The sequence below is a fragment of the Papaver somniferum genome, unplaced genomic scaffold (genome assembly GCF_003573695.1).
Source record: "Papaver somniferum cultivar HN1 unplaced genomic scaffold, ASM357369v1 unplaced-scaffold_21, whole genome shotgun sequence".
NCBI lineage: Eukaryota > Viridiplantae > Streptophyta > Magnoliopsida > Ranunculales > Papaveraceae > Papaver > Papaver somniferum.
The window spans coordinates 1201540-1273628 of record NW_020631041.1 but is presented as its reverse complement, the minus strand read 5'-3'; the positions used below and the strand labels follow the sequence as shown (position 1 = coordinate 1273628).

Below are 72089 nucleotides of genomic sequence, written 5' to 3'. Positions count from 1 at the left end.
GACGGTCGAGATTTTGCATCTTGAGAGGAAGGTTAGCCGTTGAAACCACAACCATATAATCATTTAAACACACTAACACTGCAGTAAACCCTTTCATAAATTCCCATGAAAATGGTCAGTAACAACTTTATTTCTTTATCCCTTCAACTGATATTTACATCTTCAAATCTAATTAGCAAACCCACCACCAAAAATCATTTCAATTCCTCATCAATTTCATCTTAAATGCAGATAACCACACAACCCTAATTTCTTTGTAACATCTCTAACTAGAGTCAGATTGCAAATTCTCCTGAAACCCAACTCAAATCCACCATCAACTGTTTGTATTTCATCACCATCTCTCAAATCAACTGCAACTCATCCATTTCTCAGCTTGCAATCACAATCAAAACCCTTTTTTCCAACTCGTTTTCAACATCCTCCACCCTTTCTATAACTACTACTATCTTTCTCTGAAATCATCTCAAACTACGTTAACAATCAATCAAAAAATTAATTTAGGTGAACCAGAGAAAACCAGAGAGAAGAAGGAAGAAGAAAATGAAAATCGATCTGTCTCTTCTGCTATTAGATGGGTTATCATCTAACCATCTAAGTATCTAGACCGTCCAATTTCTCTGAGATCTGAATATCTCAGATTACTGGTTCTGAGACAAACACGTGTGATGTTAATTACTATGGATGTCCATCGTACCCGTTCAATTTTCTTTGAGATTTCATCTATTTTAGATTAGGCTTTTTGATCAACACACGTGGGCGATATTTCCTATGGTATTGACACACTCCAGAAAGGGCAGTTTAGTAATCTTAACACCTTGATGAGATATCCCTAAATGATATTTTGACGAGAAATTAACGAGTCAACGCGATAAATTGACTGAGATAACAAAAATGGATGGAAACCGTTTAAGAGGCTTATATTTACAATAAATAAAAAACAGGCCTAGAAACGAAAGTGAGGATCCAGAACAGGCCTATTTCTGCATATAATCCAAATTCTTATATTATGTGCTTGATATCCATGCACTTATAAACGATGGAAAATGTACCTTCAGTTTCAAACCGCAGCTAGAGATGTCCGTGAGAACACCACATTGGGAAGTCCTATTGCATTCCTCTAGGCTTTCAGACTTTCAGTACATGCTGAGTTTCGGTGAAAGCTACCAATTTTTGTCATTAACACATAAATATAGAAACTGGTATTTAGATTGTACACTTTTCTATAGCAGCAGAGGTCCATATATTTAAAAGTTCATAGATTATAGGATATACCAAATACATTAGTGATCTACATTAACAGGATATAAAACTTATTGCAAGATGAACAGCCGGGAGATGGTAGTGACCTTGGATCTTAAAAACTCAAAAGGAAGCATCACTAATTGGGTTCGTGAATAAGTCTGCTAACTGGTTTTTCGAGGAACTGAAATGAACTTGAAGTTTGTTGGCAGTGACCCTGTCATGTAAAAAGTGAAAACCAAGCTCAATGTCCTGTGCTTGATCGCACAAAAAACCGGATTAGCCGACATATAAATGGCACCAATATTGTCACACCATATGACTGGAAAGCTATAGCACTTGATACCAAGTTCACCAAGAAGAGATTCGACCCACATAGTTCAGCAGTAGCAGTCACGCGTCTATGAAACAACCACCAAGGTTTGTTGATTTTCGTTTTCCAAATCACGTTTGTTAGATTAAGTACATTTTACTCTTTGAAAATGAAGGTTTATACCCTCTTTGAGTAAAGTTCAATTTATCACACAAGTTGAAGATATTTTCTGGATTTTGTGTGTTTGGATGATTATCTATCACCCGCCAAAGTGTTAACCACTTGTTATTTTTGAATGAACACATTCAGATTCTCGAAGTGTTGGATTACTCGTATGGGTGTCGAGTATGATAGCCATTAGTCATTTTTGAATGACACACCAGCAATGGAGTATATACACACAAGCATACTCAATCAAGTGCGTGCACAATCTAAAAATTGGGTAAAGCGGAGAAAAAATTCCAAGTATAATCCCGAACTGAGAATTGCACGCACAGAGGCAGGCACAAACGTACTTTCAGAACAGGTGCAACTACGGGGAAGCTTTCGATGCAGTAATAACAAATTGGTGGCAAGGGAAATTATACAGCTCGAGCAAAGTAAGAGCAAGAATATTGCAATTAATCATGGATAGTTTATTGCACTACATGAGATTTCAAGGCATAAGGGGCTGGTCTACTAAACTGGATATTCTGGGTTGGATCCCCAGTGAAGTCGGCACTACAGTGAGGCAAGGATTCCCATTATTAATTGTTCTACCATCAAGCAATAAAATTTTAATGCTTCTACTTACTGTTGTGTAAGTGTCATCGTAGAAATGTCATTACTTGTGGGTGTCTTCTGTTTCTTCAATATCCTAAAGAAACCCCAAAAAATAGCTAAGCACTTACCAAAACCGATAGGTTCAATATCGCCATATACATCAGAGATAAACCCTCACCTGCAAAAACAAAAGATCAAAAATATAAATACCTTGACAGAAACACGAGAAGAAAGAAAATACCTTCATTTTTTTTCTTTTTCTTTCCATCTCCATGTATTATCATCTACAATGTCAATATACATGAGAACAAATAACTTATATGCAATTGGCCTTGATTTTCCCCTGCAAGCTCATTCCAAATTCATATGCATTTTAGAAGTCTATGCTTTCGTAAGTATATATGAACGGCTTCTTGTTTCTTTGCAGCTTCAGTAACAACTTCAAAAATTGTTTGGAGTTGAACCAACATATTAATTTAGTAGACAATTCCTGTAAACAATGACTTTTTACCTGCTTTTATGGAAGTCCTCATCCCTCTTACAGAAATGTAGCTTGGGACTTTTTAGGAAAGATAGCTGAACAAGTAAATAAATCTACTTTAATTACCTTGGATCATACTAGGGGACATGAACATAATTTTTGACCAGACTGAAAAATTAGGAGGATTGCCCTTTAATAAACCCGGCTAAATTGGGGCCTATAAGGATTAATTTGGGCCTATCACTACGTGACAAAATAGAGACATTTTAAAATAAAATGAAAAGCCCCTTAACCAAATATTTTTTTAACAACAACTTTACCCCTAATTAGTTAGTGTTAATTTGGTGATTAGTGGTAAAATATGGTGTTAGATGTGAAATTAACGTGTGTTAATGAATAATCTGAACATGAAAAAATTTGCAAATTTGATTTTTTTTGAAGAACACCAACTCAGAATCGGTATATGTTTTCATTGGTATCAACCGATTATCCACAATCGGTTTATATGGGCATGAACATAAACCGATTGTGTGTAAATTTTTTCTTTTTTATCTGTGAATTATGTGTTGTTAAACATCAAATAAAATCAAAATTCATTTTATACCGGAGTTAAGAATGAGTATGACTTCATAATCAATCTCAGATCGTTTAAGATGTTATACTCGCTTTCAATTCGCGTATGAAGTTATACTCGCTTTCGATTCGAGTATTAAGTTATACTCGTTTTCAAATTGGGTAAAATCATACAGAACTATTTTATTTTTCATTTGTAATCGAAATGAAATCGAGTATGATTTCATACTCATTTTATGATCGAGTATTAACTGGAAACAAAAAATGGGTTAACCAGAATCGGTTTACACGATACATATGTAAAAACCGATTCCTGACATTGCACAACAGGACACTGTTTATAAGAATGCTCATGTAATCCGATTCTAACAAAAAAAAGATACAGAAAAATTGAGAACAACGATCGGTTTACTCGACACACATATAAAATCCGATTCTAACATTACACATCAACAATCCGTTTTTATAAGTGCTAATGTAATCCGATTCTGGTTCAAATTTCTCGAACCGGAAAACATATCAAGGAAAATCGGTCTTTGTGGGCATGAACATAAACTGTTTCTATTTGCGATCAGATCACATATACGTTAACATTAACCGATTCTGATAAACCAGGAAAAATTGATTTCAAAATTTTCATTTTTTGAGCAATTTTATGTTACTAAAACCTAGTTTATAGGATTGGGTTGAGAAGAAAAGAAGAAGAATCAGTTGAAGTGGAGATGGAAATGAATTTGATTTTGATTTTAGTTTTTAATTTTATGATTTTAGTTTTATGATTTTGATTTTGATTTTAGTTTTTAAATTTTATGATTTTAGTTTTATGATTTTGATTTTAGTTTTTAATTTTATGATTAGGATTTGATGGGGAAAAATTAGTAGTATTAATATTTGATAGAGGGTAAAATGGTAGTTTCATCAAACTTAGACACCCCTTATCATTCTTTATGGGGTGGATGAAAAAATCCATAGGCCCCAATTTAGCCAGGTTAATAAAAAGGATAATGAGTATTACAACAATATTCTCCAAACTGCTGTCTTGTATGATCTAGGATACATATGATATGACTACACATGAAAAAATAACAGAAAAGAAGATGCAAACATTCAAGAAAGACTAGATAAAGCCCACTCTAATGCAGAATGGAACATTAAGTTCCCTAAAGCTAATATAACTCATCTAGTTGTTGTAGGTTCCGATCATTGTCCAATATCCTTGTCTTTAAATTGTGGCTTCCAAAATATGAATTGGACTTTTAAATTTTATGACACTTGGCAGAAAGATGAGTCTTGTGTCCAAGTAATTAAACAAACTTAAAATCACATTATTAGGGACAATCATGCTGATTCACTACTTACTAGCCTACACGCTCTAGGATTAAATCTTCTAGATTGGAAAAAGAATATTTTTGATCTCCCCTCAAAAATAATTAAAAAACTAATAACACAATTGAGAAATCTTGATAACTCTCGGCATCTTTATAGAAAAAAGGAATAAATCCATACAAAACTAGTACAACTTGAGAAACTTTATGACACCCAAGAAGACATCGCCAAAAAAAAAAATCTCCATAGATAACATAGTAGCTTTAGGAGAGAAAAACACCAAATACTTTCATACAGTCACTCTGAGAAGGAGAAACTGGAATGCTATTGAATGCCTAACGATAGTAAATGGTGAAGTTACCTTTGATAAAAAAGAAATTCACTTAAACCTTAAATGAATATTTCCAAAATCTATTTTTTGCTGATCTTGTTGATTAAAATTTCTCATTCTTTGTTCATTTTTTAGTTAATTGTTGAATCCTATTTTTTCGTGTTAGAAACATGAACAAGCAGATACCACCGTGAAAATATCACAAATAGAGAAGGATCCGTCAAGGTTCATATCTTGATCTTGATAAGTAACAACTGAGAATGAAGAGTGCCTATTAATTAGAGGTTAAAATAAAATTATATTATGTTTACCCTGTAGATTATTCTTACCATGACATTCTGTTCAATGCTATCCAATTCTTGAGTGTCTGAGAATGATAATGTTAAGGAAATTTTTTCGGTGCTAAAAAAGATGAAACCTCACACATCTCCTATCCTTGATGGCTTTAATTTCCAGCTATTTTATTTAAGCAAAACTGGGATATAGTGAGAGACTAATTTATATATCTTAACAATAATACAATTCTTTGAATCCGGTGTGATGCATCCTGACATAAATAAAACATTCACATTTTTTATACCTAAAACTAGACATTCTAAGAATCCTAGTCAATTTAGACCCATAGGTCTACACAATACTATTTATAAAATCATTGCACAAATCTTAGCTAATATATAAAATGAAACATCTTTTAGATTACGTAATTTCACCATTTCAAGCTGTCTTCTTATCTAAAAGACAAATTTCTGACAATATACTAATTGCACATGAAGTTATTCACTCCTTTAAAAAGAAAAAAGCAAAAACAGGTGGCTTAGGAATAAAATTAGATATGTCCAAAACTTTTGACATAGTTAACTGTGATTTACTCCTAGCAGCTCTAAAATATTTTGGATTTAAATGAATGTATCTCTACTTCTCCTATAGCTGTTCTTCTAAATAGTTCTCATGGAGAGTACTTCAAGCCCACTAGGGGTCGTAAACAAGGAGACCCTCTCTCCCTACCGTTTTATAATATTTATGAAGATTTTCTCTAGATTTCTTCTATCTCATGAATACGAAAAACTAATTCATGGAGCCAAAATTACTCCAAAAAACAGCCCTATCTCCCATCTGTTTTTTTTTTTTGCTGATGACTGCCTTATTTTCAGTAAAGCCTCCGGCCAACTTATAAATTTTAAAAAACCAGGAGTATTTTTTAATAAGAAGGTTCACCTTAAACACCAAAGAATGATGTCTAAATTACTAAAAATTAAGAAAATAGATCTTAAAGATTCTTATTTAGGGGCACCGGTCTTCATTGATAAATCTAATTAAAATCAAAACCTTTGAGTTAATAGTGGAGAAAATGGAACATAAATCACAAGCCTTGAAAGGGAAAGTTCTACCACAAACTAGCAAACTGGTTTTAAACAATTCAGTTTTGGCCAGTATGGCTACTTTTCGAATGAGGTGTTTTACTCTCCCAAAAACTATAACTAAGAAGATAGATGTTATTCAAAGAGATTTCTGGCGGGCAGAAGAAATTAACACTAGAGGTTACTATCCTAAAGCCTATCATCGTCTCTGTAAGTCTATGCATAAGGGAGGTTTGGGTCTCATAATACTAATTTAGCTATGATAGCTAAGTTAGTTTGAAGACTCGTTACAAAACCTAATTGTCTTTGGGATTCTCATTTAAAACAATATAATTCAAGAACAAATCTTTCTTTAGGATCAAGACCACCCAACTAGCTCATGAATTTGGAAATGTATTAGCATATTAAAGAGTTAGCTTAATAGAACAAAAAGTATTTGAGAAGTAGGTGATGGTAAAATCATAAACATTTGGGAGAGTACACAATCAAATCTATGTATGATAAGCTAAACGTAAAAAGAATAAACTCCAAAAATCTGGATATGCCAGATTCCTTCTAGAAAAATTGATGGAAACTAGATGTCTCCCGAATAATCAAAATACTTACTTGGAAATTCTTACAGAATGCTGTCTCAACCAATTCAAAGCTAGCTAAATTTCATAGAGATACCTCTCCCAAATGTACTTTTGTCTACCAAGCTCATGAAACAATAAAACACCTTTTCTTTCATTGTAGATTTTCTAAATTTGTATGGGCTTTAGCTCCCAACCCTGTAAACTACAGTTGGGATAATACTTTTTTCTTTTTTAAATCTTTGTGATTCTTGGTTGAAAAATCCTAATAGCACAATTCCCTTAATATTCGTACAAAAATCTGGGTACTTTGGAAGGAACGATGCAACGGAGTTTTTCAAAGCAAAAATAGATTTGCAAACCAATTTTCTACAAATATTTAAAGACATGTTACTTTTTCGAGTAAACATAGAACTGTTAGAGAATAGAGACATAAACGAATAAAAATTTACAGAGACTTGGAAACTTCCAAGGAAACATACACACAAAATCAACATAGATGCATCACGGTTATCCATAAATGATCCTTAAGGCTTTGCCTTAATTCTTAAAAATGAAGCAGGTGAATTTTTTCAAGGAAGAGCAAGACCAGTAATAACAACATCCCCGAAAGAAGCGGAGGCAGTAGGTCTTCTACAGGCAACATAATGGGCAAAAGAGCTTAATCTTTCTAACAACAACTTATAAGGCGATTAAAAGAATCTTTTTGACTCTCTGAATGGAATCCAGTCATTCATCTCCTGGATAATCCAAGCAATTATTCTGGATGCAAAATCGGAGGTCAGTGATTGCGCAAATATTCTAGGATTTTCCTAAGTACCTAGAACGACAATTAGTGTAGCAGACATTTTGGCAAAAGAAGCAAAATATTTTCATTGTGATTTAAATTGGGATCTTATTCCCCCTCTTGGATTTCCAAATACTTTAGAAGTAGATGAATCTAATGTAAGGAAAACACCCACTGCTTCCATATTAGATGGCTCTACTCTTTGTGTAAACAGGGTTGCTAACCCCTCTTGTCAGACCCGAGCCTGAGGGTGTGTAGGATGTGTGACCGCACAGGGTCCAGCTTTGTCGAGGGCCTTTTTCTCCCTTAGCCCAACTGTATATTTCCACACACACACAAAAAAAAATTTCTTCTTTGTTTTTGAAGAGATTCTAACTCCGAGAACTAAACTAATAACTATAATCCAGATAATGTTGGTTAATGCATCATCCACCGAGCTAATCTCTTCGTTGTTTTATTCTAGACGCGTTTGAATTTTTATGGTATTATTATTACCTCCCAAGACCTTAGATATAATGCCTGCCGCGATATCATTTGAGTTTTCCATGCGTATTCGTATACAAATAAAAGGTTTCAATTGAATAATTTCTTTTATTTTTAAAAATACGCGTTAATAAATCAGTTAAGTGTAAAAAAAATTCCAGCGAATTCGTCTATAGAAAAACATTGATGCTCTTTTTTTACAATTTTTATAAAATATTCGACACTATAAAAGGCCCTACGAAAAAAATCGCACAAGTCCTTCTGTACATAGGACCGACTCTGTCTCTTGTTAGCTTTCTTAAATAAAACAAGTAGCTAGTTCGGCTGGTCATCCCCGTTCCTTATAGGTTTCATGCGTTTTAGGAAGTCCCAAATTCGAGTTCCCGAAGGTGCAATACGCTGTCGGAGTTTATCTTGTTAGACTTCCAATGAGAGTCTCGTAAAAATGTCTTTTCTAGTAAAATAAAATAGTGAATCCAGAGATTCCAAAGACGATTTTTGAAGATTCCATACACGACCTAAAAGAGGTGTTGACTAGGTTCATTGATATCAACCACACGACCTTTTATATATTTTATTAAACCAAAAAAGAAGCGGTGTAGTTTATTCCTTCTTCACCTCACTAGCGTAAGATAGCCACACCCAATCTCATCACCAGCAATTTCACAGCATGAAGTAACTCTGAAGAAAAAAAAAATTAGGTCAAAAATGGCAGACACAACGAAATCAGGGCAAATAAATTCTTGTAATGCAGAAGAATATTACTACGGGTTTTATTAATTACCGGGTTTTAATTTATCCGGAGAATTAAATCTCATGTTGAGCTCTTGTTGTAATTGTTTATCTCAACGCCCTTTTGTTTCGTTACCTCCAAATTCTAGAGTTACTAGGGTTTCTAATCCAATTAGAACCAAGGCGTTTCATCGAAGCTTACGTTTCGTTGAGCTTCAATCTAAATCTTCTATTAAGGTATGAATAAGTGTCATTCGGCTGAAAAATTGGTTTTTTTTGTTGAAGTTTCTGTATTGATTGATAGAGTTCAAGTTTGTATCTTTTTCTGTGCAGAAATGGAAGATTTCGTGCTTTAGACATGAAGAAGAATCATGTTCAGGGGAAGGGGAGATGGAGTTTGTGAAAGGGAAGGTTGTTGAAGAAGTGGTTGAGCTGAAATCCGATAGAAAAATTGTTGAGAAGAAGGATTTTATTACAAGTCTTCGAGATGTAAGTGTCTATTTGCTTGCTATTGTGTTTAATTTTCTAGTTGAGTTATTGATTCTGAGTATGGAAATGAATGTAGTAATGTTAGCTAGTTTGGGTGGTTGTAAGTGCATTGAGTATTGTGTGTTGGATTGGTATAGTCAAGAGGTGGGCAATTCGTTGCTATGCGGGTTTGTGTAATGCCGTCAAACTAGCTTCTCTTAGCTACTTGTCGCTATGTCACTTGTGAAACACTTCTATGTGCAATCTAGTTAACTTAAGTGAAAAAGTTACAAGCGCCTTAACTTTGCAAAATTGCGAATGAGTTGCTCAGAACTTTAGAAGGCATCATGGAACTTCATAGTGTTAAATACTCATATAGGTGAATTTAAAAGATTGTACGGTGAGGGAACATTTTCTATGTCCATTTTCTTTAGTAAGACTAAGTTCAAATAGAAAAATATGCCAAGAGGTGGGCAGTTTGTTGTTATGCGGGTTGGTGTAATGCTGTCCGACTAGCTTCACTTAGCTACTTGTCGTTATGCCACTAGTGAATTCTAATATGTGCAATCTTAGTCAGCCTAAGCGAACTAGTTACAATCGCCTTAACTGAGCAAAGTTGCGCATGAGTTGATTACGAATTCAGGAGGCACTATGGAACTTCACAGTGTTAAATACTCATATATGTGTATTTAGAAGATTGTACGGTGAGGGAAGATTTTCTATATCCTACTTTATGTCCAAAGACTCAGTTGGTTAATCAGCCCGTGCGAAGCATTCTAGTGATATCTAGTACTTATTGGAGTTAATGGAGACACAATTTGCTGATAGAACTGTTTGTTTCATAATTCTTTCATTCTTGTTCAGACTTGTTTTAGTCCCAAGTTCCTGTTAGTCATTCATAGATACTTTGATAACCAGAAGACTCCCATTTATTAAAAAACTTGAACAGTGTACGTAGTATCGTAAGTCTCATAGTCTTGTTCATATTGGTTTTAGTCACAAGTTACTTTTTATCATTTTTAGATGTTCTAGATAACCAGAACTCTCCATTTTCTCAAAATAATTTGTGTTAGGCGATTGTGTATCGAATTATCAGTATTCAAGTTACATCCTGATACTACTTTTCAGAAAAGTTTTCTATGTGTCTCTTGGTTTACTAGAAATGTTATGAACAAATTGTTTACCAGGATATCAGATTGCATCATCGTGTTTGCTATTCTGTTTATTTTCTAGTTGAGTTATTGATTCTGAGTATGGAAATGAATGCAGCACTGGCGGACTTGTGTGGGGTCAAGCGGGGTCTGCTGACCCCACTCAATTTTGTTTGTAAAACTACTCGTTAGTGATAGTTATAAGTGTTGACCCCACTAAATTCCTTTAAAGACCTAACATTTAGAGTAAAATAGGTGCTGACCCCATTCAATTCATTTGAAAACAAACTTTTAGAGTAAAAACACTGGATTATACAAGACGTATACATTATCCATGTAATCAAGTAATCTACAAATCGTTATCTTTGGCTCAGCGAGTGAATTAACTAAGCTTAGGGAAGGACAAAGGATGTTTCGTTGACCCCCAATGAAATAATTTCCTAGGTCCGCAAGCTGTAAGGTAGTAATTTAAACTAGTTTGGGTTGCTGTAAGTGCATTAGTATGGCCTGTTAAAGCCAAGAGGTGGGCAGTTTGTTGCTATGCGGGTTGGTGAAATGCCGTCAAACTAGCTTTTCTTAGTTACTTGTCGTTATGTCACCAGTGAACACTTTTTATTGCAATCTTAGCCAACTTAAGTGAACTAGGCACCACCCGCCTTAACTCAGCAAAGGTGCGCATGAGTTGCGTATAAATTTAGGAGGCATTATAAAACCTCACAGTGTTAAATACTCATATAGGTGAGTTAGAAGATTGTATGGTGACGGAACATTTTATGTATCCATTTTCTTCAGTAAGCCATATATTACCTCTGTTTCTGCAAATAGTCAGTTGGTTTAGTTAGCCTGTGTGCCAAGCGTAGATATCTAGTATTTATTGGCGTAAATGGAAGCAGGTTCTTATAGAACTGTTAGTTTCATAATTCTCCAATTCTTGTTCATACTTGTTTTAGTCCCAAGGTCCAGTTAGTCATTTTGAATGCTTTGATAATCAGAACAGTAGAACACTCCATTTTATTCAAAAACCTTAAGATTGTATTGTAGTATCATAAGTAATATTCTTGTTCAAAACTTGAAATTGGTTTTAGTTGCAAGTTTCTTTTATCATTTTAAAATGCTCTAGACACCAGAACGTTCCATTTTCCTCAAAAAAAATTTGTGCAAGGCAGTTGTGCATCGTGTAGTGTCGGTATTCAAGGCAAATCATGACACTACTTTCCAGACAAGTTGTTGTTTTGCAAATATGTATCTCTTGGTTCTAGAAATGCTATGTTATTTTTTAACCAATAGATGAAGTTTAAGAACATGTAGTACCATGGGCTTTCAGTTCCCTATTTTAGTTAATCTTTATAATGAAATTTATTCCTTCAATAGGGAAATTAGGTAAAAGGCTCCTCAATTAGCCTTGAATCAGAGGACATAGTTTTTCATTAAGCCTAACTCTCTCTGTTCTGTGGTTTTTTCTCAGTTTCCTATGATTTTTATGTTACAACTAGACTTGCAATCCTTGCAGCAATTTCATTTGAGTTGTATCACTCTTGTACTCAACAGTGATAAGACTTGGTTCGTGCAGTCGTATCATAATCAAAGAGGAACCTTTGACCCCATTTTCAAGGCTAACTGAGGATCCTCTGACCTCCTTTGGACAAACTGTGTAGATAAGGAAGATAAACTTTAAATAGAGCTTCACATGTATAACCCCATAATATCTCATCATAGGATTCATAACCAGTTACTAGATTTTGCTCACACCAAAGAGTCGATTATTCAGTGACTACCTCAACATCAACCTACTTTCTATACTACTTAGAATATTATAACCATTATCGAAAATAACTGGTGTTTTTTTTATATTTTTTATATTCTAATTCACTTCCACACTTGCACTTATTTCTTATAAAAATGTGAGTATCCCGCGTTGGATTGGTAAAGCCAAGTGGTAGGCAGTTTGTTGCTATTCTGGTTGGTGAAATGCCATCAAACTAGCTTCTTTGAGTTACTTGTAATTATGTGACTAGCGAACACTTTTATGTGCAATCTTAGACAACTTAGTGAACTAGTTATAAACGCCTCAACTCAGCAAAATTGCCTATGAGTTGCTCAGAAATTTAGGAAGAACTTCACAGTGTTAAATACTCATATAGGTTAAGTTAGAAGATTGTACGTTGAGGGAACATTTTCTATATCCATTTTCTTTAGTAAGCCATATGTTATCTTTATTCCAAATACTCAGTTGGCTTAGCTAGCTTGTGCCAAGCATTCTAGAGATATCTAGTATCTATTAGAGTAAATGGAGGCTGATTTTGCTGATAGAACTGTTTGTTTCATAAATCTCTAATTCTTGTTTAGACTTGTTTTAGTCCCAAGTTCCTGTTAGTCATTTTTTAATGCTTTGATAGCCAGAACACTCCATTTTATTCAAAGACTTACACGTGTCTGGCAGTATCTTAAGTCTAATATTCTTGTTGAAATTGGTTTTAGTTGCAAGTTCCTTTTATCATTTTTAAATTGCTCTAGATACTAGAACATTCCATTTTCCTCAAAATAAATTTGTGCTAAGTAGTTGTTTATTGTAGTATCAGTATTCAAGGCACACCCTGACACTACTTTCCAGACAAGTTTCTTGTTTTTTAAATATGTACCTCTTGGTTTACTAGAAAGGCTATGTATGGATTATGTACCAGGGTATCAAATTGCATCGTTTTTATACCGTGACCAATGTTTATGAGATTTGTTTCTTCAGTTGGGAAAGTAGGTTATGGTCGAGGACTTAGGGGAGTGATTGGTTTATCGAGTCTTTGATGTTGTGCTATCATGTATGCTTTGTCTTGTAAGTAGTTATTACCCCTGCAATATACAGGTTATGGGGTTGTACCGATGAACAGAACCTAAGGAGTTGAAACTAATAAAACGATATAGAACTATTAGTTTGATATATTCCCTCTTTGTATTAACTGTTGGCTCGTCACGGTAGAAGGCTCCTCAATTTAGCCTTGAATAAGAGGACATAGTTTTCTCCTTAATGCTAAATCTCTTGTTCCATCATCAAGTTATGCCTCACAATTTCTATGCTTGTTACGTTACAACTAGACTTACATTCCTCGCCAGCAATTTTGTTTGAGGTTTATCACTCCTCTACTTAACAATGATACAACTTGGTTCCTGCAATTGTATCATAATCAAGGAGAAAATGTGATACGAAAAACAGAGGGATCGTTAGGTTTACAGAGGGACCTATGATCGCATAGTCAAGGCTAACCGAGAACCCTCTGACCTCCTGATGGGTTTCTTATTCCCCTGCATCACCTCCATTAATAAACTGTGGTAAAAGGATAACATACTTCAAATTTAGCTTCGCACCTATAATGCCACATAAGAGGATTTATAACCAGTTACTAGATTTTTCCCACACCAACGAGTCAATTAAACAATGACTACCTTAACAACAACCTACTTTCTCTACTGCTTGGAATATTATGCCCATTAATGGAAATAACTAGTGAATTTTATAATTACTATCTCTTATTATAAATCGATTCTACCAAATCATTGAGGTTGTTCTGTTTTCTTGTCTAGACAAAAAATGTTTTTACTGATTAGCTGGCTTTTGTTCCAGGCAGCAGTTGCAGTTTTTAAAGCATCTGAAAAACCCTGGACGGTACCATGGTCAGCAGAAACCATAATCCAGGTATGTTTTTTCGTATTATACTCTTCCTTTTCTTTTTGGTATCCACCAAAGTAGCCAGATCTTAGTATGCGGTTGCCCACTTTTTAGTATATGCTAATAGCCGGTGAAATTAAATAATAAGTGCAGTGGAAGTGATAACTTATGTCTGTAGTGAAATATTCCCATGGAAAGATGACAAACTTTCGATTTTTCATTCTGTTGGCTTAAGATTTCAGAATCTGACTCCTCCCAATAGGAATAAGTGAATTGTATTCAGCTTCCACATGTTTGTCAGCTAGTAACGGTTTTCGTGGGTTCAAAGAAACTAATAACAATAAGTATGAAGTTCACACTTGATTCTTGTTCTTGGCCTAGTTTGGCCGACACCACAATTCAACTACTTGAATAACCCTGTTATGCACCTGCTCATTCTCCCAACATTTACTTTTACACAGAAATAAAAATAAGAAGAAAATGGGAACAAAAATACTGACTTTACTCTGCAGGTCATGCTTCTCTGGATTGCTGCCTTCTGGTTCGTTGGATCTTGGATAATCCCATTCTTAGCCCATGCCTCAGGCTTTAGTAAAGAATCTCTAACATATAGAGCCCAAGCCCTATACAGCCTCTTAACAGATGTGGCTGAAGGGCTAGCAGGGATTGCAATCCTCCATCGCTGCCTTGCCAGGTTTCGCCCCCTTCCATCAGACTGGTTCAAGTTCAGCCTTAAAGGAAACTGGCAATTCGACGTGGGATTGGGATGTCTTATGTTTCCCTTGGTCAACCGGCTATCCCAAGTGAACCTCAATTTGGTACCCCACTTGTCATCAGCTCCAGTTGTAGTTTCAAGTGTTGAGCAATCAATTGTTGCACGAGACCCAGTGGCTATGGCCCTATACGCCATAGTAGTAGCTGTGTGTGCCCCAGTTTGGGAGGAGATTGTATTTCGAGGGTTTCTCTTGCCTTCACTAACCAAGTACATGCCCGTTTGGTGTGCAATTCTGGTAAGCTCGATTGCTTTTGCACTTGCACACTTCAATGCACAAAGAATGTTGCCTCTCATTTTCCTTGGGATGGTCATGGGAACAGTTTTTGCACGGTCCAGAAATCTTTTGGCGTCAATGTTACTGCATAGTCTTTGGAATGGATTTGTATTCTTAGATTTGATGAAATAGTATTGTAATTAATTCTTGGCACATCATCTCAATGATAATTCGAACAATATTTTACCCTTCTCTTGTGCAGAATCTCTTTTTTTTCCCGTACTTTTTTTTTTCTTGCAGCTGAGCAAAGTAACTGGGGCAATGCAGCCCTACGTTACATCCTGGTCTCCTCAAACTGCATTGATTAAGAGAGGCCACATGGTGCACTAAACATTTAAGAGGAACGGCAACAAAGATATGGCACATATGCTAACTAGTTCGGCAGCTTGCAGCTGCCCATACGATTCTTGCAACGTTAAATCTACATTCTTCGACCAAATCGTCTGTCGAAACTTGGGACCGAATCATTTGTCGAAACATGTAATATGGACCACGAGAATCTTTCGTTGTTTTTTCATCAATGTCTTCGACATATCACCTTCATATATGTCTCTGCATTGTTGTTCACAATGAACAACAACCAAAACTCTTATCTCTTTACCCACGCCATTGTTAGGCTTGTATTTCTTCTCATCTTCAAATATCTCTCAAGTACTACCAAAGAATAGAAAGAAAAAATTGATACAAGGCTTTAGTTTGATTCTCAACTGACCAAATCATTAAGCCAATTTCCTTTTTGTTTGTTTTCTTCTTTTTCATGGCGAGGGACCAAAATTTGAAGTCATTCTCTCCAAACTTTCTCCTCCTCTCTAACTTTGTCTTTGAGATCCTTTGCTTTCATGTCCCCATTCTTGCCCGACCAGTTGAGGACCCTTGTCTCCATTTTTGTTGCTTTTGTGAACTTCTTTTCCTCATTTTTTAGTGTCTTTAAGAGACATAAAAGATGAAGTCTTTCACAATAGCCTTGGAAACTCATGAAGGTTTAAGACCCTACATTCATGCATTTCATAGACTTATTGTTGTTGGTGGATGTTAAAGCTTCACCAATCTCTTTGCCAATTCCCAACACCAATATCTCTCCCTATCTACTTTTCTTTTTGATTTTACTTACTTTTTGCGAGTTTTGTTTGGTTTTTTAGCATACAGAGAGGGTGGAAAATGGACAAAGTTAAAGTGTTTGTTTGTAGCTTAATTAGGTTTAGAATATTTTTTTAACTATTAACTTGTTTGGTGTAATGTCCCTTCAACTATATGGATGCATGTCCATGATTACTTCTTCGTTGGGTCATTATATAATGGACTTATATCAAAAGAGAGAAGAAGAAGATATCTACCAATTTGCACCAATTATTGATAAAAATGAGCTCATGATCAAGAAAAAAAAATGCTAAATATATACTGTATGTCCCAATATGAACACTGAATTTTTTCAGCTTGTTGTAGAAGGGGGTTTTGCCAACTTGGTCCTTTTGGTCGATGTATATACCCTTTTATTTGTCCAAAGGTTCCTAAAAACATATTTATAACAAAAGAAAAATAGGGTTCAAGCGTATAAGAGAAAGTAACGCACTGTTATGCCATTGACATTCCATAAAAAAGTAAAAGAAATTATGCTATGACTTTTTCTAATATTCATGCATTTGCGCATCAAATGAGATATCCTTCGAGAGATACACGTGGAGAACAAAATGGTCGACTCTAACACCAAGAAGCAATGATCCCCAATTTGAGCAGGTGGGAAGCCAAGCGACACCATTTGCCAAGTGATTTTCAAAGCTCGTATAAATTCCTATAGTTTTTTATTCATCATTTTCCGTCTTTAATAAGCAAATAAAACTATCTTTCCCTTCAATCTAAAATCCTGACTATAATAAACAAAGTAAAACCATCGATCCCTTCTACCTAAAATCCTGGCTCAACCACTGAAGTTAAGTATATCAAAATCTTAAGAACACATTAAATGTTTTACAAATTAAAGATGGAGATATAACTTATAACCGTATCATTGACCCATGTTCTTAAGGATTCTCGCAAGAATATCTACTAGTTTATGTGCAAGCACCTAACCGTGTGGAGCCTATGCCCTCCCTCCTTCCCTCCCTATGGCACATATATTTAATACAAAAGCAGCAATCAAGGCATCTGCTAGGGAGGTATGGTTGAAAAGAAGAAGAAGATAATCAATCAATCTAGTAGTATCTTTGAAGCAACATTTATTGTACTAAAACACCATTTAATACCACCGCATAATTCAGTGACCCGCTTTCTTTCACTTTACATTAAAGTCCAAATTAGTGACCAAAATAACCTTTGAGTATCCTAATTCAAAATAAAGCTTCCTAATCACCCAACCATCTTTCTTAATTAACATTTTCGGCTACTCGCCGAAAGAAAAATTATAATATCATCAACTTGTCACTTCTAGAACGATAATCTCATAAATTTATATAGATGATGTAATGTGAGTAGTAATATCATTTTTTAGAAGTTATCTTTATATTATATTATTGGGTCGACAATGATTAACATATCGACGTTAGATTATGTAAAAAAAAAACAAAGATATATATTAGTTTGATCGAAAAACACATATTACGTGGTTGAACACAGGTTTATGTATGCCCGAAACACGTTCGGTCGAGTAATGAAAAATCTAAAAATAATCAAGAAAAGTAGGTTGGAGAATCTAAGAAATTCAACCTTTTTTTTTCAATATAAAATTTATGTTTTTTGATTAACTAAAAAAGTTAGTGAATAATGTGGTTGATGGTTATGATTAAATCATCAAAGACTAGTAATTTAGGACCCATATAAAAAGAAAATGGCATCAAATTTTATTCCTTCTTTGAGAAAATGGTAAGAAAATGAAACAAAAAAAATGAAATAGATGGACAAAAGAGAAGTGGAAAGGATTTATACGGGGTGTAGGATTTATGCTGCATGAAATAAGCAGGATCACATGTTATGACCTTTTATGGACAAATCAATGTCATCATCTCGTCGAATATAATTGTTTCATGCCTTATCTTCATAGTCCATTCATTATTTTAAGAAAATCTAAATAACTAAGTAGGACACTTTCCCCATCTCAACACCAGGTTACTGGAGTTGCATCTGATTAACTTTTCATCTAACCATAAAAGAAAAATATAGAGAAATTACTACATGAATTTTAATACAGAAAATGTTATAGTTGTGATTAACCAATTACTTTCCAACGCTCGATCTCACACTTTTAAACTTTCCTATTTAGTTGCATGCTTAACGATCGTAATCTCTCGATGAAAATGTTCTACGATCGGAGTTATATCTTACAATGCTTTTCATAAATTAAAATCATTTTATAAAGAAAAGAAGAACAGAAAAAGATATTTAAAAACATAAATTAAAATCATTTTATAAAGAAAAGAAGAACAGAAAAAGATATTTAAAAACATTTGAGGTCATAAAAACTACAAGGACATTTCAGTCATTTTTTCACATGATTCCTCATTTAATAGGGGCATTTTAGTCATTTTACACTTGACAACCTTTACTCAGCGCCTCTACTCCTCCTTTTTAAATGTTTCTCTAGCTGGTCCTTTGTTCATTCACTCATCATCACATTTTCAATTTACAGACAAAGAAAGAGATTGAGAGAAGATCTTCAAAAACAAGAAAAAATTCATCAATGGAAGGAAATACAGGCACAGCAACAATCTCAATTGAGAGCTTCTCATACAGATGGTTAGTAAACTTAAAATCAACACTTGAAAGTCTAGATGATGATCATCTGTCATCATCAGATATTGAAGCTGCAGCATTTATAGTAATGGATCCTAAAAATACACCATCAAAAAGATTCTTAGTAGATGATTTCAATTTTCCAACTACTCCATCACCGAATCATTTCAACAACAACAACAACAATTTCAGTCTTGTTCATGCTGAAGAATTGTTCTCTAATGGAACTTTTCTTATCCCAGCTGGCACTACTCTGTTTTCAACTAAAAAGATTGAGAAATCCATTGATAACGGAGTTAATTCAAGCCCCATGAATTCAAAACCATTGAAAAACAATATTGTGATTTCCATTCATCAAATTCATTCAATATTTGCTAAGAAATGTTGGAAATCATCCAAGAAGATGTTTAGAAAATGTCTTATTGGGTTATTCAGTAATCATAACGATAAGACTACTGTTTATTCATCATCTTCATCACCATCATCATCACCACCAAAATCAGTCAAATCATTGGCTAGTTCAAGATCATTATTAGTTGATAGAAGAAGAAGAAATTCACAAAAGCTTAATAGGTCTATGTCTTCACCATCATCATTAACAACCAATACTACTACTATTGCACCTGAAGGATCGATTTATGAAGCTGTTCTTCATTGCAAGAAATCTATTGGTATGTTGTTGACATCATAATAATTTAGGTTCAGTTTATACTCTTGTTTAAAATTTTAGAAATTTTTTGTACCTATGAGTCAAGTCAACACAGGTTGAATTTAGTCAAGATTTTTTCTTTACTAAAACTAGGATTTCACATTTGATTTCTTCTGTTTTTTTCAGAAAAGTGAGCAAAACTATATGGTCCTCTTTGCACAAAAAAAAGAAGCAAAGTTGCTTCACGGATAACCGAATTTCACAATGGGTTACTAAATTCTATATGGTTGAAGATCCGTCTTTGCTTGGTACTAGCAACCTTTGGTGGAATTTGGTAAAGAAGGAGCTTAAGAAATGAAGACTATTTATATTAGGTGTTTAGGGTTCATCATATACACAGAATGACGTAGAAGAGCAAAGAGAGAGAGGTCTTAGAGAAGATCCTCCTTATTCATCATTTTTGCTTATTTCCTCTGTTGTGAACAGATTGTATTTATTTTGTCCTTTTGAGGTTATTAAGATGGAAAGAGTTATTAAAGCATTGTAAATAGTTGATAGATATATTATCATTACGAAAACTAAATAAATCATTGTGCGGATAAATTTCGAATTCAAATCAAGAATCAATATTGAATAAACTTGACCAGTTTACTAGTTCAGAAGGCATCACCTGACTACAACTGAACTGTGTATCCAATATTGTTTGACTGTTGTTACACACAAACCAACATGTCATCTTCGTAATTCTTATACATAACATAAGTTCGAAATTTATCAGTATTTTAATTTTTATCTCACAATCTAAGTCTGAAAATCGTCAAGATGGTAAATGCTATGCACGCCATCCATATAATCTGAACCATTGCATTCTTGGACAATGTACATGCTCATATGTAACGTCTACTATTCTATCACATGCATTCATTACTATTCTTACTTTTACACGTCTTTTGTTATCTACTATGCCTTTTGATTCCTAATTTTGTCAAAATTTAGGCTTTCTTGCTTGTCATATAAATTTCCTATCCAAACCCATGGGGGAGGTAGAAAAGCCAAAAGAAAAAAAAACAAAACAAAAAAGCATCCAGCTTTGGAATGGGGTTGAACTTAACTTTTACCCCTTCTTTAGCTCATAGCTAAATTTAGCTACAAATCAATTTTCAATACCTAATGTTAATGGCAAATAGGTGAGAAAAAACCCAATTATCACGCTTCCAAGAAACTTCATGATTTTGGTAATGTCTTCGGAGGAATGACAAAAAAGAAGAAAGATTGCCAATAGGGGGTGTCAATTATTTGGGGTATACCAAATTCCATATAATTTATCTTTGAAATAGTACACCCCCTATCAAATTGGTACGGCCTATTAGTATCCGTGGAAAAAAAATCGACATTTCAACAGCTTCATTTTAGGTCGAAAATTTATTTGAAATACCTTCTCAAACACCTAAAAGTTTCCACTCCTAAGTTCTTCTCACTTGTTCAAGTTTTATCTTTTTGTGCAAATTTTGTTGTTTTTTTTTTGAGTTTGAAATTTGAAGATTTTAGTTAAGTCACAAGATTCTAATATAGATAGACTCGTTGCTCATAGACCCACCAGTGAACAGTACCACGTGAATGTCAACATTCTAAGACAAAACTTGTTTTCAATTTATAGTTTTCTTGAGGTGTAAATTTGGATGTGAGTTCTTATAATCTAGCAGCAGCTTGCATCAAAATCTAACCAAAGCAATGATATTCCGTCCTCCATCCATCAGTTGCAGAGTTTTCACTTTTCAGTGCTTGGCTGTGGTGGGTTTGACATTAGTGTTGTTTAAGAAACATTGATAACAATTTGTCCTAGACCTTCCATGGCACTGTACTGTTGGCATTTGGCAACAACCCATGTTGCAGCCAACACTGCAGCTATACAGACAAATTATACCCATATTATTATAGTTTTGATCAATTATGCTCAACTCTCATCTGTTTCGAGTAAGACATCGATAACGGTACGAAACATAATAAATTTCTCTTGTTTTTTTGGAAGGAATTATGTAGGTATAGTTCCATAAATATCAGAAGAGAACAGAGAAGAGACATGGACAAAAAAATGAGTTCAAAGACAGGCCTGGATTTCATGGCATTGTCTGCTCTCTACTACTAGTTGCTGTTTTTGTTTTCTTATTCTCTACCCATGAAATTAAGCATGGAAACAGGTAGTTGTTTTGTTTGCCTGTTTTAGCAAAATTTCCTTGGTTAGTTTAAAGGAGACCAAGAACCCATATCAATAGATACTGTTATTGATAATTCGTGGCATTAAACAGATGTGAAGAGTTTAGTTATGTATCAGTCATGAACAGTTACTTGCGTGCGGTTCTTTTTTACGATCCAGACAAAGAATACGAAATTCTCGAAGAATCCATACGAAACGTACATTGCATTTTCATGGGGAAGATTTTTTTTTTCACGTCATGTGTAGTTTGTAATGACGTGAAATATTTCAGTATTACTAGAGATTCCACAAAATTTCGGTAGCTACATGATTGCAGTGCATAATCTTAATTAATAACAATTATAGCTATCGAAAAAAGTGATTAAATTGTGGAGTTCTTGGTAATCACCTTATCAATGATCAGTTCTCTCAAATAATGCAACATTATGTTCAAAATTTTATCATTACGAAAATGACTTGAAAAATAATGAATTAATATTATTATTATTAAGATTTAATTTAATTTCTCGTCCATAACAGTATAACCTTGCTGAGAAGTGAGAACAATGGTGATACCTCATATGGCATATGTAAACAAGTACAACGCCATCAGCATATATACTGTCTCATTTTTCCAATTGTCTTCCAGTAAAAGAGAAATTTACTGAAATTCTACTTGTACAAAAGACATGAATCACAGGAGATGCTGGATAGCGACATCGACCAAACCGATCTAACTTCGGTTGTGTGGTTAGACAAGAGAGGACTCGATGTCTTTAGAATCAGAAGAGGTTGTTGGTGTTAGAGAGGATTCATTGTTTTTACCCTCCTTTAATCCTTTCCGTTTTCCGGGAAACTTCTTACTTGGCTTTGCTTTCTTTTGTGCAATGGCAATGACAATGTCATTAGGGAAAAGGTTTTGTAATACAAAAGCATGGTAAACAGTGGAGATCAGAAGAGCAGTTACTACGCAGGTAGATATGGCCGAGAGTATGACGGACATAGTTTGTGTTAATGGGTTTTTTACTACATTTGAGTATCTGATTGTTGCGATGGAAGCCCCTGCCATTGGAAAAGTATAAGCCCACCATGCCAGGGAGAACCTACAAATTGCAGCATGTAAAATACAACTTCAGAAACTTACACCCTATGAGAACTCGAAGATTTGTTTCAGGAAAAGTGATACCATCACTTTTTCATTTTTGCCTATAAATAAAACGGAGGGAGTATAATTTACCTGAATCCTCTGAAGAAATTTATCCGAACAGCCTGTAAAAAGCAGCAAAAGAACGGAACAAAAATATAATTAGGGGATTTCTTTGGTTAAGTATTATAATATGTAGGAGCAAATATGTGAATATTTGATGGAATCAAAGAAACATACCAATGAGCAGTAAAGGAACAAGCCAATGAAGTAGCAAATCTTCGACCCGTAATCGAACGTCCCTTGAATCCTTGCCCATGCCATAGAAGCAACACTAGGTCCAGCAACAAACAGGAAGAAAACAGGATGAAGCTCCTTCGGTAGGGTCTCATTTGTTGGAAGTCTCTGGTACAGTGTCACAAATAAGACCACATAGTGAGCTAACCCGACGCCAAAGAAGAAAATAGGCCCTTCTTTTAATCCATTCGATGCTCCTAACAATGCACCAACGAAGTTCCCAATAATGGAGAGATGATTTGAAGGGTTCGCCACCTTTGAGAGCCTACGTTGACCCCCTGACATCCATTGCCCGTATATTTTAAGTTCGAGACACAAGATTGGGGTCATCAGAATATACCACGAAGCAGCATGCAGGGTTTCTACATGCGATGGAGGGATTCCGAGTGCTAAGAACAGCAAAGTTACCCATGGTGCAAAGAAAAAGTTGACTCTTATTGGGTGAAAGTACTCACGGCGAACTGCTTCAAAGTAAAACACAACTTTGAGAAAGTAAATGAAAAACACTATGGAAGTGATAATAACAGCGATCCACCATAGAATGAGGTTGACCGCCATGCTTATATGGAGGAATCTTGTTGAAGGAGATGTAGCTAGCGCCTTCCATAGGATGGCTTGGCTGCTAACTCCAAGACATATACTGAATGCAGAGACCGGAAAACGGAGAAGAAACGGCCACGTCCTGTCTTTTGGAAGAACCAATTCCTCTGTATCCTGCAAAAGGAAAAGGTTGAACGGGATTAGACTAACAAAGTTTTTGTTTTTGCTAATTCGGTGTCTGAATCTGACTCGGTCCTGACTCCAACCAGTTAGATGTAGAGTGCTTGTTTTAGTTTGAGTCAGTTCTGACTAGTGATCTGATTCAGACATAACCTTTTCTTGGACCCATTTGGGTTAGGTAGTCAGATGTCCTGATTTATGGGACCAAGCCAATGACTCCCACATTTTTGAGTCCGGCTCAAAAAAATAAATATATTTAGACACATCCAAATGAGTCAGATGATTTCAATAAGATTCAGACAAGTCATATCCAAAAGAAAAACTTGATGTCTTTTGCATGAACTAAGAAACCAGAGAACAAAAACAAGTAAACATACCCTGAGAGTCTCTAATTCAGGGCCTTTGAGTGCATCGAAGTAGCGATGCACAGGCAAGTTCTCCATCTCAGCATTCTGTGGAACATTAGCCTCATCTTCATCAGGTTCTTGTTGCTTTCCGCGTAAATGTGATAACTGTCTCTCAAATTTCCCAGACCATGTTTTGAAAGAATCAAATCTTTTGTCCTTTAACCTATCAATCCGTGACTTTCCTGCGGGAAGCTCCTCTGCATTTGTTGTGCTACCTGACGTTATAGGCAGAGAGTGAAAAATCGCATTATTTGTTTGTTTGTTGTTAGCGGTTTCATACCCAACAGGACGGCCTGGTGTCCCAATTTGTATACCTGTTCCAACACTACGACTGAAGAGAACTTTTCTTGCGTCTTCAATGTTAACCCCTAAAGGAGAACATGGCATTCTTATCGAAACGGATCCCATTTGGTGAGATTCATCAATGGTTTCAGATGCATTTGAGTCACTCTAGAATATCATATATAAAGTGTTAATAACCACGACACACGAAAACAGTTGAAGGTAGAGCTAATCTTAAACTGTATGACTTACCTTAGCATTTGCGAGATCAGTTATGAGGTGAAGCCGATCATCTGGGGTAGAACTCTCTGCTGTGCCATCCAAGCTAGTGAATGTTATGGGAGTTTCAAATTTGAAACTGGATGGTTGTTCTTCGGGAAATCTTTCCTTGGGTGAAGTCATGACAGTGAACTGATATCTACGCTAAGCAAACAATTTCGGCTACGTTAGGCTCTCTCACAATGTAAAGAGAAAAAGGAAATGCAGAATATGTCTACAGTTAAGTTTATTGATAAACACACACAGTAGACATGATAGAGTTAGTTAGATCATCTAAGAAGCACACTGACCAACTATAGCTTTCCAACTGATCAAAGAATGTTTGAAAGTGCAACCCCGAAACCCGACTATTTATAGATACCAGAATGCCAAATTTTGCTGGGGCTTGAGGTTAAATCCCACTACTTGATTCAGTTTTCCATCAAACTTGCGCTCCCATTATGCTATTTCCAGTAGTGACACACCACTACAAAAACAAATTCAGCATAATTTTCATTGAGTGATCATTCTATTCTTCCTACCTATAGGTTTACGTAATCTTTTCTTTTCTTTCATTTTCTTTTTCTGGTGGTTTTGGCTTCATGTTCACCACCCTTTTTGTTTTGTTTTTCTATTGTCAATGAATTCTCCAAGTGAGGTTGGTTTAAAAAAAAAAGAGAGCATATTATTTCCCCTTTTGACTCCGGAATGGACTTATTAAGGTTGAACAAGTGGAATACCTCAGACCAGTTACTTTGAGGAAGTGACCACATATTCTTGTCGAGAAATAACATTGAAATTTTTAATAGATGTAAAAAGCGCAACCACTAACCACCTCCACCTCCCTTTCGCATGTAATCAGGATTCACGAGTACTGATCTAACATACCTCCCAAAAGAACAATATAGATCGACAGGACTGTGCGTCTTCCAAATGTTTGGAATCAAATGTCATTCGACATCCCAATCCCGGAAATGTCTCTAGTTTCCTCTCTACGATTTCCACTAAGTTATCTTGCTAAACATAACGTCTTTGCTCTAAAAGGCTAAACAAGCTCTTATTCTCGCAAAATTTTCAAACTTCAATCTTGGTAAGACCACGTTCCAGTAGAAATTTTATAAACTAGTGAATTGAAAGGATAACCACTCAATTAGATATGTATGTTGTATCGATCCAAAAAACCAAGAAAAGATCAACAACACTGATGAAACCGCCAATCTATATTCTGCTCAAATACAAAATCTATCAAAGTGTTCGACGAATGACTAAAGATTCCTTAAAAGCTAATGGCCACACAAATTCTTATCTCCAAGGCATATGCCTCCGATTATCCGTTCTTGTCTTGGTTAGTAATAGTACGAATAAACATAAATTGTAGCAACAAAGAAATCAAATTAACATAATCAAACAACGTGATGAAGTAAGATAAACCGAAAGCTACATACTACTATTACTTACCTGTAATGTCGATTGATGAAACCCCGCCTTCCCTTTAGATAAATGATACTGTAAGCTGAGACTGAACGTTTTTCCACTTCTCAGATCCAGAGAACAGTCAGAAGAATGCCCAAAACACAAAAACCAGGTAAGATAAATAAGTAAGCAACCAACATATAAGTACATAACACTCATATCCAGCCAAAAAGGGAAGCAACCTAGCAGGACTAATAAATTTAATTGCCATGTTAACTTTGGATTGATTTTTGCGTAGAAACCAAACCACATGAATAAGTGATAACATACTTAATTCAATCCGATCCGACAATTTCCCATCTGGTGTGGGCCAAGTTCGGCAACAAAACATGGTGCATTTGAAAAAGAAAATGGAAAAAGATAAAAGACCAAAATGATCATGAACAGAGAATCCAATATATTTGAACTTTATTCGAAAAAAAAAGAAAAAAGTGAAATGTAGTCGATCGAATCATCATCCTAGTCGACATTTTCATACAATGTATTTTCCATAAACATTTCAAAACAACAAATCGTAATTAAGTACTAGAAAAAGAAGTACAACTCACAGTGATTTATCATGGAAGAGCCAATCTTGAACATGTTCATGAAAACGAAACAAAACAGTCAAACATGTACAACTCACAACTGTCATTAGCTACATCAAAATTGGATACAGTATACTTTGTTTCTTTTGAATTTGGACTTGATTTGTTTACTAGAAAGTTCTCCGAAATGGCATAGAGTTGTGCTGCCATTGGTGTAAGCAAAACATTTGCTCCAAAGATGTCCGAGTATTGAAGAACAATGGATTTATCGAATCAAATCTGTAGACTCAGGTCAACTAGAGTTAGTCAAATTTGTATACGTCAACCAGACTTTACGAAATCGGTCTCTCCGTGTTAAACCGGTTGTATACAAATCCATTCTGAGATCTGAGTATTGAAGACGACAATGGATATGTTGCCCGCTCTAGTTAATTAACTGCACAATTAACAACATAATCGGTCTCTCCGGGTTAACTCGTTATACAAAATCTACGGTAAACAAAATTTGTCTCTCCGAGTTAAATCAGTTGTACAGAGCCGAGCACCCCTTTCTAAATACTAGGGATCTTTTTTTTGTTGATAAAAGTTAAAATTGTTTCAAAGTGCCAATGAGGCACAAGGGAAACAAACAGTAAAACACTCCGTCGTCAAAGAGACTGGCGGTGCTAAAAGAATCTAGCTGGGTGCAAAATTACATATAAATCTTTGCTTCCCAATTATGTACCAAATTATCAAAATACAAACCTTTAAAAGCTTGAGAGGGGAGTCCCCATTGAAATAGAAGTGATTTAACAGCTATAATTACATCAGTTGGTTCGGAATCCTTGTCGTGAAAAGTCCTTCTATTTCTTTCGATCCATAGAGCCCACCATGTCGCATAAGGAAGGTTGTTCCATGTGAAGTTATGAATTTCATTTGGAAATACTACGGATTTCTTAGTTCGATGTACGGTCGTTTCTAAAAACTGAAGGGACAACAACGCTATCACAAGAAGCGTTTGTAGTCCAACGGTTTGGATAATTGCCTTCCAAGCAACATTGACTCCCACCATTTTGCTATAGTGGTTGGTGCTCCCACCTATTGACATTAAGTGTGTCCTGCCAGTTTTTCACTTGTAAATTGTAATATGTTTATATTTGTACTTCTCATATATATTCACTGGTCATTCATATACTTATTCTATATTTCAGCGTTTTCTGCCAGTTTTTCACTTGTAATATGTCTATATTTGTATTTTTCATATATATTCACCGGTCATTCATATACCCATACACATGCTTTAAAGTTAAACATACTTCTTTAAGTTCTTAATCACTTAATCAAGCCAAACTAAAACCATAAGTATTCAAAGTTGAATACTTATAACAATACTTCCAATAACAACCAGTAAACAATCCATATATCGGTTTTTCCGAGCGAGTTCGGGGGGATTTTAGCATCAAACCATAAACCAATCCATATATATTGGGTTTTTAAAATCGTAACCATATCCACTACAAACAGGTTTGGTTTTAAAACTCACGGTTTCATCGGGTACGAGCAGGTTCAGTTTGATGGGTCGGTTCTTGTGCAGCTCTAGGAATAAGTTGCACATGTTTTGATAAACAAGTCAAAATATTGAGTGTCAATGCCATAAACTTAAAGTTGAGGATCTTGTAGGTCCAGTGAGTTGTTTCAATTTGCGAGTTATTTTGGTGAAAGGTTTTCTATTAGCAAAGCAATAATTCAGTAATACATCTACATGAGAGACAAATGTTTGATTCTTATAAAACATTTCAATGTTGTTATGAGGTATTTACTTTACGATAATACATACACCTTTAAAAACATTTAAAATTCGAAGACTATAGTAAAAATATCTTACGATCTCTACCCTCCTATTACGTCATAGTTGACGAATCGTCCACTTGACATTTTCTTGAACAGTTTTTCTAGATTTTTATTATTAGTTTTTTTGCTCCTCGGATTTTTGGATTTTAAAATTATAGTGCTCCTTTGTTTTTTCGCCGTAGAAAATAAAAATAAGAAGTTAACATCGAATTCAAATATAGTCAATCAATAACGAATTCAAACAAACAAACTTAGTGACAAGATTTACTATTTCTTATGCTTTGATACCCAATGCACATCTTCTCGATGGCAGCTTCAGGCCTTTCTTCTGAAAAATTTATATTGGTTTCTCTAATAATATCTTTCATGCATTTTTTATCACTTCTTGTACCAAATAAAGAGGTACCCAAAACTTGTTTTTAATGGAATACTTGTGCACGATTAGTTGTAAACCTCTTTTCCTTATGTTAAGTCGTTTCTTTGTTTCTTCTTTCCCCCTTATTATATGCGTTGGCTTGGCTTTGGCTATAGTCATTATATAGAGAGACTAAAGATTACTTTTAGCAAGTCCCTATTTTAGAAACATGATTCAAAATAGGAAACAGACATATTCTGAAAATATTTTGCATTGTAATTTATAATAAAGCTCGCGGCCCAAGCTCCCTCTCATGGCATAAGATATTTCCCTACACCAGATTCTACCCTGCAAAATCTAGCTAGTGGCATGAATTATCAATGTCAATCAAAATCACCTAAATCTCTGACATGTTACCCTAGTTAACATCTCGATCAAACTTGTATATGGTTTCTTTATATAGCACTACTAGATTGTTCACGAAAACAAAATTAAAACAGTCAAACATTTCAAGTTCACGTACATACAAATTTGTAGATACCAAAAATCTACCATGCCACGTGGCATAATATTAAAGGTGGAGAAACTTATTATATTACAACAACGCACACTACATCTCTCCTTAGGATGCTAAGTTATGAAGTTATCTCTATCAACGTGTGGCGCAATGTTATAGGTTGGAGTATCAAAGTACGCTACAACGGGGTACACCAAATCACTACCAAGATTGCTTAATTATTAAGCAATGGTTGTAGTATAGGCACATGGGTGTGTTTGTCTGTCAGAGGTAGCTGAGCAGTCTGCACAGCTTTTAGTACAAAGGCGCAGTCGTTATCCACGTGGGCTCAGAGTACGTGGAATCCTCTGACGGGCTAAGGTACGCGACCAACAGAGGTACAACTTGTACGGAGGTTTCACATTTCACGATGGCACGTGGGGGAAGATAAGGTGGTATCGTCTGACTGGAGATGGTGGGCGGCCAACGAAAGTACAATCTGTACTAAGGATGGGTAGTTCCCAAAAGGAATGTGGGTCAGCTGAGGTGGCAGAGTCCGATTGGATAAAGCTTGCGGTGAACGAAGGTATCATTGGTACGGAAGATATATCAGGATATTATGGACCCAATGATAGCAAAGATATATCTGAAACAGAAGAGACTATAAATACCAAGCTTCACCAACAAAGAAAGAGGACTTTTGGGTGAGCTAGGATTAGAGAAAGACTCATCTCTCTAATTTCTCTCTTATTTACTAGAGATTCATACTTTTTTTAATGGAGTTCTTCCAACCAAATGTAACAAGATCAATAATAAACTTATCATCTTTACCCGTGGATGTAGGTTAAGATTAACCGAACCACGTAATCTCTTGTGTGTTGATAACTTAGATACACTTACATTATCTTCTCTCTTAGAGATTTACTTACCGAGTTCTCTGTTTTCTAAGTTATCTCTATATTCTGGCCTATCTCTGTTTTCTGAGTTATCTGTTCATCAGAGACATCTCTTTATTTAGCTTATTTGCTTACTCGTCTCTGTATTACAAAGATACCTTTGATTTCTTAGCATCCGCTCTTGCGAAGTATCTTTACTTACTTAGTATATGATCTTCTGAGTAGATCTTATTTCGAACATACCTTTTACTTACTCAACAATATTAGTTCAACTGAGGTATCCATACTACTTAGTATATGATCCTATGAGTTTCTCATATTACGTAGAGTATGGAAAAATTAGTTGTCACAGTTTGGCGCTAGAAACGAGATGGACCGAAAAGCTCTCGTTTTTCGTTATTTTTGCTATTTCATCATTTTTTTTCTTTATATCTTCTTTAGATCTTATTTAGAATATCGGATCTAAGAATAAGACAGATGGATCTTACTTTATATTAAAGATTTCTCATTCTTTCACAAGTTTTTCGAGTATTAGACCTTGAAAGAAGCTTGAAATCTTACTGATCTACAAAAGTGGTTATGAAATACCATTAAAAACACTTTTCAAAGCTTAAAAAGCTAATATTTTATTATTATTTGCTTGATCATGAGCAAACCTTCTCTGGATCTGGATACTTCCGTTTCCGAAGGTATCTCAGTAAAAAGTTTTGGAGTAAAATCCCAAAGGATATTTATGAGCTGAGGATCGTTTTCTTTCGCATACGCCTTCTTTTACTCAACTTACAGTACTCTCTGCCGTTTTTGAATCTGAGGTTCATTTAGGAACTAAGTCCCAAACATTGGACAGTTCTATTAATAGGAACTCAACAAACATATCTCTGTTAAGCTCTATACTAGAGTTTTAATTTTTAATTTTTTCCATTTTCGTAATGGGGCTACTAGGAACGTAGCCTACCTTTTTTTATTTTACTCTCATGAAATTGAAATACAAAGGTCAAAATTACGAAGTCTTGGAGCAAAAATAAAGCTTATCTTTGGCTCGAATGTTTCATCCACATTCTCAACAGCCAAAGACAGAAACGAAGGTTGTCCTTGGCTCGTACGATCTAAGTAACGAATCCAGTGGCAAAAACGAAGCTTATCCTTGGATCGAGTGTACTCACATAGATTCTCAACATCCAAATACAAAAACGATGACTGCTCTGTGGCTCGTACTTATCTAAGTAAACAAAGCCAGGGAAAAAATGGAGCTTATCTTTGGCTCGAATGTATTTATACACATTCTCAACAGCCAAAGAAAATTACGTAGACTGCCTTTGGCTCGTACGTACCTAAGTACGAGAAGCTAAGGGAAAATATCGAGATTATCTTTGGCTCGAATGTATTCATATACATTCTCAACATCCAAAGACAATTACGAAGGTTGTCCTTGGATCATACGTACCTAAGTACGAGCATCCAGGGGCAAAGATGGAGCTTATCTTTGGCTCAAATGTATTTATACACATTCTCAACATCCAAAGACAATTACGAAGAGTTTCCTTGGCTCGTATATATCTAAGTACGCGAATCCAAGGGAAATTACGAAGGTTATCTTCGGCTCGAACATAATATCTTCTAGATTTTTATTATTAGTTGTTTTTCTCCTCGGATTTTTGACTTTTAAATTATAATGCTCCTTTATTTTTTCGCTGTAGATAAGAAAAATAAGAAGTTAGCACCGAATTCAAACATAGCCAAGCCAACGAATTCAAACAAACAAACTTAGTGACAAGACTTACTATTCCTTATGCTTAGATACCCATCGCACATCTTCTCGACGGCAGCTTCAGGCCTTGCTTCTGAAAATTTTATATTGTTTCTTTAACAATATCTTTCATGCATTTGTCATCACTTCTTGTACCAGATAAAGAGGTACCCAAAACTTGTTTCTGATGGAATACTTGTTCCACGATTAGTTGTAAACCCTCTTTTCCTTACGTTAAGTCTTTTCTTTGTTTCTTCTTTCCCCCTTATTATATGTGTTGGCTTGGCTTTGACTATAGTATTTATATAGAGAGACTAAAGATTACTTTTATCAAGTCCCTATTTTAGAAACATGATTCAGAATCGGAAACAGATGTATTCTGAAAATATTTTGCCTTGTAATTTATAAAAAAACTCGCGGCCCAAGCTCCTTCTCATAGCCTAAAGTATTTCCCTACACCAGATTCTACCCAGAAAATCTAGCTAGTGTCCTGAATTGTCACTGTCAATCAAAATCACCTAAATCTCTGACATGTTACCCTAATTAACATCTCGATCAAACTTGTATGTGGTTTCTTTATATTGAACTACTGGATTGTTCACGAAAACAAAATTAAAACAGTCAAACATTTCCAGTTCACGTACATACAAATTGGTATCATATATATTTTTATCTTTTGAAGTTGGAGTTGATTTGTACTATTGTTTGACTGTTTGAATTCAGTATTGACTGACTATGTAGTACTGTTAAATTCTTACTTTGCTTGTGTATAAACGAAAAAATGAATGAGCATTATAATTTTGGAAGTTGTTATCAAAAAAGAAAAATAACTTATAAAAATCGGGGAAAACATAGTGGTCGCTTCGTCAATTCACAGATTGAAGATTTTCATTGAAGACTTTGGTTTTATAAGTAAAAAAATGTTAATGACTCAAAACTATGTCGGGTTATTTTAAGAGGAATCTCCTCTTTATATATTATATTGTTGTTTTGTTAATAAAACCAGTTGTTGAATGATGGGAAACTAAGAGTAAATGTGCAGTCAAAAGATTTCACACTCCTGTATATCTAATCTTTAAATTACCAGTAAAGAAATCTAACCAATATCATGGATTTTTGTACTGGAAAGAGTATATGAATAAAAATACAGAGGCAAAGTTAAAATACTCCCAAGTTTTACCACATATATATATGAAATTATACAAATTCTTAATAAAACATGATCATAAAACTCGAAAAAAGGTATCAATGACATCTTAATATGTTTATAATGTGTATTAATAATACCTTAATTAGGAAAACCTGTCTTATGTGTCAGTAAACGTATGTTAATGTGCAAATATAGTATTTCCGCGAAATAAAAAAGATGCGAAGGAACGTCTAATGTGAAAACCTTGTATTTTTCTTCACAATAGATTCATGAATATTACATTTGGCTTGTTAAAGCTAAATAGGAAACAACCACGTCTATTTTTTATTTTTTTATTTCATTTGGATAATAATGAAGAAAAGCTATGTCCCCGGCTAGTGATTATCTAACTACCAATGACTTGTCAAAAGACTATTGTTAGGAAAGGTTCGATAAAATAATCGAAGGACACTGTGGACATCATGCTTGCTTGATTAGAACTTTTTTTTTCCAAAAAAAAATTATACTAAATATACTTTCCTAAAGATCACGAATTCTTTATAATTTGTATAGTTTAAAATCCAATTTATGAATAGTATTTTTTTGTTTTTCATTTGATGTTATATATGTGTTAAAAACTAGTACTAAAGATTTTACTTACTTACTTAATTAATTAATTAATTATAATTGCCTTTTTTCTAGTTTAAAAACGCTATTTTTAAAGTAAAAAGTTCTTGAGATTTTTATGGGATTAAAGTTAAGTTAATCCAATAACTTGATAAATGAAAAAGAAAAGGGAAGTTGGATGCTCTTGTAGTAGGTAACCCAGTAATTTCATAACATTATTAATGATGTACGTCCGTATATGTGAATAATAAAAAAGATAAGGGAAGCTCTTAGTTTCCCATGAATAAACAACATTTTATTAACAAAGCAAGTAAGCAACAATTCAATAATATATCACCAGGATAGACGAATCTTTGATTCTTATAAAACATCTTAATGCAGTTCATAGTACGTACGCCTTTAAAAACAAATGAGATTCAAAGACTTGAGTAAAAATATCGAACGATCATTCGCCTTCTATTAATTTTAGTTGACGAAGCGTCCACTCAATACGTTCTTAAGCAGTTTTTCCACGAATTTTACAAGTTGTTTTTCTCCTCTGATTGTTGGATTTCAACATTACAACACTCCTTTCGTATACATACAAATTGATACAACATATATTTTTATCTTTTGAATTTGAAAGCTTAAAAAAGCTAAGCTTCTGCGGAGTCTCCTACAAAGTTCTCCCAGACAACATAAAATTGTTTCCATTGGTGTAAGCCTATATATTATCATCTATTTTAAGTCAAGTACACTTTCTAATACTATGTTTCCTAGTTTGACTTTCGTATCTTATTGACTAACTATGACAAACGTTTCTTAATTTGACTTTGGTATCTTATTGACCGACTTTATAAATAGGATGAACTAGGGAGGTGAAAAAGTGTTTTAGTTATAATAATTCAGTAAAATCTTGTGAGGAGTGAGATAAAATTAGAGAGATACATGAGAGATCACTATGTGAGAGAGGAACAAAGAAGGCAAGAGGATACATCGAGGTTTTCTGGTTTAGTTATGTTGTTAACAATGATTGTTCGCTGGTGGCGGTGGTGGCGTAACATTTCTTTATGAATTCCACAAAGAATTATCTAAGTGTAGTACAGGAGTCGGTGTTGTTTATCTATGCAAGGATAAAGTTACCCCATGAGTACGTAGCATGCAAGTTCATTAATATAATGAGTTCTGCATATAACCCTGATTCCATCAAGCGTGGGATTCAGATTATGATTGAGTTAACTGAATTTTGTGGGTTTGAAAGATGTTTATGTCGATGACGAGCATCTTGATTTAATAATTGAGTATTGTCCTGATTCCGATCTTTACAACCGATTAATGGAAATTACATGGTTCACGGAGAGTAACGCTAAGATTGTTTTCAAGCAGCTGATAGGAATAGTCGAGTCATGTCATGATAGAGGTGTTATGCATCGAGATATCAAACTGGAAAATATTTTTTTGTTCACGGAAGAAAATGATCAATGTCCAGATATTAGGTTAGGGAACTTTGGTTTTGCGACATATATTAAACCGGCTGAAAAGCTGCATAAGGCTTGTGGGAGTTTATATTACATAGCTCCTGAAATGCTGGATCGGAATCCTGTTTACGACCAGGCAGTGGATGTATGGAGTGCAGGTGTTGTTCTTTTTAGTTTTCTTAGTGGAAATCCGTCGTTTGATGGAGAGACCGATTCACATATAATAAATAATATCAAGGATGGTGCTTTTTGTTTCGATGTTTTTGAATGGGCCAATATATCTGAGTTAGCTAAAGATATGATCAGTGGAATGCTCTATAAAGATCCTGCAAAGCGACTCACTGCAACTAAGGTATTGAATCACCCTTGGATGAAGTAGTCAGCACACAAGCAACAAAAAAATCCCCCAACAATTAATGAAATTAAGGAGGTCTAATAGTTTTTATATTATGTTCTCATCAATTTTTTCAGTGGGAATATAGGTTTTTTCATTAAGGTTTCGGTACCGACATAAAAGTTATGGTATTAGAACCCTATGTATTGTATTATCAGAAATAAATTTATATTAAAATTTCAGTTTACTCTGATGTTTCGTCAAAATAATTAATAAAACAAGTTCCAGATATGACGCTGATTAAATTAAGCGTGATATTAAGATTATGAATGAGTTAACACATCTGAATGTTGTGGGTTTGAAAGAATCTTATGCAGATAAAGAACATGTTGATATAATAATGGAGTATATTATCATGGTCTCGACCTTTTCAATCAGTTACTGAATATTGAAAAGTTCACAGAGAGCAACGTTAAGATTCTTTTCAAGAAGTTGATGGAAGTAGTCAAGTCACGTCAATATCAAACTGGAAAACATTTTCTTAGCCACGGAAGATGACCAATGTCCAAATATTAGGTCAGGGTACTTCAGTTTGGCGACATATATTAAAAGAGGAGAAAAGATGCATAAGCCTTGTGGGAGTTTATATTACTTAACTCATGAGTTGCTGGATCAGAGTCATGTTTACGACCAGGCAGTGGACGTGTGGAGTGCAGGTGTTGTTCTTTTAACTCTTCTTACTAGGAATCCGCCTTTTAAGGACGAACTAATTCGCATATAATAAAGAATATCAAGGATGGTTCTTTCTGTTTCGATTTTTTTGTTTGGGTCAATATATCTGAGTTAGCTAAAGATATGGTGAGTAGAATGTTCCATAAACTGAGTTAACTCGGTTGTGTACAATTTTCTTTTTCTTTTAATGGTTAAAGTTTTTTTTGCAAAACTATAACCCTTTTTTATCCCGGCAAATCTCCTTATGAGATTTTTATGATAAAAAAAAGAACGAGGAGGACTAGGCCGAAACCTCGAAAGAGTAAGAAACAAGAAAAAAGAAGAAGAAAAGGCATAAAAGACACGTTACAGTTATCTAAAATGATAAGCAGGCAGACTCCATTTTTCTTTATCCAAAGTAGATCTAATAAATTGAGGCGGATCATTCCACCATTCAACCTGCCAAAAGATCAGCCACAGGGTTGCCTTTCCTGTATATATGAGAATATATGAACTGAATAGACGACAAAAATCTCAAGCAATTTTCCAAGTGCACCGCTAATATCCAAGACACCAAAGACGGATCAAATAATGCTCTAATGACGTGCATCGAATCACATTTGAACCACATATGAGTCATCCTCCTAGTTCGAACAATCCTAAAAGCGTATATGGCTCCTCGAAATTCAGCAGAAACTGAATTATCAACACCAATGGCTTGCACCAAGCAACCAACAACCAAGATTTTACTATTTCTAAAGACAAACCCACAACCAGCTTGTCCCGGGTTTCCTAAAGAACAACCATCGACATTGATCTTAAACCACCCATATAACGGAGGTTGCCATGTTACCTCATTGATCTTCGGAGCTCTAGCCGTTCTTCCTTCGATCTTAAAAAATCCCAAGGTCGGACATTTCATTGTACATGTGTCCCGTGCCTAACCTCCCGAACTCACTGATGAGTAATTTGAGTTTAGACGTTGGTTGCTGGATAGGGGCAGATTCTTTATCGAAACAAATTCTATTCCTTATCGACCAAATCAACCAAATTCTTGATCTGCGAGCTACCATTGTACACACAAATGATACCAAATAACTCTTGAATAGAGGCAACAGTTAAGCGGATGTTAAGAGGCTACCTAACCAGTTCCACAACGCTGTGACATAAGAGCATTCGAAGAATAGATGTGGTTGTATACAAATCCATTCTGATTTATTGAATCAAATTTGTACATTTCAACGAGACTTACAAAATCGGTCTCTTCTTGTTAAATTGGTTGTATACAAATCCATTCTGAGTCTCGAGGACGATAATGGATTCGTTATACACTCTAGTTAACAACAAAATCGGTTTCACCGGGTTAACTCAGTTAGGAAAAATCTACGGTTAAAAAAATATGTCTCTCCGAGTTAAATAAGTTTACAGAGCCAAGTACACTGGGCAATTCCTACGGCAATCAATAAAAAAAAAAATTATTGAGCCACGTGAATGAAGAAACGCGTTTTTACACTATTGGATAGGAAACCAGAGTAAAATGAACAGATTTGAGTTTTCTAAGGTCCCCTATTATTTATTTTTAATATCAAATATTTTTTATACTATATTCAATGGACATAAAAAAAAGGATAAAGTGAGATAAAATAGAGCCGTAGGGGTTGGGAAGATCCTCCTGCGGATTCGTTTGGTCAGCAGACCAATTGGTGTGGGCATGCGGGTTTCCTATTTAGAAGGGATAATAGAAACAAAACATCTGATACATGACATAGAAGCGTTTGTAGTCCAACGGTTAGGATAATTGCCTTCCAAGCAATAGACCCGGGTTCGACTCCCGGCAGACGCAATTATAATTTTTAACGACTTTTTGTCAGGGAAGTTGAAGTTTTGACTCCTGCACAATTTCACCGTAGCTTTTCGATCTCATGAGTCATGAAGGTAATTCTCGGTGTCGCCAAGAAATCCCACCGCAATTCTCGGTGTCGCCAAGAAATCCCACCGCCATACTTCAATATTCTAGATCAAATGATGTGTCTTGTAATAAATATGTATGTCCGTATATATTAGAACATAGTAATAGCTAGTTCTCAAAAACAATCTAACAAGAGGAAACTTATAACCATAAAAAGATTAAGATTATAATTAGGATACCCTTTTTTCGTAGTTGAAAACCTCTTCCGAGTCTGTAAACCTCTTCTTTTCCTTCTTCTTGTAGAAAACAAATAATAGGGGGTGTGGGTTGGCCTGTCTAGTATTTATATATATATATAGACTACACACACTACACAGATACTTAATGAACAAGTATCTACTTTCCGAAGTTTCAAATACTTTGTCTAGTGAAACTATATATAATTTGACTAGGAAAACTACTAATAAGTCTATTATATAAATAGGATGAGAGAGCTGAGTTAAAAATTATAATTCTGTATAAGCTTGTGAGGTGTGAGAGACACAAACGGAGAGAGAGAGGGGAATAAAGAAGAGAAGAGATCGACGTTGTCCGGTTAACAATGAGTTCTGCTGTTAGTGGTGGTGTCAAATCTCTGTATGAATTTAAAAAAGAATTGGCCAAGTGCGGTACAATCGCCGGTGCTGTTTATCTGTGCAAGGATAAAATTACCAATGAATATATACCATGCAAGTTAATTAATAGAATGAGTTCTGCATATAACCCTGATTTCATCAAGCGTGAGATTATGATTATGAATGAATTAACACATCCAAACGTTGTGAGCTTAAAAGGTGTTTATGTCGATGACGAGCATGTTGATTTAATAATGGAGTATTGTCGTGGTTCCGATCTTCACAATTGATTAACGCAAATTACGAGGTTTACAGAGAGTAACGCAAAGTTTCTTTTCCAGCAGCTGATGGGAATAGTCGAGTCATGTCACGACGTAAGTATTGTGCATCGAGATATCAAACTCGAAAATATTTTCTTGGCCACCACGGAGGAAGAAGATGATCATTTTCCAGATATTACGTTAGGGGATTTTGGTTTGGCAACATATATTAAACCTGGAGAAAAGTTGCGTAAGGCTTGTGAGAGTTTATATTACGTGGCTCCTGAGATGCTGGATCGAGATCCTGTTTACGACCAGGCAGTGGACGTGTGGAGTGGAGGTGTTGTTCTTTTTTGTCTTCTTAGTGGAAGTTCGCCGTTTTATGGAGAGACCAATGTGGATATAATAGAGAATATTAAAGATGGTGCTTTTTATTTCGATCGTTGTCTTTGGATCAACATATCTGAGTTAGCTAAAGATCTGGTCTGTGATATGTTATGTAAAGATCCTGCAAAGCGGCTCACTGCAACCGAGGTATTGAATCATCCTTGGATGAAGTAGTCAGCGCACAAGGAACAGATCCCCAACAATAGTTTCTATATCCACGTTCTCATCAATTTTTTCAGTGGGAATATGGGTCTCTATTATGTTTTCGTTACTGACATAAAAATTACGGTACTAGACAGAACCTTATGTACTGTATGATCAGAAATAATGTCTATATAACAATTCCAGTTTTTTGCAAGGATATAGTTTGTTTACTCTGATGTTTCGTCAAAATAATTAATCTCCATTATGGGTTTAAACTTGAGGAGCTAATCAAGAATGTTTGCAGATTTTGTTTCTTTTGAGTTCGAAATTTGAAGATTTACAAGATTCTACTCCAACATTGCAGCTGTAAAGACAAATTATACCAATTTTTTAGTTTGATCACTTATGCTCAACTCTCATCTGTTTTGAGTAGCTAGGACATCGATAACGGCACGAAACATAATAAATTTTTCTTGTTTTTTTTTTTTTTTTGGATAGGAATTATGTATAGATTGTATGGTTGCATAAATATCAGAAGAGAATAGAGAAGAGACATGGACAGAAAATGTGTTCAGAAACAAGTTTGCCTGATTTAGCAAAATTTGCATGGTTGAACCAAGAACCCGTATATCGATGGATACTGTTATCGATAATTGGTGGTATAAAACAGATGTGAAGTGTTTATTTTTACGATCCGGACAAAGATTACGCCATTTTTAACGCGCCATTGAGATCAAATCCTGAGAGCTGATGCAAGCTCATTTTATTTGAAAAATCTTTACTTTCATCAGAAATACACAAGCAGTTTCATGAGGAAGATTGTTTTTTCGCGTCAATTATACTTGTAGTGACGCGAAATATTTCTGTATTAACTAGAAGAATAGGCCACATTAAGGAGGTTCCTCGCAATCTCGCTCGCTACATGGTCGTAATGCATAATCGGAACATCAATTATAGCTATCGAAAAAGTGATTAAGTTGTGGGGTTCTCGGTAATCACCTTATCAGTGATCAGTTCAAAATTTTATCATGCGAAAACGAAATGAACAATAATGTTACTCGTCCGTAAGGACCATAAAAGTACAATAACCTTGATAAGAAGCTGTGAGAGCAATGTGATACCTCCTCAACGTAAAGAGAAAAAAGAAAGGCAAAATATATATGTTTACTCTAAGATGGATGAATGAAGTTCATTCATATATGCACACACATAGTAAACATGATAGAGTTAGTCAGATCATCCAAGAACCACAATAACAAAACAACTTATACTAGTATAGCCTCCCAACTGATCAAGAATATCTGAATGTTGAACCCCGGAATCGATTATTTATAAATACCCAGTATGAAAAATTGTTTTATAGCTTCAGGTTAAATCCCACTAACAAAATGCGTTTTTCGCCATCTGCTTCATCTTTTCCGGATCAGCTTTGGGCCAAAACAAAATGAACATCAACAGTGCGGTAAACATACAAATTGTCATAGACAAGGGAGGAGATAAATAACAACTGATTGAGACGTACCTCTGCACCAATGCAAGATTCGAGTGCTCTCTGCGGAATCAAAACCCATGGATGCAGCTCCAATGGTACAAATTTCTTAACGTGCCGAGGCTTCTGAGCAGTAATTCGGAAACTGTCCAGGATCTTGAGAAGAGGATACTCTTTAAGCGACACACCATGCTTTTCCAGGTCTTTGGCGCCATTTCCACTCATGAGGCAAATATTGGTCATATTGCAGTTTTGGGTTGCAACTGACATATTGTCGGTCAGATGGCACAATGTTTTACTTTGGATGATCACGTGTAATTTGGGTGATAATGTAGATTTTCACAGGGGAAGACATTTGGTCAATGGGCAAACGCACATTAATATAACTTTTTTACATTAGATAATTTTTGTTAACCCGTACATCTGATTGATAACCTAAAGTGTACTTAAACACCAAAGAACTGCTCATTCACATTCATGGCACTATGGCAGTACCACCATCAGCAGAAGAAGACAATCCCCTACGTATAATAGCAGAAGGCCAATCGATAATAGGAAGCAGCAAGCTAGCTAGGGGGTGGTTGACAATTGAATTCATCATGGTTGCCCCGCAATGCAGAATATCTAATCAGGTTGCTGAATTCAGTTGCAAAATGTATTTACAAATACCTGCAGGTGCATTGCATGACTAGAAATTCTCTCTGTATCCCTAACAGCTGATCACAAGGAAGTATGAAAACAGGTCGAGTTTGGAGCATGTAGTTAGGAGGCTCTTCACTTTTTCAGGCCCAACTTAATGAATGCTGTTACTTGAAATATTCTTATCGTTGGTTTTCATCATAGACAATATTGTTGGGACGCAATACTCTTTAAGCGACACACCATGCTTTTCCAGGTCTTTTAATCCGTTTCAATGGGTTGTAAAAATAACAATGCATCTCCTCTTTCTCTGAGTCGAGCTGTTCTTCCAACTCAGAAAACCCCCAGCAGCAACAATGCCAGATAAGATAATTATCCATCATAACCTTTTTATTGCATGTAGGAAAGGCATCCACACAGCCTTTTCATTCAATATAGGTTTCTTCATTAAGGTTTCGGTACTGACATAAAAGTTACGGTATTAGACAGAACCCTATGTACTACTGTATGATCAGAAATAAAATTTATATTACAATTTCAGTTTACTCTGATGTTTGGTCAAAATAATTAATCTCCATTATGGGTTAAATAATTATGTATAGTTGCATAAATATCAGAAGAGAAATAATTATGTATAGTTGCATAAATATCAGAAGAGAACAAAGGCAACAGAGAAGGGACATGGACAAAAAATGAGTTCAAAAACAAGCATGGATTTCATGGCACTACTTGCTGTTTTTGTTTTCTTATTTGCTACCCATGAAATTAAGCATGGAAACAGGTCGTTGTTTTGTTTGCCTGTTTTAGCAAAATTTTGTTGGTTAAACCAAGAACCCGTATATCAATAGATACTGTTATCGATAATTGGTGGCATAAAACAGATGTGAAGAGTTTAGTTATGTGTGAGTCATGAACAAGTTAATCGTCGTGCGCTTCTTTTTTTACGATCCGGACAAAGAATACGCCACTTTTAACACCATTGAGATCAAAGCCTGAGAACCCATGCATTTTATTCGAAGAATCTTTACTTTCATCAGAAACATACAAGCATTTTCATGGGGAACAATATTCTTTTCACAAAATTGGTTAAAAAAGATCAAAAGCAACAATTTCTGGGTGAGAAAGACATTTAGATTTTGATACTGTTTAAATGGACAAAAATGTAAAAATAGTCAGGATGTAAACAGTTTCATCCTACTCATTTTCAAATACTTTTTCTTATTTTTAATTTACATCAGGATGCATCCAGTTTCATCCTTACTATTTTTTAAGTTTAAGTCAGGATGAATCCAGTTTCATCTTTACTATTTTTTTGGTGTCCATTTCACCCATACTAATTTTTACTCGTCCATTTGAACCATGTTTTAAAAATATTTGGACAAATGACCCATTTTCAATATTCTTTTCGGGCCACTTATTCTTGTAAATTTGTAATGACGTGAAATTTTTCTGTATTAGCTAGAAGAATAGGCCACATTAAGGAAGTCCCTCAAAATCTCGCTTGCTAGCTACATGATCATAACGCATCTTATTAATCTTAACATCAGTTATAGCTATCAGAAAAGTGATTAAGTTTTGGGGTTCTTGGTAATCACCATATCAATGATCAGTTCTCTCAAATAATGCAACACTATGTTCAAAAAATTTATCATACGAAAACGAAATGAATCAATTATGTTAATCAAGATTTGATTTCTCGTAAAAAAGGCTCCAGGCAGCAAAAACGCAGACCACAAACATACAGACAAGAGAAAAGATAAATCAAAAGCAACCAGAAAAAGAAAATAAGTCAAAAGCAGAAGTCCATTTCAAAAGTCATAAGCAACTTCTGACTTTTTGCTTCTAAAAGTCGACTTTCCTAACTCTAATCGCACATGTTGTCTTATCATCACCTGATGGGCGTCTGGTGTCGCCATGGCTGGGCAGCGATACACCTTCTTCTGCCGCTGCTTCTTCATGGGACCATATATATATCTCCATCTCCTGTCCCAATACGTGCTGTCGGAAACTGTAAGGGTAATGGTGCAGATGAACTTTCTTCTTCCAGCTTGTCAGAAAGTCATGAGATGACTGAAAAATTGCGATTACAGATGGAGTATGAGGCTGATCGAGCGTGGTATGATCGAGACGATGATGGTAACACTGCATTTGATGGAGACGGCTCATTAGCTTTTTTGGGTGATGAGGCTTCTTTCACAAAGAAAAAAGCAGAAGTGGCAAAGAAACTTGTTCGCAGGGATGAAAGTTTAATGTCGCTTGCACGGAGCAAGAAATTGTCGCAGAGGACTACGGATAATGTGCAGTGGGAAGACCGGCAGCTTTTGGGATCTGGAGCTGTTAGAGGAACTAATGTGCAGACGGAATTTGAAGATGAGGATGAATGCAGAGTGAATCTCCTGATTCATGACACGAAGCCGCCTTTTCTGGAGGGAAAAGTTGTCTTCACCAAACAAGCGGATCCTATTGTGCCATTGAAGGATCCCACTTCAGATATGGCCATTATATCGCGCAAAGGATCCGCATTAGTCAGGGAAATTCATGAGAAGCAGATGCAGAATAAATCTCGTCAGAGGTTTTAGGAACTTGCAGGATCAAAGCTTGGTGACATCTTGGGTGTTGAAAAGACTGCAGAGCAAATTGATGCGGATACTGCAGTAGTTGGGAATGAGGGTGAAATTGACTTCAAAGAGGATGCCAAGTTTGCACAGCACATGCAGGAGAAGGGTGAAGCTGTTAGTGAATTTGCAAAGTCTAAAACTTTGTTGCAGTAACGTAAGTATCTGCAGATATACTCTCAGCGCGATGAGTTGATGCAGGTAATTCGTGAAAACCAGGTGGTTGTCATTGTGGGAGAAACTGGTTCTGGAAAAACCACTCAATTAACACAGTATCTCTACGGAGAGGGGTATGCCAGAAACGGAATCGTTGGCTGCACACAACCACGGCGTGTTGCAGCAATGAGTGTTGCAAAGAGAGTCAGCGAAGAAATGAAGACTAAGCTTGGGGACAAAGTCGGTTACGCTATTCGGTTCGAGGACGTTACTGGTCCAAATACAATGATAAAATACATGACTGACGGAGTGCTTGTAAGGGAGACGCTAAAAGATCCTGACCTCGCTAAGTACAGTGTCGTAGTCATGGATGAAGCACATGAAAGATCTCTGAACACTGATGTGCTGTTTGGAATTTTGAAAAAAGTTGCTGCTCAGCGTCGTGACTTTAAGCTTATTGTGACATCCGCAAGCAGAGAAATTTTCCAATTTTTTTGGTGGTGCGCCGCTCTTTCAAATCAAGGGAAGGACGTTTGACGTTGATATCAACCACAGTAAGTGTCCTTGTGAAGATTATGTTGAAGGTGCAGTAAAGCAGGCCATGGCCATCCATATCTTTAGCCCTCCTGGTGATATCTTAATCTTCATGACTGGTCAGGAAGTGATTGAAGCAACTTGCTTTGCACTACAAGAGCGTATGGATCAACATGTTTCCACCACCGAGAAACGGGTTCCTAAACTTTCGATTCTTCCAATATACTCTCAACTCCCAGCTGAATTGCAAGCCAAAATCTTTCAGAAAGCCGAAGATGGAGCGCGGAAATGTATCGTTGCGACCAATATCGCTGAGACGTCACTGACAGTGGATGGTATTTTTTATGTCATCGACAGTGGCTACAGTAAGATGAAGGTGTACAATCCTAGGATGGGTATGGATGCTTTGCAAGTGTTTCCAGTCAGCCGCGCTGCTGCTCAACAGCGTGCAGGACGTGCAGGGAGAACAGACCCAGGTAAATGCTATCGCCTTTACACTGCATCTGCTTTTGAGAATGAAATGCTTCCCAGTCCTGTACCAGAGATCCAAAGGACAAATCTTGGTAATGTTGTTCTATTGCTTAAATCTCTGAAATGGGACTTGCTGAAATTTGACTTCATGGATCCGCCGCCTCAAGATAATATCCTTAACTCGATGTACCATTTGTGGGTGTTGGGTGCCTTGGACAATGTTGGGAGTCTGACAGATCTGGGGTGGAAGATGGTAGAGTTTCCGTTGGATCCACCACTCGCAAAAATGCTTCTAAAAGGAGGAGACCTTGGGTGCTTAAACGAGGTGTTGACAATTGTGTCCATGTTATCAGTAACCAATGTATTTTTCAGGCCAAAAGACAGCGCGGAGGAAAGTGATGCAGCTAGAGAGAAGTTTTTTGTGCCAGAGTCTGATCACCTGACGCTGCTGAACGTTTACCAGCACTGGAAAGCAAATCAATACCGCGGCGACTGGTGCAGCGACCATTATTTGCATGTGAAGATGTTACGAAAAGCCAGAGAGGTACGGTCGCAGTTACTAGACATTCTGAAGACGTTGAAAATCCCTGTAACCACATGTGGTCTGGATTGGGATGTCGTGCGCAAGGCTATATGCTCTTCCTACTTCAGCAATGCTGCGAGACTGAAGGGAATTGGCGAGTACGTAAACTGCCGCAATGGAATGGCGTGTTACCTTCCTCAAAATAGTACGCTGTATGGTTTGGGTTACACGCCAGATTATGTGGTGTATCAAGAATTGATTTTGGCCACCAAGGAGCGCATGCAATGAGCAACCGCAGTTGAGCCACAGTGGTTGGCGGAGATGGGTCCGATGTTTTTTTCTGTCAAGGATTCAGATACGTCGATGCTGGATCACAAGAAGAAGCAAAATGATGTGAAGACTGCCATGGAAGAAGAGATGGAAGATTTGAGGAAGGAACAAGCAGAAATGGAGAAGGTAAACAGGGAAAGGGAGAGGCAGAAGAGAGCAAAGCAGTTACAACAGATTGTGATGCCTGGATGTTCTTCGAGAACTTATCTGAGACCGAAGAAATTTGGACTGTAAATTTGTATGATTAAGTAAATGATTTTATCATTTTCTCTGTATGACCAATGCTTATAGATCCCACTTGTTTCTGTATAATCGTGACAAACTGATTTCTGTGCGTTTTTTTTTTCCGAAACAGAAGAAAAAAGATTTCCATTGAAGCTCAAATTGCAATTTACATAGAGAGAAAACTGGGCGACTCCAGTAACCAAACTCAAGTGGCTTGTTTGCTCTTGCACATACATTAAGAATAAGCGACGTTTCCTACTCTATATATACCCTATATCAAAATTTTGGAAACCTTCTGGATCCACCAAGTAAGATGCCCATACTTGGTTTGATGGAGGTGGAGGTTGAACCCAGTGCCCAGGAATTCGACTGTAATCAAATAAATACAGATTAGAAAATAAACTATAAGAAGAGATTATGTTCTGATGATGTAAATGCAAAATATTAATAAGCTTACCTTCCGCCTGGTCTGATATAAGCATCCCATGTTCTTCTGACCTGCACATGGAGGAGTGACTTTTAAGAGAAATCAAGACTAGGCGAGAGCTTCAGAAATGTACGACTTTCATCAGAAAATAGAATATGTGACGAACAAAATCGTAAATATAGTATTTCCTGTTGCCTCAACTTCACTGAACAAAGACTTATAAACATATGAATAAACCGCTATTCCATAACTCTGGGTATAAGTAAATTGCAAACACATTTTCAAACCAAAACCATGTCCCTTGAGCCAAAATTTGGAACTAGATGTGCTACCTAGGATACATGTCTTCATCTGGAAATGTTTACATAATATAATTCCAGTTCAGGCAAGACTGGGCATGATGCTAAAATCAATAGACATGGGAGTGCAAGTTGAGCAACAATGGGGTAGAAACACTTGGAGCACTGAATTGCGAATTCACTAACAAGGAATGGAATTTCTGGGTTTGAATGAGTTGTTTGAAGAATCAAAGGTGAGCTGGATCAAGGGTTGGTTATCTAGATGCAGGAAAAAAGACTTGATGGGAGATAACAGCAACGCAGAGACTTTGGCAATTGGGGTCTTGGATAGTCTGGAAGCATAGATGTGAGGTTGATTCTGCCAAGGTCAAAACAAATCACAAATACTGAGGACAACAGAGACTTCAACAACTCAAAATGGCCGCAAAGAAAGAGATGATGGCTTAAGTTCAATTTGGCAGAACACAGATGTGGCAAAGAAGCAATACCAAAATATTGCAGTTTTGGAACAAAATTGGAATGATGTTGGGTTTCACCTTCATGACTTAACAAGTAACTTCAGAGGGGCATGATACAAATGGAAGAAGATGTCATAAGGACAGTAACATAGTGGACTCAGGAACTGCAATGCAAGAGCATTACTATATTATGGCATCAAACGAGGGTCTAGAATGGAAGAAAATGAAGAACTGGTGGAAGATAAGGAAGAATTTAGCTTAGCAGATGCTAAATATAGAAGTATGTCTAAACATTTCGACTACATATCTATATTTAAATGTAAACCTAAGGAGACGGACTCCATGTTAGTTAACATCAGCAAGGTCTGTTATCTAATTAATAGCAGTGTGTGCTGGTATGAAGGCAATTATGAAGAGATGCAGCTTTGGTTCAAAACTCGGTGAAGATCCAGAACAACAATGAAGGGGACTCCACTAACTTGAACAACAGATCAAAAATATGTAAAGAAGAAGGAAACATATGGGCATTACAAGTGCAGGCACACAGGTAGTTCCAGGAAGCACATCTGGTAACTTTATTAACTCCAATTATGATCATGGGGGATGTAGTAATCGTAATGTCAATGAGCTAACAGACACTCAGGTCACTACTTTAAATCAAAGTGATGGACCGATGGTGTAAGACTTATTCAGTGATTAATCTATCTCTTATAAGGAAAAAAATAACAAACATTTTAAAAGCATTAAACGGACTGAGTAGTGAAAGTCACACAGAAAATCCTTGGGAAATGCTTGATGAATACGTTCAACAATTGGAATTTGTGATCTAGAACGTCAAACTTTTACAACCATCCTGTTGATGTAACTGTTTCTTTACTTATAATAGAGAAGGTTCAATGGTTTCCTGCACTTTGTGCTAGCTATCTCTACCACAGAAATCCTAGTACATGTACTTTGTATCACAAATAATCGACTAAGTATGACAGTTCATGCCAAGTATTGCATACACTTAAGCTGGTAATAGGGTGGGTCCTTCAAAACATTCAAGTGTAAATCAGACGTGAATGAAATAAAGAAAATTTTACCTCAATAAGGGTTCCCATGTCAGTGTTGCTCCCATGGTAGTAATGATAAAACTCAAGCGGTAAAGTTCCTACAGAATCTCCTCCATAACCCTTTGCTTCCAACTGCTTCTGCTCAGGTTTTGCCTCTGCAGCTACAGCGGAGCTACCATCCTTTTCAGTCTCTGTGACCTCATCTGCAACAGCTCCATCGATATTATGACTGTCATCTTTGAGCTCAGGCTCAACATTTTGGATGGATTTCCTAGATTCCTCAGCCGTTGCAATGGCATCCTTAGCAGCATGAGTATCAGCCGCTGTGGCAGCTTGGCGCTCCTCTTCCTCTACTGCTGCTCGAACTCGCTCAAGAAACTTGTCATCCTCGTCTGGGAGAAAGTGCCCTGCATGAAAGTCACAAAAAAAGTAACATTTATATGAGTTCACCTCAATTTTTCCTACAATTCCATGGACGAACATAGAGAAACGACGAGGCAAAAAATCAACTAAGATCTACAGAACTTGGGGTTGAGAGTTGGTTTTCAGGCACTAGTTTCTGATCACCAGTGTTTAAGACCACCAACCAGCAGCAGTAAGACCTAGTGAACATTCATAGTGGTAGTGAAATAGAGACTGCACGGATTGAGTTACCTACTTACATGGCAGAATAAGTTTTTAGTTTATATTACCAATGTGCAATAGAATATCCACATCTACAGATTGAAGTTGCAAAGAGTTCTCATCATACCAGCTGCATTATGCATGGTGTGGTATTCTAGATTCTTAGACAATAGACACGCATTTCATTTCCGATAATACATTATTAAATTTTTCTATCAGAACTCTCTATCAACGTGTACCAATTTAAAGGAAAGGCTTTGGGAGTTCACACAAATATCCGCAACCTAAATTGAACCAATACGCAAGTACTAACTTAATCATAAACAAGGCATCCCAAATCTGTTTAAATATAGACTTCATAGCAGCAACAAAACAGATTATAAGTAATCCTGGTGAAAAGGGGAAAGAAAATTGCCTTGCTTCTTCAGCTTTTGAATTCTGATGGAGCGTAGTTCTTGCAACTTCTCCACTATTAAAACCATCTCAAGCTGAAAATTTAAGAGAACCTTGTCAGTAATGGATAATACATAGCAGAAAATCAACAGTATCCCTATCATGCGAGAAAAGCTCAAAACAGAATTAGCCAGATAAAGTGACCAGTGACCATAGTTCCTTCTAAGTTCTAACACGGTAAAAGCATATGAAATGTTTTATTTGTGCAAAATAATTCTCAGAGTAATACTTTAAAATATAGAAACAATCCAATACCACTCACCTCAGATTCTAGTTTCTTTCTCTCCTCATTAGCTTTAACTTTTGCTATTTCCTTCATATTCTCAACCTGCACATATTACCCATGTCCCATGCTTCAGTTATCACTGAAATACTCATAGTAGGCATGATTTAGAAAGAAGACTTATAATTTTCAAGAATATGGCCCTTACTCGGACCTGTTACAGTCCAAACTACCATGACTACGTTGTAGCGTATGTCATTTAGTGTTATTCTGCATAATTTACATCACATGCTTTCACAAAGACAAATTTCGTGACTAACAAAAGATAGGTTTTTAACATATTAAAACTTCACAGAATTCCACTACCTTTCGTCTAGCAATATCCTTGGCGATTTCTCTAGCCCTCCACTCATCAGCTTCTTGATCAGCCTGGTCGAACCTTTGACGCTCCTAAAACAAAAACAAAAAAGAACAACAAATTTTAAAACTTCCCCCATTGTTTCACAAGTGAGTGAACACTCAGAAAAGTAATCTAGTTGGTAACTGAGAAACTATTCACCTGAGTTAGCTTTTCAGCAACACGTTTCCTCTTTTTCTTCTTCCAACGTTTATTCCTATCGTATTTCTGTATCTTGTTAGCCAATCGGACTGCCGCAGACTTCTCTTCCCACGGAGTAGTTTGACTACTAAAAATCCCCAAAGGTTCAATTTGACATTTCAAATTCAACAGCAACGAGTTCGCAGCTTCGACAGAAAACAATTCCAGCACCTCCAAATTTGTTGATTTCTCTTTGATTACTTCAGAAATCTTAAGAACGGATGAATCAGGGTTTGCATCATCGAACTCCCCAGCAGACTCACTATTTCCTTTACACAAAAGTAGCGCCTCCAATTCTCTTTGCCTGTTGTATATCCCAAATCAATTCATTAACAGGACAGCAAACGCATCAAGGAAATAAAGACAATATGATTCTAAAACCAAAACAAAACATAATTGAAAGCTGTTTCTAATCAATTCAATATACATACATTGCTTTGGCTAAATCAATCGTTTCTTCTAATTTCTTCAAATGATTGTGTACATTCTCCGCCTTCCAAAACGAACTATTGAGTAATGGATCAGGTTGTACCACCGGAAACCATGGTGGAGGAGGTGCCCTAGGCGGTGGTTGATATGACATTGAATTCATATGCATTTTACTAAAAACCAGTATCAAACAACAGCATAGTTAATGAATCAAGAATGGTCCAAATAATGCTTAAAACCTAAAACATGGAAAATTCAGGGTTCAGGAGTTCGCTTACCTGATTGTATTTTAGCAGAGGAGGAGGAGCCTGAGAGTGTTTGAGTGAGATTCTCGACAAAATATTACAGTGGAAGATTTTCGGAATAAGAATTTGGGGGATTCCAGAAATAAAACGCCCACTCTCTTTTCGGGTTTTTATTGAACCGGTTAAGATCGTCGACTACAAGTAACCGACATTTATGAGAAATTTGACTTGTCGGCTTTCAGAAACCGACAATAGTAAAATTTGAGGAAAAAAATTTACACTGGTCCTGATGATCAAATGTTAATTTACTAAGAATGGTAACAATCATCCTTTAACTTATCAAGATAAAGTAAACTACCATTCTTGCCATATTTAGCTCTAAGAATCTGCATACAAAGAGAATCACTTTCATTACAGGCTTTCCAGGCAAGTTTAATGAGCATAGCAGTATTGAAATGCTCAAGATTCCTGAAACCTAGACCACCTAAAGATTTAAGTATACTTAGTTTATTCCAAACTGTAGGACAATGACCCTACTGTGTTGATGACCCCACCAAAAATGTCTTTGGATGGAGTCCACTTTATCAATCATGTTTTTAGGTATTCTGAAAACACCCATTTGATGAGTTGGTAAAGTATTAAGGACATGTTTCACCATGGTAGATCTTGCTAAATGGTTCATTATTTTAACCTTCCAATTTTTGAGCCTTGCACCAAAAGATTGCATGACTAGATGAAAGGCTCTAGTTTTGTTTCTAACTATCAGTAGGGTAACACCAAGATATTTGTCAGTATCTAACATTTCAGCCATTTTTAAATAAGTAACTAGGTTTTGTCTAGCACTAGGATTGATATTGTGACTGAAGCAAACACTTGATTTATCTAGATTCAAAACTTGACCAGAAACTTTACCAAAATCATCTAGGACGGACACGATACCAAAACTTGACCAGAAACTTTACCAAAACTTGACAACATTATGCATATCAGCTTTTAGTAAAATTTATTATGTCATCAGCAAACATTAAGTGAGTAATACCTGGTGCATTTCTAGCTTCCTTAACACCTGAAATTATATGGTTAGATTCAGGATATAAGAGAAGTCTAGAAAGGTATTCCATGCACAAAATAAAGAGGTAAGGTGAAAGTGGGTCACCTTGCCTAATACCTCTTGAGGAAGTGAAACACTTAGTAGGAGAACCATTCAAAAGAATTTCAATTTGAGTAGTTGAAACACACTGTTCTATGTAACCACAAAATTTCTCATCAAAGTCAAATTTCCTAAGAATACATAGTAAAAAATGCCATTTAATCCTATCAAAAGCCTTAGATAGATCTAGTTTTATTTCCATAGTGCCACTACTACCATCTTTGTGCTTCAAGGTACAGTTGCGCTCCTTACGTCTTTGATCCCAACAGGATACTTCGCACTTGATTCCCTTAGCTGATCTCACCCAAAACTAAGAGTTGCTACGACCCAAAGTCGAAGACTTGAATAGACAAATATGTATCACACAAACAAGTCTACAAGATAGATAAATCTGTATCCCACAGATAAAACTATTAAGGTTTTGTTCCGTCTTTTGATAAATCAAGGTGAACATGAACCAATTTATAATCCGGTCTTATATTCCTGAAGAACATCCTAGAGTTATCAATCACCTCACAACAATCTTAATTGTATGGTAGCGAATCAAGATGTTGCGGAATCACAAACGATGAAATGAAGATGTTTGTGATTTCTTTTTATATCTTGCCCTATCGGAGATAAATCTCAAGCCAATCTTACAATTGAACTCGTACGATAGAAAATGGCAAGATCAGATCGCTCAACTATTTTCTTCTGGCTTCACAATCCCAATGAAGTCTTTTAGTCGTTAACCGACAGGGTCTCAAGAAGAAACCTACAGTTAAAGGAGAAACGACTCTAGCAAAACTAACTAGTATCACACAGGAGGTGTGGGGATTAGTTTTGCACAGATGTTAGAGTCATCCTTATATAGTTTTCAAATCAGGGTTTGCAATATAAGTTAGCTTAGTAACAAAGCATTCAATATTCACCGTTAGATGAAAAACCTGATTTCTCCAAGCTAATATCTTTCAACCGTTAGATCGAAACTTAGCTTGTCACACAAATGAAATGCATTTCATTTAGGTTTGAGTAACCGTACCTAAACGTGTACATTTGGTTGGTTCACAAATGGTTAGCCATATGATCAACTTTCATATTAACCATATTCATCTTCTTCATAACTAGTTCAAATGACTTCAAGAGAACTGGTCCAAGAGTTGTTCAATTCCTTAGATCTTTACAATAGACACAATTGAAACAAAATCGGTTTGATTCACTTGAATCAATTCATGAACAATATAGCCACGGTTTGCAAAGATCGCATTCCTTATTGATTTATTTTTTTAAGTTCATGAGCTACCTATTTGAGATATAACCATCTTGGGTACGCGTACGGGTACGTGTACTCTAGCTTTACTGGAATTGAGTTTGTAAACTCAGCAGAAATTTTCGGTTCAAAAATTTCCCAGGGTACGCGTACGGGTTCCAGTTTGTAAACTTTACAAACATCAGCAGAAATTTTCGGTTTGAAAACTTCCGCCAGTACGCGTACCCAACCTGTCTCCTTTACCAATACCGTATGCACGAATGCACACACTTGGTGCACATGGATTTATACACTAATGCGCGAACACACTGTATATGCTTATATCCATAATATCAACTCTACATTTCAATCATTGAAACATTCTTCTATAATGTTAAAATAATCGTTATTCACGACTATCGTCATCAAAGTTATTTTCAAGATCGAAATGTCATCATGAATTGTATCACGGATAAATATGAACAACGACTAAAGTGAAAGATTTACCAACACGTATTTCGAAAAAAAGATAGGCGAGTAAACTCAGCTCGAAATATCAAATGTATATGTACGAAAACTATCATACATCAACGACTTTGTCTCAAGAGTAGGAGATAGAGTAGATAGACTTTTGAGTGATAGATACGTTCAAGTATCCACATTCCTTTTACTCGGATGAAGTTCCACTGGTTCCTTGAGTAGTTCTTCGTCTTCGCAAAGGTAAGAAAACGGGATCCTAATGAAAATTTTCATGGAGACGCTTCAATACCAAAGAAAAGTACTTACCAACTTGTTTATATGCAATCATATAGCCGAAGCTAAATGCTTTCATCAAGTAGTTTATGAAGATACAAGATAACCCCTAAAAATTTCACAGCCGCACTCCCCACAAAGATATGGAAATTAAGCACAAATTCAAAAGAACTCTCCCCCATTTGATGTCATTCCCGAAAGAACAACAAGAGCGACCTTACTTTTAAACGAAAAAGAAAGGATTTTATTGGACACCAAAAACCATAAGGAAATGATTTTTTTGTATCCAAAATTCTCAATCAAACTAATCACAAGTAAACTCATGATTAATTTAATCGGAATATACAATCAAATTAAACACAAAAGTGATCAATTTAATTGATTATGCTCGACATAAGAGATCTTACGGAGCTACCACTAAGTTAACCATAAGAATGATAAACTCAATCGTCTTATGCTCAACACAAGAAAAACTTATAGAGCATTGCAGTATACACATAAAATATGGATCAGAGAAAGATCAATTCTGCGGAAAGTACAAAGATTCATTCTATATTTCATCACTATTTGCATAATGATTTATAATAGACATAATCTTTGTAAACAAAAGATTTTAACTTATCTTCCATCAATAATTGACAATATAGGCTAAACTTTTGTTTTTGTCAAGAATTCATCGATCTTGCATCAATATTTGCATATCAACATGTGAAAGAGTTAACTTTGACAAAATATGGGACAATAACAGTTCATGGACGCAAACACACATATTCCATAAAATATTGCAATATATGAAATCATAAAGATTAATACTGCAATCATCATCTTCCAAATCACTTTAGAATTTAAACAAATATATCTAAAAACATTGCAAGATGAAAATAATGGACATAACTATGTGTAATCGCAATAATGGTTATTCCAAGCTCTAGTAATCCTTCTTAAACAAAACACATAAAATAAGAAGTTTTCTAAGAAACAAAAAAAATCAGTTTTCTTTGTCCACTTCATACCTTTGAAACGGACCATCAAAATAAGTATCACCGATATCCTTGATCTTATTGACAGTTGAAACACCATGTTCATGAGTTAAAACATTAGTTTTTCGGTCAACAATACGAGCAAGATGCCTAGCCTTATCGCAGTCAAAGATAACTTTCTTCTGATTCCTGATTACGATATTTTGAGTACCAAGGATTTTTTCTTGTCCATCAAGAAGCTCGTTTATCTGCAGTTAAAGGATAGAAAGTTCGTTCTTACTTCATTTTGAACGAGAATTAAATCCTTGACAGATTCTCCAATCCACGAGTTATACTCTTTTCTTTCAAGCATCTTTTTCAGAACAAGATATTGAACTGGATCACACCCTTTGAGGTCTTCTTCCTGAAAAAAGCGGGCGTATAACAACCACACCCAATATTTTGCTTAGCATTCTGTATGGACAAACTCCAATATACTTTCTAGAGAATCAACTAGACAGTCAGACTCAATCTAGATAAAAAGTATATCAAATAGTTGATATCTCAATCTCTCGATTTGATATATACTCAAGCAAATAGAAATCTGCGACTCTTTATCAAATACTAGAGAGATAACTTGGATGGTACCAAAGACCAATATCCAAGTGTCAATCAATTTAAATCAACAACCAAAAGGTCGGATATTCTAATTGATTGAACAACGCACAACTTGTGATATTTCAATTATATAACAAAATATAATGCGGAAAAGAAATAACAAAGACACCAGAATTTTGTTAACGAGGAAACTGCAAATGCAGAAAAACCCCGAGACCTAGTCCAGATTGAACACACATTGTACTAAGCCGCTACAGACACTAGCCTACTCCAGATTAACTTCGGTCTGGACTGTAGTTGAACCCCAACCAATCTCACACTGATCCAAGGTACAATTATGCTCCTACACCTCTAATCCCAGCAAGATACTGCGCACTTGATTCCATTAGATGATCTCTCCCACAACTAAGAGTTGCTACGACCCAAATTCGAAGACTTTAATAAACAAATATGTATCACACAAAAAAGTCTACGGTAATAGATAAATCCGTCTCCCACGAATATACCTATGAGTTTTTTTCCGTCTTTTGATAAATCAAGGTGAACAAGAACCAATTGATAACCCGGACTTATATTCCCCAAGAACAGCCTAGTATTATCAATCACCTCACAATAATCTTAATCGACGCAGCGAAAAAAGATATTGCGTAATCACAAACGATGAGACGAAGTGTTTGTGATTACTTTTTATCTTGCCTATCGGAGATAGAAATCTCAAGCCAATTATTACAATTGTACTCGTACGATAGAAACAACAAGATCAGATCACACAACTACAAGAAAGTAGAATCAGTCTGGATTCACAATCCCAATGAAGTCTTTAAGTAGTGAACCTGGTTTAGAAGAAGAAACCAAAGGTTAAAGGAGAATCACTCTAGCTTAGCACAACTAGTATCACACAGAATGTGAGGGGATTAGGTTTCCCAGTTGCTATAGTTCTCCCTTGTATAGTATTTCCAATCAGGGTTTGCAATCAATGTTAGCTTGGTAACAAAGCATTCAATATTCACTGTTTGATGAAAACTTGATTAGATTCAAGCTAATATTTATCAACCGTTAGATCGAAAACATAGCTTGTTACACACAAATGAAATTTACGTTTATAGGTTTGTGTAATCGTATCCAAACGTGTACATTAGTTGGTTCAACAATAGTTAACCAAATGGTTAGCCATATGAGCATTTTCATATCAACCATATTATTCTTCACCATAACTAGTTCAAATGACTTCAAACGAACTAGTTAGAGAGTTGTTCAATTGCAAGGAAATCTTATGTACTACACAAGACACAATTGAAGCAAAAACGATGTGATTCACTTGAATCGGTTCATGAACTATATAGCCACGGTTTGCAATTGCATTCCTTAGTTTATATAACAATAAGTTCACAATCATCGTCTTTAGATATAACCTACTCAAGTTCGCGGACTGGGTTCGTGGACTTAAGTTCCCGGAAGGAGTTCACAAACTCCAGCAGAAATTCTCGGGTTTGAGAACTTCGCCAGTTCGCGGACTTAGCTCACGCCACTATTCCGGTTCTCTTGATCAACAAAGTTCGCAAACTTCGGTTCAAGGAATAAGGACTCGTACATATATGTGTTTCCACAACAATTCTTATATCCTCTAATGGTTATATTATCTAAACTCTCATTTTAATCATTTGGAACATTCTTAGAGGACTTTATTATATAGTTGTTATTCACAAACTATTTTTCGTCAAAGTAATCAATTTTCAAAGTGATTGAAACTTGTCATGACTTTCGTCACTAGGTAAAGATGAACTTGGATAAAGCGAAAAGCTTACCAACACATATTTCGAGAAATAGATAGGCGAGATAAATTCGGCTCCAAATACCTAATGTGTATAATCTAAGTATATATAGCAAAACGACTTTTGTCTCAAGATATGAGATAAATAGACTTTTGAGTGATATATAAGTTCAAGTCTCCACATACCTTTTAGTCGATGAAGATCCACAGTTCCTTGAGTAGTCCTTCGTTTTGTATGATGATTTCCATGGATTTCTTGAGCTCAACTACACTTTTTATCCTAGTCCGAGACCTTAGCTATAGTAGCCTAGAAATCAAGACTTATAGTTTTGATCACTAATATTGACAAACATGATTGAGATAGCAACGCATACGAGTTCAACCGAGCAATGCTCTAACAATCTCCCCCTTTGTCAATTTTAGTGACAAAACTACCAATACATATGGAATACAAAAAATATATAAATAAACTTTTGTAGCTCCTATTCCACATTCCTAATCTTCAACATTACTCGAAATCTTCGTCACTTCCAAGTACTCCCATGATCCCAAAGGTTGTAAGTTTAGCATCATCGTTGTTGAAAATCCGTAGCTATAACAACGAGAAAACAAGAGTTCTCAATCATTGTTATACAGTGTGATAATATCATTACACAGCGTCAAAGTTCAATTAGATCACAACTTTAACAACAATACTACGGTGATATGTCACTCCCCCTTAGTCAATACTCCATCTCACATGGAAACCACTCCCCCTTACATAATTATCCGAAAATCATATGTATTTGTAGTGTGAACTACATATTAACTCTTCCCCTTTTTGTCAATAAAATTGGCCAAGGTACAAGAACGGGATCCTAATGAAATTTCCAAAAGAGACATTTCATGACCAAAAGAAAGCGTATATCATCTTATTTAGATGCAATCATAAAGCCGAAGCTAAATGCATTCATCAAGGAGTCTATAAAGATACAAGATAACCCCTATAATATTCCACAGCCGCACTCTCCACAAAGATTTGGCAATTAAGCACAAGTTCAATTAAGAACTCTCTCCCATAATATGTCATTCCCGAAAGAACAAAAAGAGCGACCTTATTTTCAAAAAGAAAATAAGGATTTATTTGGACATAACAAATCACATACAAGTATGAATTAGAATCCAAAATTATTCAATGAACCCATGACTAATTTAATCGAACATGCTTAACATAAGTAAACTTACGGAGACTCAAAAATAATTAGATTAATCACAAGAGAACCCATAATTATTCTAATCGAAATACACAACTAAACTAATCACAAAAGTAATCAATTTAATTGGTCATGCTCGACATAAGAAACTTACGGTGCAATAACTAAATAACCAAAAAGATGATTAATTTAGTTGAATATGCTCGAAAAAAAGTATATCATGGAGCAACAACTATGCCAAAATAATGACTCAGTTAATAGAGCTCAACATAAGACACCTTATGGAACAACACAGTATGTACACAAAACTTTTGGATCGGATATCGACCTAATACCGTGGAATAAGCAAGGACTCATTCTATTTTCCATCACCATTTATACAATGACATTCAAAAGACATAATCCTTGAACACAAAAGATTTTAACCTATCTTCCATCAAAAATTGACATAATAGGCTTAACTTTTGTATTTGTCAAAAGTAAATTCATTCTTTTATCAATACATGCACATCAACTCATGAACGACTTTACTTTTGACAAGGTATGGGACAGTCAAGTTCACGGACGTAAACACACATATCCCATAACAATATTGCAATATATAAAACCATAAAGATAAATGTTGCAACAATCATCTTCTAAACAAATTTAGAGTTTAAACCAATAAATCTAAAAACATGAAGATGAAAACGTTGGACATAGCTATGTGTAATCACAATAATGGCTATTCCAAACTCTAGTTATTCTTTTAAACACAATAAGATAAATAGAAGATTTAATAGGCAATAAGACCTTTGAAGAATTCTTTATCGTCCCCGAACTCCTTGTCGTCAACCGTCATCGGAACATAAGGTTCATTAAGGTAGGAGTTTATATCAATAAACCTTCTTGGCTGATGTTGTCGAATCAGGGCCTTCAGAATCTCATGAGTCTTATACACAAAAGCCTTTATTTGTTGAATCTCCTTTCGCATCTCCTTCAACATTTCAAGAACATCAGAAAACTTCTGAGAACTTGAAGGAACGGCCCTTGGCTTCCTCACATTCCTTCTTTTCCTTTTCAATGTTGGAGATAATGGAGATTTTTATTTTTCCTTTATGATTGATGGCTTAACAATCATACTAACAATTGATGGCTTAACAATCATACTAACATCCTTTCTATCAGAAGACATCATGCTTGGAGTATCCATAAACGTATAGGTTTGTGAGAGGAAATCACAATTTTCTCAACAAGTAGTCTTGAGATACAAAGTGGTTGCAGAGAAGGAAAAAGGAATGTAGGGTTTCGAAACCTTTAAACAGGTTCGTACACGACCAACTCTCAACCCTATGAAGAGTAGAATTATCGATAATAACCCTCCTTTATTGAAACAAGAAATTTTAAAAAAACTTTTCCTAAAGCCTGAGAGGTACAATATCACTGTCTCTTTTGATCAGGCACATGAGACAAGATTTCCAAGAGCAACACAATTAAGTTGCGCTGCGGTAAACAACAATTTCTCCACCATTTTCCCCTTGAGAGGAATCCACAGACCTCTGTCTATCAAAACGACTTGACCATACTTTCTTCTCAAATGGTCTAGCCATATCCTTGGAAACTAACTTCTTAGACGAAGATAAAATCCTACATACCTCAGCGGTCTTCTGAGCAAGTTTAAGCTTCATTGCTAAATGATTTGCTCTTCGTTGAAGTGCCTTCGTTGGTGTTTGTACTTATAACACCTTGAAAGTTCATGACCCTTTAACGAACAATGTGAACACGTCAATCTAGGATAAACACTAGACTTCTGCGATGTGCATGCATCTAGGCACACAGTGGAACCTGAAACATTACAAACAGAGTTTCCAAAGAATAGATAAACTTTATCTTTTAGAATAGTTGGATTATCTTCTGAAAGAATATCAAGATTGATGTATGTATTGCTACAATTATCAAAATCAATATTTTCACCAAGAAGCGCAACACTTGATTTCTCGTCTTCATTAGAATCATAGTTGTCAGACATTTCATCAAGAGTTGCAGCAAGACCTCTGTTCCCAATGTATTTTCTACGATTTGGACACTCGTTTGCAAAATGACCAAATCCCTTACACTTAAAGAACTGAGGCATATTCTAGTCATCAGTTTCATCAATATCCCTATTTTTAGGAGGAACACGATTATGAGGTTTGACTGATGCCTTAGGCTTATCTCTGGAGAATCGTTTACTTCTCTTCAGCAGAAGATCCCTAAACTGTCTTGTGATCACCGAGACTGATTTGTCAAGATCTTCATCTGATGAATCTGTCTCAGAATGATCATCTTCAGAGATATACATTTTTTTTACTTTTATCAAGTAATTTAGTGTCCTTTAATACTTTGAACGCAACATCCTTAGATTTGGATGAATATTCATGATCAAAGATCTTAAGATTCCCAACCAGCGTATTTCTGGAGAGATTATCTAGGTTATTTCCCTCAACGATGGCATGCTTATTAGAGTCGTATCTGGATGGCAGCGATCTGAGAATTTTCATCATAATGTCCTTTTCAAGAATAGTCTTACCCAATGCAAAGGACGCAACAATTTCAGACACTCTGTGATTAAACTCATCATATGTATCTTCATCTTCCATACGAAGGTTTTCCCAATCGGAATTAAGGTTTTGAATCTTAGTTTCCTTTTCACTAGAGTTACCTTCGAATACGGTTTCTAAGATATCCCAAGCTTCTTTAGACTTAGTGCAATTCGACACATGGTGCTGAAGATTTGGGGTAGTGGCATGTATAATGGTATTCAAACCGTTGGAATTTTTCTCTGCAGCAAGTATCTCGGCAGGGGTGTATTCACCAATGTCTTTGGGAACATTTACATCTCTAACTGCCACAACGGGAGCATTATAGCCATTAACAACATATACCCATGATTGAAAATCACGTGCTTGAAGAAAAGATCGCATATTAATTTTCCACTATAAGTAATTAGAGCCATCGAAGACTGGTGGTATGTTAATAGAGATATCACCTCTGTCCATAGAGTCAGAGCGCTACAAACACAGACTTGTAAGGTCTTAAACGTGTTTGCCTGCTCTGATACCAATTGAAAAAGCGGGGGTCTAACAACCACACCCAATATTTTGCTTAGTAATTTGTATGGACAAACTCCAATATACTAACTAGAGAATCAACTAGACAGTTAGACTCAATCTAGATAAAAAGTATATCAAAGAGTTTATATCTCAATCTCTCGATTTGATATATATTCTATCAAATAGAAATATGCGAGTCTTTATCAAATACTAGAGAGATAACTTGGATGGTGCCAAAGACCAATATCCAAGTGTCAATCAATTTAAATCAACAACCAAAAGGTCGGATATTCTAATTGATTGAACAACGCACAACCTGTGATATTTCAATTATATAACAAAATATAAATGCAGAAAATAAATAACACAGATACCCGAATTTTGTTAACGAAGAAACCGCAAATCCAAAAAAAACCTGGGACCTAGTCCAGATTGAACACACATTGTATTAAGCCGCTACAGATACTAGCCTACTCCAATTTAACTTTGGTATGGACTGTAGTTGAACCCCAACCAATCTCACACCGATCCAAGGTACAGTTATGCTCCTACACCTCTGATCCCAGCAGGATACTCCGCACTTGATTCCCTTAGCTGATCTCACTCATAACTAAGAGTTTCTACGACCCAAAGTCGAAGACTTTAATAAACAAATCTGTATCACACAGAAAAGTCGACGGTAATAGATAAATCTGTCTCCCACGAATATACCTACGAGTTTTGTTTCGTCTTTTGATGAATCAAGGTGAACATGAACCAATTGATAACCCAGACTTATATTCCCGAAGAACAGCCTAGTGTTATCAATCACCTCACAATAATCTTAATCGACGCAGCGAAAAAAGATGTTGCGGAATCACAAACGATGAGACGAAGTGTTTGTGATTACCTTTTATCTTGCCTATCGGAGATATAAATCTCAAGCCAATTATTACAATTGTACTCGTACGATAGAAACAACAAGATCAGATCACACAACTACAAGAAAGTAATCTCGGTCTGGCTTCACAATCCCAATGAAGTCTTTAAGTTGTTAACCTGATTTAGAAGAAGAAACCAAAGGTTAAAGGAGAATCGACTCTAACTTATCACAACTAGTATCACACAGAATGTGCGGGGATTAGGTTTCCCAGTTGCTAGAGTTCTCCCTTATATAGCCTTTCAAATCAGGGTTTGCAATCAATATTAGCTTGGTAACAAAGCATTCGATATTCACCGTTAGATGAAAACCTGATTAGATTTAAGCTAATATTTATCAACCGTTAGATCGAAAACATAGATTGTTACAAACAAATGAAATGCACGTTTCTAGGTTTGTGTAACCGTACCCAAACGTGTATATTAGTTGGTTCAACAATATTTAACCAAATGGTTAGCCATATGAGCATTTTCATATCAACCATATTCTTCTTCACCATTGGTTTCATAATTCTTCAGTTATGGTTTCATCATTTTGTTGGTGCTTTTGGTTTAGATATGGTTTAACAATAGGGAGAAAAAGAGAAACAAAGTCGTATCTGTGCAGTGTTTGGTTCCATATATTTGGTTTAGCCATTTTCAGTTATTGGTTTCATCATTTTTTTGGTGCTTATGGTTTAGATATGGTTTAACAACAGGGAAAAAAAGAGAAACATAGTCGTATCGATGCAATGTGGTTCCATATGTTCCGTATTGGTTGCATTTTTAATGATAAAAATGTTATTGATATTTGCTGGAACAATGTTTGGTTCCATATGTTTTTTTCTACAATTTTTTTTGATGAAACCAATCTTTGTTACATCAAATAATTTAACTAAAAACCAAATTTTTTTGTGTTCTGCAGATGAATGTGGGTCACTGTAAAGGATTATTGTTTCTTCCATATAGTGAACATGAAAAAAGATTTGTCCAACGCGTAGGAGAAGAGGATATTAGTGTTGAATAGTACATTGATCATGAACTGCAGGTTGCTGATGGCAATGAAAAGCGTGTTGCTGGAAGTGAAGAGAATATCGGTGCTGGAAGTTCAGTGAATGAAGAGCGTATCGCAAATGAGTAGATTTCTGGTACTAGCAATGGAGTGCCTGCTCAAAGTGAAGAGAATGTTGGTGCTGAAGAAAACTCTTATAAAGCCAAAAACCGATGGGAGAGAACTTTGATCGAAAAGATTAAAACCGATGATAGCAATGGGATTTCTAGAGAATATGAAGCACCGCTGGAAAAATATGATGCATAGGATAGGTTACAACAATATGAATAAACTAGTTGTAATACTTGTTAACTAGATGTAATAGCATTTTGCAACATTATATGTTTCGATTCAAAATACTTATAATAGTTGGGACGACCGACCGGAGGGCCCGTAGGGAGGGAGTCCCTTCTATGGCCACTTTTTTTGTAAAATGTAGACTAACACAAATTTTCAGTTTGATAAAAAAAATTGGAAATTTGGTGGTAGTCTTTGCGACATGAAAATCCTAAAACATCCTCCCCTTTTAGTTTAATTATCATAACTCCTTGTACGTCCTATTTTTCAGGGGCATAATTAGAAAACAAACTTTAATATAACATATCGAAAAATCCGTGTCTTGGAATTTCACAAATTTTATGTCATTGGAAAAGAATTTAAAAAAACTATGCAACGAGTACAAACAACAATATAAAATTCAGTATTTTTACGAAAAATTCGATGGTGACTTTTAAAATTTAATGCATAGCCATTATGCAAAGCACCACAAAGGATGCATAAAAAATGGGGAAATTGATGCAAACCACCACAAAGGATGCATATCACATGGGGTAAATTGATGCAAACTATCACAAAAGATGCATAAAAAATGGGAGAAATTTATGTAAACTACCATAAATTAGATGCATATCAATTTAGCCTTGTAACACCATTACGCATAACAGTGTTTCGTTTTTCTTCGGTCGGTCCTCCCCACCGTGGCAGCGGTGATCTAGTTTATATATAACATATTTCAATTTCTTATGCATGGTTTCAATTGTCAAATTTACTTTTTGTTGTAGAATTGATTCAACTGTCTGAGTGCTTTTAAATGAAAAAATTCCAACATAGTGCAGATGAATCCATAGAAGAAAAAAAACAGTAAAAAATGATGAAACCAAAAATGGTCCCAACATATTCCAGATGAAAACATATGTAATATGATGAAACTTACTTTGGTTACAACATAATACGATGAAACATATTTTGGTTCCATCAAATTATCAAAGCCTGCATAACTCTGACAAACTTAATGTAAAATGAAACAAACATGAAACACCTACAAAAAACTAACATAATCAACATGTTTAACTGTAAAAATATGTACACAAGAGAATAAATGAAAAAAACCAGTCAAAACAAATATCAAAATGGAATATGGAAATTGAAAACTGAAATTCAATGAATTATAGTCGAAATAACTTCAATTGATGCAATCTCAACTGATAATAAAGCTGATATATAAACTGAATTGAAAACAGATTTAAAATAAAGTGAAACTGTAACTTCAATTCTATTCATCAATTAAACTAAAATAAAATCGGCATGAAATTGATTTTGAATTAACTTCTCTTCTCTGAATGATGAAATCGAAACCTAAAAACATGAAGATAATAATAAGATGGAGATTCAGATTTTTTTTTAATCTGATTTCTTAGGAGATGATTAAAGACTAAGAAATCGATCTGAATTTAAAAATAGGAAGGGGATGATCTCGAATCAAATTTTTTTCTCTTCAATTAACTTCTCTGCTCTTCCGTGAAATCGAATTTTTGAATTGAAACCCTAAGAAAACACGAAGAAACAGGGAGAATGTTTGTTTTTGATCTGTTTTAACTTCCATCAAAGTTTCCTTTGAAATCGACCGAATACACACAGAAGGTCAGTTCTGGATTTTTGAAAGATCCTAAAAACTAAATTTATATATAATCGAATGAAATGGGGTTTTTATGCCATTTTTTATTCAAATGGTTTTTATTAAGGCCAAATAATATGGCTGGTGTTTTTGTAACTTAAAGAGTATCACCTTGGTTCTTTAGAGCTTTAAACAATGTGAATTTCTCTATTTGTAACTTAATAACAAAAGATTACACATTTCCATAAGAAGCAGCTAAACAATTTATCTAAAATCTGATTATCTATTTTTATTTTCTATAGTCAAAGCTGGTCCTGAATCTAGAAGGATCTTGTGCGAACTTGATCATAGGGATTTTGATAGGGTCGATTTCTTTCCTTGATAACCTTGAAGCAACGATAAACAAAGATTAAATAAGGATTTTTGTTAACATTAAACGAAAAGAAAAAAAAGACAAGAAAAACTCAAAAAATTTAGTCATTATTGCAATGAGGATTTAATCAATTGTCTCTTGTAGCGTATGACCATATGTAGAATTTAAATCTCGAACTGTAACACAATTTTCCTTTTTCAAAATCGAAATATATTAAATCAATTTATCTTACTGAATGGGTTCTTCGTAATATTATAAGATTGATATTTTTAATGTGTTTTTGAACTGATGAAGTTTCAAATGTCCTACCATATTAAGATAGTGCAGTATTTATGATACACGAAATAGTAGTAAAAAATGGAAACTTGACATTTTAGAATTGTATAATTTATTTAGATGGATGAAAAAATGAAAAGGAAAAATAAAAATAAAGTTTAGGATATTTTTTTGATAATTCCGTCCAAACTAGGTCACTATAATATATACAAATTCGAATAGGAACAACTGGATTCATTGGCGGTAGATGGGAGCTCAAAAGATCATAGATGAGAGATAGAAACATATTTTTGCGGAAAAAATAAACAAGAGAATAGTCTGGGAAAAAGGTGGTGTATGCTTACACTAGTACATAAATGGCCTTTAGCCACGCCAGATATAAATTTCCCTGTCACGCCTTTTTGGTGTTGGCGTGTTTATAGGGTATACTTCTACCCTATAGACACGCCATGTTCTATGGGCGTGTTAATATAAGTTCTTTCAGCCACGCCAAGGCCATTGGCGTGTCAAAAAATCATCGCTTAGTCACGTTAACTTTTAAATTTTTGATGGGCGTGTTTATAGACCAGTCTATGGCTACATTAAGTAGTTATGGCGTGTCCAAAAGATTAGTCACGCCAGTTAAGGCGTGGTTTTAAAGTTTGTTTGTTATACACGCCAGTATATGTGTGTCCATAGTGTACGATTTATAGACACGACAATATATGCGTGTCCATAGTTTATGATTTATAGACACGCCAGTATATGCGTGTCCATAGTGGGAGATTTATAGACACGCTAGTATGCGTGTCCATAGTGGGAATTTTATAGACACGCCAAATTCAAAGTGTGGCCAAAAAGTTCCTTTTTTGGACATGCTAGTATATGTGTGTCTGTAGTGTGCGTTTTATAGACACTCCAGTTTTATTGCGTGGCTAAAAAGTTCGTTTTGAAAAAATTAATAAAAAAATATTGTCCATATTCGAACGCATGGTCTCGAAGGAGGTAGGTAACAAGACGAATCAATCCACCAAGCTTCCCATCTTTAGTTGTTTAAGGTTAGTGTTTTGAAAAACTAAACTGGTTATGCTACTCCACAATTTATAGACACGCCAAATTCAAAGTATGTCCAAAAAGTTCCTTTTTTGGACACGCTAGCATATGTGTGTCCATAGTGTGCGTTTTATAGACACGCTGCTTTTTTTGCGTGGCTAAAAAGTTCTTTTGAAAAAATTAATAAAAAACTTTTTCCCATATTCGAACGCATGATCTCGAAGGAGGTAGGTAACAAGACGAATCAATCCACCAAGATTCCCATCTTTAGTTGTTTAAGATTAGTTACAATAACCTGTTTCTGCTCCATACAGACCAAAGGATAGTTACAATCTATAGATGAATCATTTGATCTCCGCAACTCACAAAGAAGAAATTCTTCCTCTTCCTCCTCATGCTCTGCAACTCATTCATCTCTTTTACCCCAAACTTATATTTCCATTTCCTCCTCCTTTACTACTCTTTCACCCCTTTAATCCCAAACACTAGTTCTAATGCTTGGACTTGGTTTTGTTGTTGTTTCTTGTTTGCTGCTGAATCCATTAAAATGTTTTGGTGCTTAAGTGTTTTAATGGATTCAACAGCAAACAAGAAGACAACAACAAAAACAAGTCCAAGATGATCTGCCAAGTTAACCTGCAGATGAATGGCTATAAATAACTCATCTGATAGACTTGCCTTCTATGAATGCATAAAACCAAACGGTCAATGCACCTATTAATTGGCGTAAAATCTAATGAATTAAACGACTAGATTTAGGCTTTGGAAATAGGGTTTAGCAGAGTAATGAAGGCTTTGAAGAGGGTGCGCGTGGAATTCAAAAGGCGTTAATATCCAAGCGACAGACACTTGACCAAGATCCATAAAAGACCATTTATGGATAAGGTACTACCATTATTTAAACAAGGCAGGGGATAAACGGATTATTATACCAAAATAAGAAATCATAGAAATAGAGATTAAGAAAACAGATAATGGAAGAGAATGCTAGTAGTTCAGCAAATGGAAATCACAACGAGCCACCACCCAATTCAGATGCAATGGTACGTGCAAAGTTGACAATTGGGACTTTATCAAGCTCTGAGATTGAAAGGTTGATTCCTTTTCTGAATCAGTATAAGATAAGGAATAAAGAGCAAGAGGAGCGAGAAGAATTTGAAAGATTAAGGGTTGAAAATGATGAGGAATTTCAGTTGTGGATGAGAAAGTTGAATACCAAACAGGAACGTCAACACAGGCAGAAGCTTCAACGACAAGGAGAGTGGAAGTGTTCATGGGGGAAAACTTGCACTGCGACTGAAAGTAATAGTGAAGATGAAGAAAATAACTGTGAAGAAGTAGAAGATGAGGAGAGCAGTAATGATTCGATGAAGAGAGATGAGAGAGCAAAAGAAGCAGAGAGGAAGAAGAGGAAAAGGCAAGAGTTTGAAGATGTGATGTACAAGTGCTATCTCGCCAAAAAGAAGAACAACCCTCGTAAGTTTCCTCGAACCATGTCAGAACCCCTGAACGTGGATTCTGACGGAGAGGAGATTCCTGGGTTAGACCTCAATAGGGAGCCTATTTTTTCCGGCGGTGAGATGGTGGTTTGCAGTGAAGCAGAAGATGAGGAAGAAGAAACCGAAGATGATGATCTCCAGGGTCCCTACACATCTTCAGACAATGATGATGGTACTGGTGCCTACTATGAAGATGATGAGTTAAACTACAACAGCAACATTGATGGTGATTCTTGGTGATTGCCTTATAGGTACTGTCAAATCCCTTAGAACTAGAGTAATGTGATATTTTGATTATTATTTCTCTTGTGCATCTTCGTGAAAACTTGTGGGGATATTGATGGTACTTTATGTTGCTAAAAAAGTGTGTGGAGAATGGGGTTCAATTTCATACATTTGGTGGTTATTTTTTGTTTGATAGATGCATGGTTTTGATGAAGATCTTAGAAGATGTAAGGTGATTTTTGGGTTCAGTTTGCATCAGGTGCATTGTTTGGATAGCAGGGGGGAGAGTTGCAGTGGTTATGATGGGTAAACCTTTTATGTCAGGTAGATTAGTAATGTTGCAGCTTTGAATTTTGGTTGTAAAAAGAAAGTTGTAATGGCACTCGTAGCCTGTCGGGTGTTTAGAATTGGTATTTTATTTGTTTCTTTAGATGTAATTAAACTAGTTGTGTTCTTCTAGTTGTTTGAATTTTAGTAGTATTAAACTTGTGACGGATGTAGGTCGGAAGGGATTGAAGAAATTTTTCAGTTTTTCTTGCTCTTTTGATTTCAGTAGTAATGGATTGGATACAATAGATGTACAAACAAGCAATATTCTTGGTGAATGAATCTAAAATTCCAATGATTGTAAAGTAGAGATTGGTAGGAACGACTGAATTAGTGAATCAATAGGGTATATAAAATGTTGTTGGAGTAAGATTAATTCAAAGACTATTTTAGGCCCAATTCTAAAAAAATTATCTATGTGCAAGCTTAGTACTATTACTACTAATCCTAACATGACATAATATTAATTCAACAATCGGTATAGCCAAATCCAAACTCATCCAACATTGCTAAAACCCATCTGCATAAAAACCCCACCATGGTTTAATGATCAATTTTTTTCAGCAATCTATACATTCATTCTCTAGATAACAGGAAAATCCGAAGTGCTTACTTAAATTTGTACCAAATTCAGTACCATGATGATCATCATTACCAAAATAGTATAACCCAAAACCAAAAACAAAGGATAAGAGTATATAATTTACACTAACCAGTTCCTTGAACAAAACCAAATAATGTTCCAACCTAATCATTCATCTATTAGCAAACACAAACAGCTACATTCTATCACCTGGCTTGATTATCGCTTAGTCCTTGGAAATGGTCGCTCAGATGCAGTCGTTTGAGAGGCAGGGACTGTTGTTGGTGCTGGTGCTTTCCTTGCAGTTCTACCCTTAATGTCGTACCGATAGTAATCATCCCTGGATGTCCTTTGCAGGTCGAGTTTATCTACATTCGCCAATTAATACTCATTCCGACAAATAACTACCGTATTGAATTCATCGTCGACTTCATCACCAACATATTTCCATATTTGGGTAGGTGCACCAAACGCAATAGACTTTTTTTTTATTTTCCTGTTCTGGCACATAAAATACCTGCTTAGCTTGGGAGGCTACAATGAAAGGATCATCCTGGAGTTCCAACTTATCAAGCTCAACCAAAATGTAGCCAAGTTTGTTTTTTGAGACCCCTGCTTTGGTAACCCATTTACACATGAAAAGTGGCACTTTCAGCGAATGATATGTCATCACCTATATCTCTTGTAAAACACCATAATAATCCTCCAGATTAAGGGTAATCCCTCTTTTCTAATGTGCGTGTCAGTTTCCTCTACATAAACCCCGATATTCTGGTTAACAGGACCATCATGAGATTTTGTGCGAAACAGGTATACATTGATGTGATATGCTTTGTATGTCTCTACTTGTGCATTCGGTGGTATTGATAGACACCTTAAGTCCTTATTCAAGTTTTCCCTAGAGTCTTCCCACTCACTCTCAACCTGAAATACATTATAAGCCTCCGTCTCAATGCAAAATTTACATATAGCAAGAGTGACTTTTTCTGCAAACTTTTACCACTTTTTGTAACCATTTGGCGAACTCTTTACGATGTTTTTGATCTAGCTGTCTATCACTCATACCAAGATATGTCTCCTTCAAAAAATTCTGGTGTCGGCTGGACAATGCAATGATTAATGTTATTATCTTTACAGAAATTTGGACACAGAATCAAAAACTAAATAAAAAATGAGGTTATTTGGTTAGATCTAGTTATACTTGCTCAACGTAAGGAGCAACTTCAGGCGAATTCCGCAATACATAGAAATGCGCTTTATCAAACAGATCCTTATCAACACGAGAAAACTTAGCAGATGACATTGGTTTTCCCCCTAAAAGAATAAGAATCTTCACCAGTGTCATATGTGTTGAGTTTGTCTGGTGGAATTCCGACTGTATCATTCATGCTTTGTTGGTGCTCACTGATAACCTCAATTGTCTCTTCCGCAAGGTTCCCTTCACTAATGCTTCCTCCAGGCCTGTTTCTGTTTCACACATGCCCTTTAATGACCTTGATGCACCTTTCAAATGGATACATCCATCGAAAGAATATAGGAC

The 72089-nt window shown here is 35.6% G+C and overlaps 5 protein-coding genes, 1 non-coding gene and 1 pseudogene across 10 annotated transcripts; 5 read left to right on the top strand and 2 right to left on the bottom strand.

The window, feature by feature from the left end:
- The first annotated feature begins 8829 nt into the window (after positions 1-8829).
- Positions 8830-15478, top strand: LOC113340368. Its single transcript, XM_026585572.1, has 4 exons — positions 8830-9197; positions 9294-9449; positions 14193-14264; positions 14750-15478. Exons 1-4 carry the CDS (start codon positions 9045-9047, stop codon positions 15416-15418), a joined length of 1050 nt encoding a protein of 349 aa, XP_026441357.1. The 5' UTR covers positions 8830-9044; the 3' UTR covers positions 15419-15478.
- Positions 15479-18888: 3410 nt separating this feature from the next.
- Positions 18889-20317, top strand: LOC113339798 (probable membrane-associated kinase regulator 6). Its single transcript, XM_026585024.1, has 2 exons — positions 18889-19680; positions 19845-20317. Exons 1-2 carry the CDS (start codon positions 18957-18959, stop codon positions 19850-19852), a joined length of 732 nt encoding a protein of 243 aa, XP_026440809.1. The 5' UTR covers positions 18889-18956; the 3' UTR covers positions 19853-20317.
- Positions 20318-22325: 2008 nt separating this feature from the next.
- Positions 22326-26661, bottom strand: LOC113340230 (S-type anion channel SLAH2-like). Of its 5 annotated transcripts, none has more exons than XM_026585437.1 (7): positions 26419-26661; positions 24955-25125; positions 24735-24870; positions 24391-24635; positions 23237-24007; positions 23090-23121; positions 22326-22955 (listed from the first exon to the last, which is right to left on the bottom strand). In XM_026585437.1, exons 1-7 carry the CDS (start codon positions 26590-26592, stop codon positions 22604-22606), a joined length of 1881 nt encoding a protein of 626 aa, XP_026441222.1. In that variant the 5' UTR covers positions 26593-26661; the 3' UTR covers positions 22326-22603. The 5 variants fall into 5 exon arrangements, with proteins under 5 accessions (XP_026441222.1, XP_026441225.1, XP_026441224.1 ...); XM_026585440.1 differs by adding an exon at positions 25272-25447 and having other exon boundaries at positions 24391-24870; positions 26419-26496; XM_026585439.1 differs by adding an exon at positions 25272-25447 and having other exon boundaries at positions 24391-24870; positions 24955-25120; positions 26419-26496.
- Positions 26662-35354: 8693 nt separating this feature from the next.
- Positions 35355-35876, top strand: LOC113340132 (calcium-dependent protein kinase 29-like). Its single transcript, XM_026585340.1, has one exon. The coding sequence runs from the start codon at positions 35355-35357 to the stop codon at positions 35874-35876; it is 522 nt and encodes a 173-aa protein (XP_026441125.1).
- Positions 35877-38313: 2437 nt separating this feature from the next.
- TRNAG-UCC lies at positions 38314-38385 on the top strand. The gene has a single exon. It is a non-coding gene; the product is annotated as a tRNA-Gly (tRNA).
- Positions 38386-39052: 667 nt separating this feature from the next.
- LOC113340131 lies at positions 39053-46847 on the top strand (annotated as a pseudogene).
- A 120-nt stretch (positions 46848-46967) lies between these two features.
- Positions 46968-51780, bottom strand: LOC113339392 (U11/U12 small nuclear ribonucleoprotein 59 kDa protein-like). The gene is made up of 9 exons (XM_026584677.1): positions 51683-51780; positions 51407-51577; positions 50937-51279; positions 50744-50827; positions 50417-50482; positions 50117-50189; positions 49108-49484; positions 47296-47336; positions 46968-47207 (listed from the first exon to the last, which is right to left on the bottom strand). Exons 2-9 carry the CDS (start codon positions 51571-51573, stop codon positions 47099-47101), a joined length of 1260 nt encoding a protein of 419 aa, XP_026440462.1. The 5' UTR covers positions 51574-51577; positions 51683-51780; the 3' UTR covers positions 46968-47098.
- Positions 51781-72089: the final 20309 nt, after the last annotated feature.

Bases quoted from the DNA above. Each gene is read 5' to 3' on its own strand.
- LOC113340368 (XM_026585572.1), top strand. From the start codon at position 9,045: ATGTTGAGCTCTTGTTGTAATTGTTTATCTCAACGCCCTTTTGTTTCG. The intron at 9,198-9,293 runs GTATGAATAAGT...TTTTCTGTGCAG, and splicing joins AATCTAAATCTTCTATTAAG to AAATGGAAGATTTCGTGCTT. The intron at 9,450-14,192 runs GTAAGTGTCTAT...CTTTTGTTCCAG, and splicing joins TTATTACAAGTCTTCGAGAT to GCAGCAGTTGCAGTTTTTAA.
- LOC113339798 (XM_026585024.1), top strand. From the start codon at position 18,957: ATGGAAGGAAATACAGGCACAGCAACAATCTCAATTGAGAGCTTCTCA.
- LOC113340230 (XM_026585436.1), bottom strand. From the start codon at position 26,592: ATGAGTGTTATGTACTTATATGTTGGTTGCTTACTTATTTATCTTACC. The intron at 24,008-24,390 runs GTATGTTTACTT...TTCCTTTTGCAG, and splicing joins CTGAATTAGAGACTCTCAGG to GATACAGAGGAATTGGTTCT. The intron at 23,122-23,236 runs GTATGTTTCTTT...TGCTTTTTACAG, and splicing joins TGTTCCTTTACTGCTCATTG to GCTGTTCGGATAAATTTCTT.
- LOC113340132 (XM_026585340.1), top strand. From the start codon at position 35,355: ATGGAAATTACATGGTTCACGGAGAGTAACGCTAAGATTGTTTTCAAG.
- LOC113339392 (XM_026584677.1), bottom strand. From the start codon at position 51,573: ATGCATATGAATTCAATGTCATATCAACCACCGCCTAGGGCACCTCCT. The intron at 50,828-50,936 runs GTGAATAGTTTC...TTTTTGTTTTAG, and splicing joins TTGCTGAAAAGCTAACTCAG to GAGCGTCAAAGGTTCGACCA. The intron at 47,208-47,295 runs GTAAGCTTATTA...ATTTGATTACAG, and splicing joins TATATCAGACCAGGCGGAAG to TCGAATTCCTGGGCACTGGG.